The sequence below is a fragment of the Mercenaria mercenaria genome, chromosome 11 (assembly GCF_021730395.1).
Source record: "Mercenaria mercenaria strain notata chromosome 11, MADL_Memer_1, whole genome shotgun sequence".
Taxonomy (NCBI): Eukaryota; Metazoa; Mollusca; class Bivalvia; order Venerida; family Veneridae; genus Mercenaria; species Mercenaria mercenaria.
The window spans coordinates 2,633,003-2,701,090 of record NC_069371.1 but is presented as its reverse complement, the minus strand read 5'-3'; the positions used below and the strand labels follow the sequence as shown (position 1 = coordinate 2,701,090).

Below are 68,088 nucleotides of genomic sequence, written 5' to 3'. Positions count from 1 at the left end.
ACAGAAAACAGAAGTAAAAGAATCGTTTGGGGGAAAAACTCAGGTAGTTATTTTTATTTTTAAGAACAGATAATCTACTAAAGTAAGTGAATCAAAGTGAACACAAGGGTTACTGTAGAGATGTCTTTCAAAAACGAGGCTCGCCACGTGCTGGTAGAGATTTCAGTGACATGGGAAGTTTGAAAAAAGATACCCTGAAAAATGGCCCTAATCAGGTCCATGATCCTTTTCTACTTGTACCACTGTGTTCTATTTTAACCAGTCTGGTGTACCACTTTTAACATGTATAAACATGTATATAAGTGGTAGAATTTTACCATGTCTCAAGACCTTGAGTCACTTCCATGGTAGATGTAGAACGGGCCCCGGTGATTATAAAGCGTTTTTCATGATCAACTCTATTCCATGCTCAAACATTCAACTTTTTTAAAAACAGTAAAATGTCTCGTGTTTTATTGAAACTTTTATATTAGATCGATGCCTCAAGGAAAGCAAATTTAAAATTTTCCTGATGTAGTAAAGATTTTTAAAATTGTTTCAGTTTAGAGAAGCAAACGAATGCCCCTGGGGCTTCGCCCTATTATTTTATTGTTTAATTTTTTTACTCTGATTAATTTATTTCAGCAGCAAGAACGCAATGCTTTCAAAGTAACAAATAGCAGGAGAATGAGGACAGTTGGGGTGTAGTAGCAGAAAATTTTTCTACAGCTAAAATCTAAATGAAAAGTATTAAATAACAAGAGGGCCAAAAAGGGCCCCTATATCGCTACCTATTATTATTGCACTAGTCTTAAGGACAAGAAGATCAAACTAGATATCTTAAGATGAACATTCAGACCAACTTTCATACAGATCCCATTAAAAGTATGGCCTCTAGAGAGGTCACAAGGTCTAGTTTTCTGATGGCACGTGACCCAGTTTCAAACTTGACCTAGATATCATCAAGGTGAACATTCTGACCAATTTTCATAAAGATCCATTCAAGGGTATGGCCTCTAGAGAGGTCACAAGGTTTTTCTATTTTAAGACCTACTGACCTAATTTTTGATCGCAGTTGTCCAAGTTTCAAACTTGACCTATATATCATCAAGATAAACATTCAGACCAACTTTCATACAGATCCTATGAAAAATATTACCTCTAGAGAGGTCACAAGGTTTTTTCATTATTTGACCTACTGACCTACTTTTGACGACATGTAACCCACTTTCGAACTTGACCTAGATATCATCAACATTCTGGCCAATTTTTATGAAGATTCATTCACAAGTATGGCCTCTAAAGAGGTCACAGGTTTTTCTTTTTTAAGACCTACTGACCTACTTTTGACCGCCGGGACCCAGTTTCGAACTAGATATCTCAAGAGAACATTCTGACCAACTTTCATACAGATCCCATGAAAAATATGACCTCTGGGAGACCCACAAGGTTTTTTCTATTTTTTGACCTACTGACCTAGTTTTGGGGCCCGCATTTGACCCAGTTATAAATTGACCTAGATATATCAAGATAATCATTCTGACCAACTTCATAACGATCCCATGAAAAATATGGCCTCTACAAGATCACAATGTTTTTCTATTATTTTACCCTACGACCTACTTTTTGACCGCACATGACCAGTTTCGACCTAGATATCATCAAGATGAACATTTCGCCCAAATTTTTCCATGCAGATCCCAAAAAAAAATATGACCTCTAGAGTGGTCGCAAGTTTTTCTATTATTTAACCTTATGACCTAGTTTTGGACCGCAGTTGACCCAGTTTCAAACCTGACCTATACATCATCCAGATGAACATTCTGACCAAATTTTATGAAGATCCATTAAAAAATACGGCCTCTAGGGAAGTCCACAAGGATTTTCTTTTTTTTAGACCTACTGACTAGTTTTGAAATGCACACGACCAAGTTTGGGAACCTGACCTACAATCATCAAGAGGGGAACATTCTGCCCCAATTTTCATGCAGATCCCATGAAAAATATGGCCTCTACAGAGGTAAACAAGGTTTTTTTCTATTATTTGACCTAGGGTTTCTAGTTTTTGACCGCACGTGACCCGTTTCGAACTTGACCTAGATATCATCAAGGTAAACTTTTCTGACTAATTTTCATGAGAAGGTTTTTCTATTTCTAGACATACTGACATAGTTTTCGACCGCACGTGACCCAGTTTCAAACTTGACCTAGATATCATCAAGGTGAACATTTTGACCAATTTTCATGAAGATCTTGTGTAAAATATGGCCTCTAGAGAGGTCACAAGGTTTTTCTATTTTTAGACCTACTGACCTAGTTTTTGACCACATGTGACCCAGTTTCGAACATGACCTAGATATCATCAAGGGGAACATTCTGACCATTTTTTTTTAAATTTGCTATAGATCAAATATGGTCAAGTCTCTCATTACGTTCTCATAAGAGGCTTGATTACTTTTCTTCTAAGAAGCAAGTCACAAAGAAAGATTGTTTATCTGCCCATACTGTTTGCATGGTTTTGTACGTAATGAGTGTGACGTAAAGACTTTGAACAAGATCTTAAAGTTTCATTCACGATCTATGCAGATTTTGAAACTTTAAATAGAAGGCGTTCAACATGTCTTCCTGAACCTACACAGTCAAGCACCACATGTACAACAAAACTTGAAGTGTGTGATTTGCGTACAGACAAGATACACTAAACCAACGGTGGGGGTATAGGGGGAGTGATGCATCACAGAAATTTATCAAAAGTTTGCTACAACAGCAAATGAAATTAAAAAATTCTCTCTAATATAGAACCCAATGATCAATTTCGACTGACGATTTAGAGGAAATAAGTTGCGCTTCCGGTGTTTGCTTATGTCAAAAAGACTTCACTCCCCTTTGAAAAATTTCTCTCCGTTATAGAAAAACATCACGATCATTTACGGGAGACTCTATTTGGGAAAGGCTCACAACCAATGCAATTTGAAATGTAAACAAGCGAAACATACGTGCGTCAGGTTTTCACAACCTGAAGAAGTTTGATGCTCATATCATTTCTACCAAGTATGGTGAGTTAAAGGTGAAAATCTTAAATGTATAGCCAAAGTACTGAAAAAATATGTGAGGTTTCCCTTGGTAACTTGAGATTCATTGAAGCTTATAGGTTCTTACCCTCATCATTGCAAGTTTGGTGGAAAATTTAAAGTGTGATGGACAGGATGAGGGGTTTTGTCTAGAGCTGGACTAGTGCTACAATGGAAAATCGTATTTGACAAGAAAATTATGAACAAGCCTGTACCGAGTCGCAGCTGAACGTCGTATGCTTACCCCAACAGACACAAAGATTTTACTTTTCAAGCAACAGATTTCTATGCTATGGCCATAAAATAGATCAAGGATTAATTAAACATACTATCGAAATCGAATGTGTTCTTTCTATTAAAAAAAAACCTTCGTTTGTAAATAATGCCGCGGTTTTATCTAACTCACGTTCAGTTTATTTTGATGTTGTTTTCAGTGTGTTCTTGTATTATTGTCTTTTGAAATACTATTTCATGTCAATTGTGATATAGTTTTCTGTTTATTGTGTTTTATGTCTACAAATATTGGTTTCAAATGTATTCATGAAAATATGGCATATGAGTGTATATTAGTATAATAGTCAATTATAATACGCATAAAGGATAAATATTAAGAATACGTATTTTAAAAGGGATGTTTCAATATTGTTTGTTTTTTTTTTTGTTTATTTAGACCCCCTTTTGGGGGAAAACAATTACAATGCATTAGAAAATGTTTTTGCATAAAAACGAATAAGATAATCTTCAAAAAAGTTTAAACGTTTTCTGATATAATTATAACGATCAACTGCAATTTTAGCCTGTGTTTTCAAAAGCATTATAATGATTTTCAAACAGTTTCTGTTTTCTTTCTTATTTTCATATTTTGAAAAAATGAAGATTACAGTGTTTATATAGTTTTTTTTTTATAATGCATTAGAAAATTGGGTTTTTTATATAAAGTAATTATCATGACAACTGTTGTTAAAGGGAAATATATCAATACTTTTATTAGTAATTAGGGCACTTGATTATGCTTTACCAGATCTAGGGTCATTACTTCAATAATTAAATTACAATTACAAAGGAGAAATGTCCAATTTTATGTTTTGCCTCATCTTCTGCTAATGAACAACAGACAAGCAGACGATTAAAGAATTGATTACTAATGGACTGGCCAGCATTCACTGATGAAGTAACCCGTTAAGATGTGGACGACAGCAACATTGACTGACTTAACACTGTGCATATTAAATAAAAAACACTAGTTTGTGACGACAGAAGCCGCTGAGACTGCCACAAACATGTACAAAAAAGCTTTTATAGTATAGTTTATTCATTGCTTTCGGGAGTGGAAATCACTTTCGGATCGTAAGTGTACGACCATGTACAATACAGGTTAATGGACCACGTACAATACAGGACTAGACTGATGCTTATTAAAATCGTGTATCAGTCTCTTGTAGGCTTCCGCTTACTGAATGAAATCATAAAATAATCAAGCTTGACATCTCATTTGAAAACAAGAACTGTCACTAATGGTGACAAATGGCCCCGCAGCACCTTGACCTTTGACCTGGTGACCCCAAAGTCAGTAGGGGTGGTGTACTCAATAAGTACTGTAAGCATGTGAGGTTTGAAGGTCCTGGTTGAAGTGGTTCGCGAGTAAAGTGCCTTCATGCAAAAAGTTAATGTAAACCCCTGTAATCTTGACCTTTGACCTGGTGACCCCGAAGTCAGTAGGGTTGGTGTACTCAATAAGTACTATCAGCATGTAAAGTTTAAAGGTCCTGAGTGCAGTGGTTTGCAAGTAAAGTGCCTTCATGCAAAAAGTTAACGCTGACCCCTGTGACCTTTGACCTGGTGACCTCAAGGAGTACTATCAGCATGTGAAGTTTGAAGGTTTTTTTTTATTTAACGTCGCACCGGCACATGATAGGTCATATGGTGACTTTCCAGCTTTAATGGTGGAGGAAGACCCCATGTGCCCCTCCGTGCATTATTTCATCACGAGCGGGGGACCTGGGTAAAACCCATCGACCTTCCGTAAGCCAGCTGGGTGGCTTCCTCACATGAAAGAATTCAACGCCCCGAGTGAGGCTCGAACCCACATCGATGAGGGGCAAGTGATTTGAAGTCAGCGACCTTAACCACTCGGCCACGGAGGTCCCGAAGTTTGAAGTTCCTGGGTGCAGTGATTCGCAAGTAAAGTGCCTACATGCAAAAAGTTAACGTTGGCCCCTGTGACCTTGACCTTTGACCTGGTGATCCCAAGGTCAGTAGGGGTGGTGTACTCAATAAGTACTATCAGCATGTGCAGTTTGAAGGTCCTGGGTGCAGTGGTTCACGAGTAAAGTGCCTTCATGCAAAAAAGTTAACGTTGGCCCCTGTGGCCTTGACCTTTGACCTGGTGACCCCAAGGTCAGTAGGGGTGGTGTACCCAATAAGTACTATCAGCATATGAAGTTCGAAGGTTATGGGTGCAGTGGTTCGCGAGTAAAGTGCCTTCATGCAAAAAAAAAAATATTTCCTCAAAGCCGGATGCCATTTTCAAAATTTAAAACTTAATATAACTTTTATGTTAAAAAGCTACTATGTGAAGTGTGAGGGTGGGAAAATAAATATTTTCATTTTTATATTGTTTTATGCACATGCAAAAAGTGCAAGAACCAATCATTGTAGGTTTCTATATGTATCTAATTAAATTAGTAAACTTACCAATGGAACCCCAGCACTTGTCTAATACTAACATTAAAGGCCAATCACTGCAGGTTTCTGCATGTGTGTAATTATCAAACCCTGGTTGACTTTCTACTCACTATCATCAAAAACTATACACTTAAAAAAAATATATTATTTGTCTCTGTGAAAATGCCACAAGATGAAACATAGTAAATAATATGGATCCATTAAAGTGTTGTTAGATTTCAATTAAAATACTTTTAGACTTTAATTACGATAAACACCTCAACTGAAGTATTTGAGTTTTGATTCATCTGATGTAAATGTAATTTTCTATCACAAAGCGACACTTGTGCCATGTTTTTCAATGTAGATATAATCTAATAGTTCATTTCAATCCCGAATTTCCTTTTCAGTGTAAATATAATCTCATATTTTATCTTTCGGTGGAAGCTTGTCCCACCACCGACAAATCACGTTTTAATGAGGTACTTATCTATAGTTGAATCTTAATACTACACTCGCACACATCCATTGTTGCTACAACTTTATGTTTTGGGTATGAGAAATTTTAAAAGCTGATCAAAATAGTTTCACTATGAGAAAAATAATGTATACGGTTCTATATATCTTAAAATATGTAAAGTTAACCCCCCATACTCTCATTTTGATTTAACTGGTAGTGATAAATAAACTTAAGAATGTAAGAGTGACCCACTTGACCGGTAATTCTCTGTTTTTATGAAACTGTTAGACACTATAAGTACATAGTATCCAAGCTGTTGGCATGGTGCTACTAGAACATGTGTGGGCGCTAAATAGTAGCACCTAAACTTGTGGGTGTTTTTCAAGCTTTGTGTTTATATATAATTAGAAAAGAAGGAAGAAAAGTTAGCAATTCAACGACCTTCGCCTTAATGTTATGAAACTTTCTACGTCTTCCTGTAATAAGTCAAGAAATCAAACAAATCCATAATGATTCTGTTACTATTGATTGTGTTAGCTGCTAAGGCAAGTTGTAACTTGATACAGATGGACAGAGAATGTCATAATGTTCGTGTGCTGATGGATTGTAGCACATTGCAGGGAGAAAATTCCAATTATGAATTTTCAGTATATGACAGCACCTTTTTGAGAATTCAGTTTAGAAGACTGAATGTAATGCTGATCTGAAGAACTTACCGGCGGTGGAGAGGGTGGAGGTAATGGCAGGAGAGGCCAGCTGCGAGCAGATCTATGCAAATATTCAAACAGTGCAACTGCAGCTAACCGCAGAAACACTGACCTGTCTGGTAAGTATGCTAAAACCATAAAAATAACGCATCCATTCATAAACGTAATAAGTGATCTCCATGCCTTTAGCAAACACTACATGTGCTAGACTGACTGAGCTTTAAGTGGATTGTTCCTAATCCCCATACCGTGTGGTGCATCCACATTCGGGTACACTCGGTTTTGTAGGGAGAACGGCGGAAATGTACGGGGATTAGGAACAACCCTTTAAGTGTAATACGTGATAGTAACATAATATACGGCATAGATTATTTCCACCATTATGGATAAAATAATCCTTCTAGAAAGTAGACAAGAAACGCGGCAATGTCATGAAACCAGGTTTTCAACACTTTTCATAAGAATAAACAAGAGTGCCAGAATATCACAATATACGCCCGTCACAGCAAATTTCTTTACTCTAGCACCTGTATTTGCAGATGTAATTTTAATTTTGTGGTTGTTTAGTAATCACTGTAATTCTTTTGTTTTTCTAAGTCCACATAAAAACTCCTTACCAGGTAGAGATACCTTAAAATACACCTAAAATTAGAAAGTAACAACTATGTTGTACCACAGAAAAGACTGGTCTTGGTTTTTCCCTACGGTCAATTATAAAAAAGTTACAATATAAGTTATTTATAGCAACAACTAAGGGAAGTTTATCTTAAAAAAAAAAAAAAAAAAAAAAAAAAAAATGTAAGTCCACACAGAAATTCTAACCAGGTAGAGATTGGTCAAAATACACCTCAAAATTGGCTGTAACATGCATGTTGTACTACAGAAAAGTGGTCTCGATTTTTTCCTACATCTAGTAATGAAAAAGTTACAATATAAGTTATTTATAGTAACAACAAAGGGAAGTAATTCTAAAGAAGGGAACTGCGCAAGACACTTCATCTCATGATGGTGTATAATTGTGCTAAGTTACATCAAAATCCCTCTATGCATGAAGAAGATATGCATAGGACAAAGTTTTCATTCTTGTATCCTTTGACCTCTAAGTGTGACCTTGACCTTAGACATAGGGACCTGGTTCTTGTGCATGACACTCCATCTCATGATGGTGAACAATTGTGCCAACTTTCATCAAAATCCCTCCATGCATGTAGAAGATATGCTAACCCTAACCTAACCCTAACCCTATTTTTAGTAACAATGACCTTTACCTTGATCCCAGAAAAACCCCCAAAAACAATCCCAAGCTACAACTTTATATAAGTTTTCTATACACCAAGTTTCATCATGATAGCTCATTCCTAAGTTAAGTTATTGACCGGAAACCCTTTTTCTATTTTAAGTAACAGTGACCTTGACCTTGACCCCAGAAACCCCAAAATCAATCCCGATCAAAAACGATCAATTCAATGATGGAATTAATTAATTGTGATTAAAGTTGTTATAAGAGAATGTATTAAATTTCATCATAATTAAATATATAGGACTTTAATGCGAAAATAATATACAACAAATTATGAATTATATATAAGATCTCATTTTAATTATACTTGAAAAAATAATTAAATTAAATATTATCCTCTACTTTTAAAACAGCCCGCCCGCTTAGCTCAGTAGGTAAGAGCATTGCTCTACGGATCGGGGGGTTCCTTGGGCGGGGCGTATGTTCTTCGTGACTATTTGATAAACGACATTGTGTCCTCCACCTCTGTAATCCATGTGGGGAAGTTGGCAGACAAAATTTAAATACGTTGAAAACAACAATGGCTGATCGGCCGTGATAGGATTTTGTGTAAAGACGGCGGATAAATGCAGAAATTTACAACTATTTTGCTTTTCGATGCCATTTCTACAAACAATGCATTAATGTTATAAAATTAAGCCTGTTGTTAAGGTAGACCACCCCTAATGGGCACTTTTCCAAACATAGATAAACTTATTATTTTCTTAAAGTACATCTTCTATCTTATCTATTTACAAATTTTGAAGGAATTTCACCGTCCAGAAAAAAAGTTATTTCGAGTAACTTTGCCACACCCCCGTTTAAGAAAATGCAGATTTTGTTCACCCCACCTACCAAAGGTGAACTGAAAATAATTTATATTGAATATGCATATATATTTTCATAGTTGGTATCAAAATGTTCTGTAGAATTATAATAAGAGTCATAAATATACAATCTGTTCACTGAGAATTCTCAATTAATGGTTTTCATTATTAGATCATACATGAAATTGCCACAATTTTCCTCAAGCCGCTCTTCAACAGACATGAAACACGAACATTTTGCACAGAAATAATGATGGGGCATCAGTTTTGGATGTTTAAAAATTATCAGTAATCTATTCTCAACATTTATCCAAAAATGAGGATGTTTCACCGTCTAGATATTTAGTTTAGACAGAACAATTTCAATATAAGTAGTTGATAAAAACCCATAAAACAGCCATGTTTTTTCAACAAAATTCACTAAAACTTTGGTAATAATTTCTAAAACATTTCAAAAAGTCCTCTATGGTCTATAAGGTATCATCAATAAGTAATAAAAAACAAAAAGAGAGAAAAAAAACTTCTGCCCAGAGTGGGGTTTGAACCAGCGACCTCTAGTTTATGACGCGGATGCTTAACCACGGGGCTAAGGCCCAATAAAGTCCAAGGATTCCAAATGGCTTCAAAACAGGAAGTTGGCATTAGAGATGGTCTACCTTAAATAAAAGGAAGGGCAGTTTACCATAAATTGCGATACGAATGTGCTAGACATGTTATTGCTTTGTTTCTTAAAATAGATTAGCGTGGCTCTTTGTACGGTCCCGTACGTTTCACAATCAATTTGTCTACATCTGCACAATAGTTCCTAGCTATAAGTTCAGCTCAAAGATGTTTATATAATATGCTATATGCTGTTACGGATCTCTGAGCTAAAATGAATCCCATACTGACACCTAACCAGAAATCGTTCCAGTAGTATGTCATGCTATAATTTTATCAAATGCAATGGACTCATCTTTTACTATACAATATTTCTGATCAATTTTCCTTTTGATCTGGCATAAATAATCCATGCAACATAATTTGAACACAAGTTTCAAATTGGTACCCCTGTCTGCAATATTTTGTCCGTCATTGCAGCTGTAACCTGATCAGGGTAGTCTTCATTTTGAAACACCAATAGGCTGTATAGAGAATCGTTATTTATTGACTGTATGTTGTTTCATAGATTTTATGTGATTATAAGTAGTATAGTGTGAGTAAATAGCTCCATTAAATCAGGTCAAGGTCCCATGTCTATGAACTGGTGCAAACCATTCACCTTGACCTACCTAGTTTATATAAGGTTCACGTGACTGACCTTGATACTAAATATAGAACATACATGACATCATGAGGTCCTGGTTTTGGGTTTCCAGTGACCCTGGTATGCAAATGAGGGCTGATGCAGCATGTTTTTTGTTAAGTCATGACCTACATAAACAAAAGTACATCAGAAATACCCTTGGAAAAGTTATATTGTATATTTTTAGTCAAGTATTACGCATGAGCAATCGATTAATTCATTATAGTTTTCAATCATGACGCAGAGGCAGGTGGATCTAGCCAAATATTCGTTTTATTCCGGCGATGAAAAGGACATAGAACGTTTTAAGGACCAATTTATTTATCATCTGGATGAAAACTTTTCAATAATCGTAAAATGTCACAACAGTTCTGTATACGTTCTGCTTAAAAGTGAAAGTGAAAGAAACAGGACATATACAAAAAAAAAAAACCTAGTAAAAATGGAAGTGTCTTTGTTAGAATCCTACTTTAACTTTTTCTATGCGAAAGCAATTATGGACAAAATGTTTGAGACATTTAGAAAGAAATGCGACAGATGTATGAACCACAGTTTATCGCAGAACCATCAGGCGTGTTTATCTGTTACAACGGAGGAACTGTTACATCTATAGTTTGAGGATATGTTGCAGGAAGTGAATGAAAACGATGTCCTTACGAAATGGGAGGACTCCGTTGCTTTGTTGGAAGATAAGGAACTCGTCAACATGTACAGACTGAAAATTTATTGTCGGTATTGGCGTGAGACGGACATGAAATGTGCTAACTGGAAAAACAAAATGAAAGGAATGATTATACATCTTCTTCATTTAGACAAACGATTATAAAGAAAAAACACTACGCTTTTGTGTGTGTGTGTGTTTTCTTGAATACAAGCTAGTGCATATTCAGTATATATATTACTTATGACTTGTCATACGCTTCTTATTTACGCTTTTATCTCGATCACGTGACAACCTCGACCTTTCAAATAGGCAGTTGTCTCTTGCGTTTTTCTGTATTTGTCTTCCCTTTCTTTCCACCATGTCTTGTCCTTGACCCCTCGGGTCACGTGGCACACGTGAGCGTGCCAATAGCAGCCGTGGAATTGATAAACGGTCGACTGTTGTCCCGGTTGACTCGGCGGGGTGTATCCATCCACGGGGTATTTTCCGATCCTCACTTCGCTACCGAAGTTTAATTTATGGCGGACTTCAATGTAGAGGGTGTGTATCAGCCAATCCATCCAATAATATGCCAACATGTACTTGTCTCGAACCTCGGGACGAAATTCGTTTACAGCTCTTACACGAGAAAAGGCCATCGGGGAGTAATATTGCAACATCCTGGTCAATAACACCGAAACATGCCTCTTCCCGATCTCAACAATTTCGCTGCCGACGATGCAACGAAATATTTAACACTCGGCGAGCTTTGTACAAGCATTGTCTGCGCCTGCACAAAACAAATGTTCAACAACCAGCATCGGAAAAGACAAAATCCTGTCCACAACAAGTTCGCTGTCGTCGATGCAATCAACAGTTTCGCAGTCGACGAGAGTTATACTTACACAATATGCGACACCATTTCCAGCAGGTAGGGGGAGCTTTACAACGCCCACCTTGGGATGACAATAATGCTCCCTGGATTAGAGATGCCGACCACGACGGGCTGCGTCAGGTCTACGAGGCAAACGCACCCTTGATTTTGGAACCGCATCAACGGGGACCTATTTGTCCGTTTACAACTTCCCTTTAGACAATGACGTCAGTGTAGACCAACTGATGCGCTACGCCGACGATATATACCGTCAGGAACAACACTCTTTTCGTTTAAATCTGGTATTTGGGAGTATTCTCCAGAACAGAGAGACTGGGGAGTATCGTTATTTCGTGCCCTACAACAACAACGGCATTTTCGAGCGTCCATTATACGTCTCTAGACGAGGTGACCTAGATCGCCTACGCCAGCGTCTATGCCAGAGAGACATTTTAATGGACCTCTTACGCCATCGTCCAGATACGAAATGGATTCCAGTTCTGGTGACCAACGTACATTTTACCGCAAGTTGCAATACCCAATACCAGTTTTAAGTCTGGTTTGTCAAATTGTTATTAATCTTTGGCTGGACCTTTCAGAGAAAATGAGAGCTTATACTGTCACTGTTGGCGTCGGCGTTTGCGTTGGTTAAATTTTTTTTTTAAGTCAGATAACTTTATACTATCGAAGCTTTTTAATGAAACTTGAAATAGTTATTCACTATCAAAGTCTACATCAGGAGAAACAATCCCCATAACTCTGATTAGACTAATAATTATCACAACTATTATTATGTGTTTCATTGAGTAATGCCTCATTTACTGGCAAAGCTTTAAATCTGAGTCAAGCTCTGGAAAAGTCGAGTGTGCTGTCTTATGGACAGCTCTTGTTAGCATCTTGTAGGCAGTTTGTCATTCTTGTTAATTATCCTGTCTACGTCTACATGTGCACTTAATAAAATAATGAAGGTTTGGTACTTATTCAATCCCAAAAATGGTTTTTGTACACTTTTCTACCATTCAGATTTAAATGCAGTTTTTCATTAAAAAATGTTAATGTAAAGAAGAAAAACAGAACAAGCAGCAGTATTCAGTATTTTAAAGATATATTAGAATTGTAATGAACAAAAACTTGCATCAGTCAAACTCTTGAAAATATTAAAATGCCGTCCAAAAGACTAAAGATGGGATGCAAAACCTGATGAAGTTATTCACACTTTGACTAAAAAGTCATATTTTGACTTAAAAGTAAATTTACCTGATGTTTTGTTGTCTTTTCATGATGTACAGCAAACTACATCATAAGATTTTTATTGGGTATCAGCCATGGATAATTGATGTTAAGATTGTTATTTTTAGCATGGACTTAGTTGAGGTATTGGGAAAGAATGGAAAACGGGTACCTGTGCTGCTAACAAGAACAATGGTTGCTGCATTTGATGCTATTGTAACTTACAGAATGGATGCAGGAGTGGCCAGCTGCAATCCATATGTATTTGCAGAGGTAAAACAAATGAATTACTGTATAAGTGGATATTTTTGCGCGACAAACATTTTGCAAATGCCCAAAAGAGGACATTTTGCTTGTGGAAATGTTGGTGAATGTATGATTTTTCGAAATGCAAGTGATGAAAAAAAAAAGAAAATAATAATTGATCACTGACGGATTAAAAAATGAACAAAATCAGCCAGTATTCAAGTTTGAGGTCATTATCATATTTCTTGCTTTAAATTGCAACTGAATGAAGCTAAAGATGGTGTATTCTGTGTAGATTTGGTACTTGTGTTTACTTATTTGTATTTACAAATAGTTGTCTTTCTTCTGTATTCCTGTATATATATGTAAATGATGGTAACCGTCATATTTTTAAGGGAGATTTCAACCACATGAGAGGTAGTGCCTGTATAAGGAAGACAGTTTATGCTGCACAGCTTCAGCATCCAGAAAGAGTAACATCCACTAAACTTAGAAAGTATTTAGCTACTGTTTCCCAGGTATTTTTATATACATTGAAAACCCTCTAAACCCAATCTCCACTAAACTGAAATCCTCAGTAAACTGGACATTTTTCAGAGTCCCCGTTTATTCCCTTCTATTTTCATTATATGGAAATCCTCAGTAAACCGGAAACTTTGTATTCCGGATACTGGACACTAAAATGGAAAAAAATTGTCACCTATCTGATAATCAACATAATTTCACCTCACTTAACCAGACATATATTTTTCAGAATATGTCAAACCCTGCTGTGTATACTGGAAATGCACCCCTGTGTATTAGAAATGCACAATGCAGGTGTCATATCTGGTGCTATTTGTTGGCAATAGTTATGAATAGTGCTTTGTGATAAGTTTTAATCTGTTTAATTTAAAGAGTTTAATATTGGTTGTTGGTAATATGAAAATCAATTTACTTTTGTGAAATAACTCAGATAGTATATTTGTTAGTTTCTCAAGCAAATGAATTGAAATGATATTCTTAAGAATTGCAAAACTGTTTTTATTTAAGACTGAAAAATCAGCTTGTTAATAAATTGCATAGAATGTTTAAAGGAATCACTTATGAATATCCTTCTCTCAGTGTTAAAATGTCCTAGAATGGAACTGTCCTTTATGGACAAGATGAATCTCATTAAGGATTCTGAAATGAAGCCTAAGCTCTATTACAAATATCTGAAAAAATCTAAATTTTGCAATTTCAAAGGTAAAACTTATTGAATTATTACGTTATTTAATTATATTCATAATTTATGTGTAATTTACCTTCAGACCTGGGGTCAATTACTTTAAAATGTAATTAATTAAATTACTATTACATTGAGAAATGTCCAATTAAATTACAATTACCATTACATGAAATTTAGCGATGTAAATAATTAAATTACAATTACATTGGAAATTGTAATTAATTACATTCAATTACAATACCAAATGTGGCGCTTCTTACACGAACACTGTAGCAAAGTTCTTTACTTTGTACTACACAAACATGATAATCCACATGTAAACTGATTTCAGTTATTTCAAAATTGAATTTAAGCTCAAAGTAAAAATCTGTGTTTGCGGGACTCTGTCTTCAATATTATTGCAAAAGGAGCTACAAGTCAGCCCTAATTAATAGTTACCCGTGCAGAAATAAATCCTGGAGGCCAGGATATCCCAGGTAAATCCTGAGATATCCTGGGATATCCTACTTGATATTTTAAGAGCTCAGCTTAAGACAGGAAAAGCCAGGACCTAAATAAATGAAGACAGGATAAAGCAGGACAAGCCAGGACTTTTTAAAATAAGATTCAATAAGCTGTTACAAATGTAATCATTATGTACTTCCAGCAGGAAATCCCAGGATATCCTGAGAAATCCTGCATCAAGATAGGAACCAATGAAAATGCAGGCTTGCTTCTGAAGCTGTTTTACCTGTGCCAAAAAAATAATCCCCTATTTTTCTACTTGTTTTTCTGTGATGTTTGCAAATTCTGTGAGCTAAAAAATGGTCAAGTTCACTTTTGTACTGTATATATTTAAATCAATAACATTCTAGATATTCCCTTCAATAACTAACTGTACTGGAGAAATTGCTCATGAATACCAAAAATTTGAATGTAAACAGGAAGTGCTTTGTTCATGTTGTTGGTGGCACATAGAATGGAGCTAAATATTTTTAACTGGAAACTAAAAATGCTTTAAGAAGGACATCAGGTAAGAACTTTAAACTTTCTCATTTAAAATGTAATTTAAACCTATAATATGTCACAGGACTAGAAAAAATTATAGACTAAAACATGAACTTTATTCATCTCAGTGGCTTAAACTTTTACCTGGTCACAGGTAATTTTTGTTCAGGTATCTGTGAATGATAGATAATTATGCTTCTGTAGCAAGAGTTTATCTAATACTTGTATAAACTTAAGGTAATTAGTGCATAAATAAATTTGAACCACTGACTTAATTACATGGGTGCCTAAATATAATGAGGGACAGGCTGAAGGCAAAGGCTAATTACATTCAACAGTTGATGAAATGAATTGGAGTATAAAAAAAGATATTGAATTATGCCAAATTGTGAAAGAAAAACAATACAACCTGTCAACGATGATCATATTTTAGTGTCAAAATAACATTCAACATTTAACATTTTTTTTTTTTAATTTTGTTTACTGTTGTCAGTCTTTGTGAGATACCTATTATATAAATTGCCCCCCCCCTCCCCCCCCCAAAAGTACTGAAAGCTTGAAACTTGTATTTGTCTTTAGAATCACATTTCAGTGTAATAATAATGTTAAACCTACAAAAATTAAATTCTTTCCAAATGAGATACAAGTATCGATCATTTCTAATAAGGTAAAGTCCTGCACCCAGGATAACCTTGGATGGCCCTGGGACTCCTACTTGCCAAGAAATCCCAGGATATCCTGGCCCAGGACACTTTCTACCATCCTGGGATATCCTGGTCCTGGGAATTTACACTCCAGGAAATCCCAGGATATCCTAGCCCTAGGAACTTTCTACCATCCTGGGATATCCTGGTCCTGGGACTCTACCTTCCAGGAAATCCCAGGATATCCTGACCTTAGGACACTTCTTTCCATCTTGGCTTCCCAGGATATCCTTTTACATCCTGGCATTTCCTGCTTATACAGGAATGGCCAGGAATGTGCAGGAATAAATCCTGTTCCAATTACCGGTGTGAAAAATCTTGAGATATCCCAGGATATCCCAGGAAAATGGCAGGAAATTCTCCTGAGATAACCTGAGATATCCCAGGATAATTCCAGGATTTCCTGGCCTGTTTTCGCACGAGTAATACATCGTCCAGCAGAATTCGGTTAGAGAAGATGCATGTAAAGTCAGGTATTTCTCTGAGGTCGGAATTTCTCTGAAGTTTATAGGATCATGGTTCTGCAATATATTTCAAATTTAACTAGTCTAGTTCAGTATTTAATCATTTACATTTTAAACATATATTTTAAGTTTTTATCCTTGACACTACAAGTTATCCAAAGGACCACATTGAAAATAAGTTGTAAAACATTCATGAGTCATCCTAGAATAACTATGTCACTGACACTGTAGAATACTCATAATGTCTACAATAATAATTAAATTTTTTATCTTGTTAGAACTGTGAAATGCTATGTTGTTTATATCATTTAATACAACAAATTTTATCACAGATAAAAATGATTAAACTAAATGCTAAGCATTTCAATTTTTGCTCCGATAAAAATCTAAATAATAATTATGCAAATAACAATTTCAAATCCTAATTTGATCATTTTCTCCAAAAACATAGTGACAAACATCATCAAAGATTACCAGTTGGTTCTAATGAAACAAATATCAGAACAAAGGAGCTATGTCCAAGGGGTTAACACCTACCATAATATTCTATTGTTGTTTTTCACAGCTATGAAATGCATATTAGCAATTGTTGAAGTGAAGTGTCACTGGTAATAAACATAAAATAATAATCCAGTTTGTTGAACAAATTATATATACTATTTGTTCAACAAACTGGATTAGCATGTGCCATGTAATTGGAAAGTAATTGAAATGTAATTGTCAATTACACCATAGAACTGTTCTGTAATTAATTAAATTACAATTACATGTAATTGATAAATGACCCAATTACAAATTACATTCAATTACTTGGGAAATGTAATTTAATTGCAATTAATTACAATTACATTTTTAATTACCCCAGGTCTGTTTACCTTACAAGTCAGTTAATATACTCCAGACCTAAAATCCTCAGTAAACCGGAATCCTCACTAAACCGGACATTTTGCCTAGTACCGACCTTGTCCGGTTTAGTGAGTTTTTACTGTACTTATGAGGGTTGTTGTATTAACCTGGACAATGAAAGGATTCGTAATTTTTTTCAGTAGTTATAATATATGTGAAAAAGGTTATTTAAACTCCAGTTTAAGGTAGTTCTGCACGTTTGGATCAATTTTTTTCTACAATGTAGAATTTGATTACACCCTAATACTGGATTCACTTTGTCCGTCCTTCCTTCCATCCGTCCGTCCGTCCGTCTGTCTTGCACATATTTTGTGACCTGAACTCCTCATATCTTCCATAACATTTTCGCGAACAGAATTTTTTCTACAATGTAGATTTTGATAAAACTTCTCACAATTGTAAATAAACACAAGGCCTGTAATTTGGTGAAATAAAATGTATAGGTCCATGTGCTTGTTTTCGAGATATTTGACTATGATTAAAGGGAATCGGGCATTTCACGTTAATTTTAAGACATTATTTTCATTTATTAAACGTGGCTTATGTTTGATATAATATTTTGACTTTAGAAATATAGCAACACTGTCACTTTAATAAATTTACTCACAGGTTAAGATTAATTCATAAACTGATTTTCATTTCAGTACGCCTAATCCAGGTTTTATTCTACATTTTCCAGATAAATGACATTACGCCATCTCTTCCGGTTTTTCAAACATGCAGAGCTACTCATGCAGAGCTACCTTAAGAGTCATTGCATAGATACCGGTAATATTAAAGTCTGTCCCACCGAACAAAACTAGTTGATTCTTCAGCAATTTATCTAAGAAAGGGGAGAGCAATATTGTCTCCATTCTTTGACAGTTGGGTTTAATGTCACACCGACACAATTTTAAGTCATATGGCGACTTTCCAGCTTTAATGATGGAGGAAGACCCCAGGTGCCCCTCCGTGCATAATTTCATCACGAGCGTGCACCTGGGTAGAACCATTGACCTTCCGTAAGCCAGCTGGATGGCTTCCTCACGTGAAGAATTCTACGCCCCAAATGAGGTTTCGAACCCACATTGATGAGAGGCAAATGGTTTGAAGTCAATGACTCTAACCACTCGGCCACGGAGGTCCCTTACTTTTCATATATTTTCCATACTTAACTTTAAGTAATTAATTTTAGTAATAATGGGAGTAATAAGTGACGTATTTTAATCACGTGACGTCTGAACTTAGTAGCACATATATTTTGTATAAGTAACACGTATTATTTATGGGAGTCTACGAAGGTATGGTGTACGCAAAGGAGCAGTTTTATGCCCTGACTTTTGTTTTGCTATGGTGCTTACCATATGTTATATATTTTAGCTTCTTCCACCAGACGACTTGTACCTGGTGATGATGTCACAACCCGGAAGTACAATACCCAAGGTTCACTTGTCTTCACTCGCCTGGATGTGATTTTCCAAGCGCAGAGCTTTCGTCCCATGGTTGTGCCGTAAACCGCAAAGACGATAATTTTTATAATTCACTGAAGTCACCTCAGAGATCCAATCACCTACCATCATTATATATAAGGGAGCCAAAATGGAGTCAACGTATTCACGGTTCAAAGGGACTTTACTTGAAGATATGTTGTATTTTTGTGCTACTTAAAGTTAAAACTTAACGGAAACATCTGTGTCATAAAACAGTCAGTGTTACAACTTTATAGGTGATAAAAGAGTTACTGAGCTCAGGTTTTTTCTTTCTTTCTGATAACAAGATTATTCTTTGTAAATAATCATTTGCTATAAAATAATTTTGTAAATATTGTAATGGGTGTTGATTTGTTCTGGTAGTTATTGTCCCCGGTACATCCATCCTGTCACAGTAAAGGCAGGGAGAGTGTGTCTAGAGCTGGACCAGTGCTACACTGGAAAATCGTGCTTGACAAGAAATTATGAACAAGCCCTGTACCGAGTCATAGATGAACATCGTATGCTTATCCCAATAGACACAAAGATTTTACTTTGCAACAGTTCTCTATGCTATGACCATAAAATAGATCAAGGATAAATTAAACATACGATCGAAATCGAATGTGTTCTTTCTATTAAAAAAGAAACCTTCGTTTGTAAATAATGACGCGGTTTTTGTCTAACTCACGTTCAGTTTATTTTGATGTTGTTTTCAGTGTGTTCTTGTATTATTGTCATTTGTAATACTATTTCATGTCAATTGTGATATAGTTTTCAGTTTATTGCGTTTTATGTATACAAATATTGTTTTCAAATGTATTCATGAACGAAAATATGACATATGCGTGTATAATAGTCAATTATAATACGCATAAAGTATAAATATTTCACTCCATTCAAGAATACGTATTTTAATTGGATGTTTCAATTATTGCTTGTTTTTGTTTTATTTAGACATCTTTAGGGGGAAAACAATTACAGTGCATTAGAACTGTTTTAGCATAAAAACGAATAAAGATTATCTTCAAAACGTTTAAACGTTTACTGATATAATTATAACGATCAAATGAAATTTTAAGACAAATATTTAATCCCATTTAAATATTAACAGTTTGTTTAGCCTGTGTTTTCAAAAGTATTATAATGGGTATCAAATGGTTTCTGTTTTCTTTCTTATTTTCATATTCTGAAAAATGAAGACTAGTATATAGTTTCATTTTATAATGCATTAGAAATTGTTTTGTATATAATGTAATTATCAATGACAAACTGTTGTTAAAGGCAATATTTATTAGACTTTTATTTGTAATCAGGGCACTTGACGATTAAAGAGTTGATTACTAATGGACTGGCCAGCATTCACTGATGAAGTAACAGTGTGAACGACAGCAACACTGACTGACTTAACTCTGTGCATATTAAATAAAATAACACTAGCTTGTGAAGTCAGAAGCACGCTGAGACTGCCACAAACATGTACTCGCTTTTATAGTACAGTTAATTCATGTGCTTTTCGGGAGAGGAAATCACTTTCGGATAGTAAGTGTACGACCACATACAATACAGGTTAATGGACCACGTACAATACAGGACTAGACTGATGCTTATGAAAAGCGTGTATCAGTCTCTTGTAGACTTCCGCTTACTAAATGAAAGGAATTATAAAATAATCAAGCTTGACATCTCATTTGAAAACAAGAGCTGTCACTAATGGTGACAAATGCCCCCGCAGCACCTTGACCTTTGACCTGGTGACCCCAAAGTCAGTAGGGTGGTGTACTCAATAAGTACTATCAGCATGTGAAGTTTGAAGGTCCTTGGTGAAGTGGTTCGCTAGTAAAGTGTCTTCATGCAAAAAGTTAACGTTAGCCCCTGTGACCTTGACCTTTGACCTGGTGACCCCAAAGTCAATAGGGTTGGTGTACTCAATAAGTACTATCAGCAAGTAAAGTTTGAAGGTCCTAGGTGCAGTGGTTCGCGAGTAAAGTGCCTTCATGCAAAAAGTTCACGTTGGCCCCTGTGACCTTGACCTTTGACCTGGTGACCCCAAAGTCAGTAGGGGTGGTGTACTCAATAAGTACTATCAGCATGTGAAGTTTGAAGGTCCTGGGTGCAGTGATTTGCAAGTAAAGTGCCTTCATGCAAAAAGTTAACGTTGGCCCCTGTGACCTTGACCTTTGACATGGTGACCCCAAAGTCAGCATGTGAAGTTTGAAGGTCCTGGGTGCAGTGGTTCGTGAGTAAAATGCCTTCATGCAAAAAGTTTACGTTGGCCCCTGTGACCTTGACCTTTGACCTGGTGACCCCAAAGTCAGTAGGGGTGGTGTACCCAATAAGTACTATCAGTATGTGAAGTTTGAAGGTTATGGGTGCAGTGGTTCGCGAGTAAAGTGCCTTCATGCAAAAAGTTAACGTAACGAACTAACGAACGAATGAACGAACTAACGGACGGACAGTTGAAAACTAATATGCCTCCCTTTGGGGGCATAAAAAACAGCCTCTATCGCATTCTATCCCATACACATGTTTTTTTTCTTTGATTTGACTGAGTGACCTGGTTTTTGACCCTAGATGACCCATTTTGAAACCTAGCAGCAATTTCATCAAGGATAATCACTCTGATAACATTTCATGAAGATCAGTTGAAAAACACGGACTCTATCACATACACAAGCTAAATGTTGACAGATAACAGACGAGACAGACAACGGACATCAAAAGATCACAATAACTAACCTAAAATCGATCAGAATTTTTGTTCAACATTGATTCCCTGTGTCACTGTTCACTTAGTAAAAGGGCGGGGAATAATATCGCTGAATTCATTCATAATATAAGTTAAAATGTTAATCTTTTACATCAATAAAATAGTTTTCAAATCTCTGGGAAGCACATTTATCTGATTAACAGAAATATCAAAACAAATTGACTACGAAGATTCTTGGAAAAAAGAACAAGTGCCGTTCGAGAATATATGCTGTTTTAATTAGTTAAATTCTCTTAAATACTAAGTTACATCTGCAGACAATATGGCCACTATGCCAAATTCTGCTAAATATTCCAAGGTGGCAATGATAACAGCCAGAATACAGAAAGACCTTATAAACAACATCTACGTGATGCAAGACTTATCATTCAAAGAAAATTATGAATGAAAACTATCAGTGATATCAAATGACAAAAACTAAAGAGAAAATTTATCTATGTCAATTAATGCCATTCAGCAGCCTAAGCAATAAGGACCTTAGCAAAAGGAGTCCACACAACACTGCTATAGACGCTTATGACTCCAACCCAGACTAAATTAATGCTCTCAAACAAAGCTTAGCTATACATGTCCTTGTTGCAACAGGAAGTTCTGGCGGAAAGATAACGCTAGCCGACATATCACTAAGAAGCATAACATGAAAACTTTGGATCAATTTGAGATCAAAGAAGAACCAAATAGCATGTACATTAATCAGAAGGCAGTGCTGCCTTAAAGACCTTTAGAACCACCGGGCGAGATTGGAAAAAAGCGCCGCCAAGCACCAACAACCGGAGAGGCACTCACCACCTCAGCAGCTGATTGCCGAGATGAAGTGGAACATTCGACAATCATGAGAATACTCTGGGCAAAAAGTACAAAACAAAATAAGCATTGTGCAATATACACAGAATAATATGATACAACAAAGTTTTTCGTTGCTGAAGATATTATAATAAAGTTTAATTATTTATTAATATTAAAGATGGCACGTTGTATTAAATTATTTTTAAAAATTATATGATTTTCAAGTTTACAAAATAGGGTTAAAATTTTGTTGTAAATTTTAAAGTTTTATGGTTTCAAAGAGTAACTATATCCATGGCAGCCACCAATACACAGACAGTTTGTGTGGTACCATACCAGTTAGAACTACAAACCATTGTGAAGTCAGAATTTAGACAATGAGGTAAAGAATATCAATGGCTTATGTAATTAAACACCTAGCCAGCAGCCACAAAACATACTTATAATATCTGACTTCTGGTTTATTTTTAGCAAATTTATGAAGATTTCCCTATGTACAATCAAGTAACCCCTGGGGCTGGGTCAGTATGACCCATGGGAGGGTCAAGATTTGAAAAAAAAATTGTACAATCATTATTAGAAAAAAATTTGTAGAGGTCAACTAGGCAATGATACATGTCAAATATCTAAGCCTTAGGCCTTCTGGTATATTTTAAGAAGACTTTTCTCTGTAAAATCAAGTGACCCCTGGGGCGGGGTCAATTTTGACCCCCAGAGTCATGATTTGGACAATTTTAGTAGAGGTCCACTAGGCAATGCTACATGTCAAATATCTAAGCCCTAGGACTTCTGGTTTATTTTTAGAAATTTTTTGAAGATTTTCCTATGTAAAATCAATTGACCCCTTGGGCGGCGTCATTTTTGACCCCGGGGTCATGATTTGAACAATTTTAGTAGAGGTCCACTAGGCAATGCTACATGTCAAATATCTAAGCTTTAGGGCTTCTGGTTTTTGCGAAGATTTTTAAAGATTTTCCTATGTAAAATCAAGTGACCCCGGGGTCATGATTTGAACAAATTTGCTAGAGGTCCAATAGGCAATGCTTAACACCAAATATCCAAGCTCTAGGGCTTCTGGTTTTTGAGAAGATTTTTAAAGTTTTTCCTTTCAGTTGCCATGGCAACCATAATTCTGCATGGAATTCAATTCTTTGAATAATTTTGAAGGACGGCCACCCAAGGATCATTCCTGTGAAGATTGGTGTAATTCTGTCCAGTGATTTTCAAGAAGATTTTTTAGAACATGTTGACAGACGCCAACGCATGACGGACATTGAGCGGTCACAATAGTTCACCATGAGCCTTTGGCTCAGGTGAGCTAAAAACGACTGAACAGTGCAGATCATGATCAGACTACACATACATGCAGACTGATTGTGGGCTACACTGGTTGCAAAGGCAGAATCAGTCATAATGGCTGAATCATGAAGCAAACAGTAGATGAAATGTACAAGTTGATAAGGAATCTTAGTTAGGGATAAGCCATCTCACTTGTTATTTCTGAATGTTAAACTTTACTGTTGAAAAAGATCCATTATATGAATGGTCTAAGTGTGGACAGATCAGAAACATATTTAAGTGGGCAGAAACAACTAGACATTTTTCAGCTTAATTTTGCATGAGCAAAGATATTACAATTTATAATATGCCTACCAATTTCTGACAAGAAATTTAATTAGTACAGAGATTGAGACACCATACTAATGCATGCATAGCATGTGAGAGATTGTGTAATAGCATGCCGGGAATTGTGTAAGTCCTCAAGGTCTCAACATGTAGGCATAGGAAAAAGAGATCAATGTAATTGCACCTTTACTAATCCTACCAGGTGTTCTGTATTACAAAAGTGCTTCTGTTGTGACATTTTGATACAAGCAAAACTGTATTATCTGCACTATAAAATACTTACTGGTATTTCATTTTATTATCGGCTTGTTAAAAGTTAATTTTTACCATAAGTAAGTTGACAAAATCATAGGAACCAGTGGTTCAGGGGTAAATCAAACACATATTAATAAATCCTAAACGATTTTGTTGTGCAAAAATGTATAATATTGTGTCTTAAACAGTTTTCGTTTTCTACTCTATTGTGTAATTGCAAGGGAAGTAAACTAATAAATATCTCTGCTTTAAAGTACTAGCCCAAGGCAAGACATTCTTTGCGGATCACAACTTTGAATTAAATATTAAAATTTCTGTTACTGATATTAGCAAAACTATCATACATTGCACATTTATGAAATCATTTTTGTTAATTTCAAGGACTTGGAAATCAATTTCTAGACTTTATTTAATGTATTTCTATCAACGAAAATGTTAGGGTCTATCTCTACAACATGGTCTTTTTTTTCAAACTTACACAGTTCAGCAGTACACTTTCAGAATGCCCTTCTAAAAATTTAAATCTTGGATTTAAACACGAAGATATACATGCAGCAATCAACTCAATTACATTTTTCTTCTGCAGACACTTTTAACTGCAGACAATTTTAACTATGTTTATAAATCATCTTTGAATAAAAACATTTACAAATCTTGACATATGATCCTTTCTCCATATTATTACTCCATAAATGCAGCATGAACTAATTCCAACACACATCACAACTAAATGCTATATTCTGTATGTCTTTTAAAATGAAAATCTTAGAAGGGCACATCTCCAGAATCATGTCAATACATTAAAACATGACAAATACTTTTATTTGTTACAAACTGTAAACTAGAGGTTGTTTTTCAAAACAAATTAATGTCTTCCACCACTCACCAGGTAGAAATTGTAAAATGCAAAAAGGGACATAATTCCAGGGAAAATCGATGAACCATAACATTCAAATAACAGGTGCAACTCCTGTGGTGTTTGGTAGAATGCCAACTAGTGTTATCAGAGAAGTAGCACAGGTCAAAAACAGATCAAGATTCATGACTCTGGTAAACAATTGACAAGATTATTGCAGTGGTAATACAGAAGTCCCCTAGCAGCAACCAGCTGAATACTTTGTTAGTGTTCATCCCTTGTTTTTATTGTTGTTTTGTTTTTTTTTTGGTTGGATTTAACGTCACACCGACACATGCTAGGTCATATGGCAACTTTCCAGCTTTAATGGTGAGTAAGACACAAGGCTACCCCTCCGTGCATTATTTCATCACGAGCGGGCACCTGGGTAGAACCACCGACCTTCCGTAAGCCAGCTGGATGGCTTCCTCACATGAAGAATTCAACTCCCGAGTGAGACTCGAACCTACATCGATGAGGGGCAAGTGATCAAAAGTCAGTGACCTTAACCACTCCGCCATGAAGGCCCGTTTATCCTTTGTACTTGTTCGCAACAGTGTTAGGAATCAAAATGCTTCAAGGCATTAAGGAACTAAGAAACAAAATTCATTGTTACTTAAATTTCAACAGTGACCTTGACCTACAAGCACAGTTCATGTATGTGACACATTGTCTCATCATGGGGAGCATCTGTGTGCTGTACTAAGACAACTCATCAATGCATATAAAGTTATGGAGAGGTAATAATTTGTACTTGATCTTCAATAGTGACCTTGACCTATGACCTACAAGCATAAGTCATGTACATGCAAAATTCACATGTTGCCCTCTATTCACATACCAAGTTTTAAGAGCCTAGCTTGAATACTTCTTTAGCAATTGCAGGATCCAGATTTATGAACATACAGACAGAGGGCATTCCTGTAGTCCTTTCAGTGTACAAAGTTTTAAAACAAGTGATGACAGCAACTTGCAAGTTTTCATTTTCAAAAAAAAGACAGACCAGCTAACAAAACTTTAGAAACTTTTACAAATCTTTCAGTTTTATAAAAACTCTTTTTATCACTCCAATTATGTATTCTTATAAATCACTGGTCATTCAATAAAAAATCATGTTAAATTGAAGAAATGTAATTAGACAGATTTCTGGGTTTCAATATTTTACAGATTTACGCTAAGAACATTAAATCTGACATTATCTAGAGTTGTGCCCCTTTAACATACTTTTCTACATCGGAGATTAAGTGTTAAACAGAACTTGACGAATCCTCTTGTTGCTTGTAAATACAAGTTTTACGGCACACCAACATATGGTGAGTAACATAGTAAAGTATGCCTGCTTCTTTAGTGAACAACCAGACAAGTGTAAACTGCAGCTGAACAAGTGAAAAATTCTAAGCAATTCATGATACAGGATTTCCTTTCAAAGCATTAGTCAAGCCCTGCTTAACTGACAAACTAACTTACTAAGTCCTAAACTGTGTATATGTAAGGCATATCTATCAAGACTTACCTAATGAAACTGTCTACTGAATTGAGCACACATGTCAATAACACCAGTAGAATTATATATTTCCTTACAAATTTTCTGTTCCATTTGTTTTTCTTTAGCCTGTACCATGAACTTCCATATGAATCCACATATTGCAGGTTTGTACAAAAGTTTGTTAAAAACATAACAGATAAAAGCTATTGTTATGCAATGGCACTTCTCTCATGTAGTTTCTTCATTTCCTGATGGTCTTTGATGCACATCAAAGAACACACACCAACATAAAAAGCTGGGAATATAGAACTCATACTGTCACCATAGATCTCATACTGTCACTGCAGATCTCATACTGTCACCACAGATCTCATACTGTCATTGCAGATCTAATACTGTTACCACAGATCTCATCCCATCACCACAGATCTCATAAAGTCATTACATATCTCATACTGTTAACTTACTGCTGATCTCATTATGTCAACAAAGATCTAATACTGTCACCACAAATTTCATACTGTCACCACAGATCTCATACTGTCACCACAGATCTCATACTGTCACTGCAGATCTCATACCCTCTCCGCAGATCTCATAATGTCACAGCAGATCTCATATTGTCATCGCAGCTTACATATCACCACATATCTCATACAGTCCTGGCAGATCTAAAACTGTCACCCCAGATCTCATATTGCTACTGCAGATCTCAAGTCACCGCAAATCTCATGTCACAGTAAATGTCATACTGTCACAGCAGATCTCATACTGTCACAGCAGATCTGATACTGTCACTGCAGATCTCATTCTGTCACTGCAGATCTCATACTGTCACTGCAGATCTCATACTGTCACTGCAGATCTCATACTGTCACTGCAGATGTCATACTGTCACTGCAGATCTCATACTGTCACTGCAGATCTCATACTGTCACTGCAGATGTTATACAGTCACGGGCAGATCTCATTCTGTCACTGCAGATCTCATTCTGTCACTGCAGATCTCATACTGTCACTGCATATCTCGTACCGTCACTGCAGCTGTCATACTGTCACGGCAGATCACAAACTGTCACTGCAGATCTCATACTGTCACAATGGATAACATACAGTCACTACAAATCACATAATATTGCTACAGATCTCATACTGTCATTGCAGATCTCATACATCACCATGTCTTTGTAGATTTCATAATGTCATCACAGATCTAATATTGTTATCGCATATCTGATACTGACACCATGGACCTCATACTGTCTTTGCATATCTCATAATGTCACTACGGAACTGATTCTGTTACCGGATATCTCATTCTGTCATACTGTCTTATAAAGTCCTCAGTGATCTCATACCATCACTGCAGATCTCATACCATCACTGTAGGTATCATACTGTCACCGCACATCTTATATCATCTACTCAGATCTCAAACCATCAATGCAGATCTTTCAGGAACATGGTATAGTTCTGAAATGTATTCAAAATTAGTATTTAAGTAATTTGGTATAATGCAGTAATTTTAGTTTTATTACTCAAAATATCAGAGTTTGAAAAGCAAACAAGAAATACCTGCTAAACCATTGAATGCTCCAAGAAACATGATTACTGCATATTAATGGAACTAAAGTGGAATTCACTAACCAATTCTGACTGGGCACAAATAGTTTACTAATGTTGAAAAATTAAAGGGCAATATCTATTGAAAATTATTCAGTCACAACATGAAAGACATTAATATGCACACCTCCACTTGAGAGTGAAGATTTCATAAGGTTTCAATTAATTCCAACTTTGATTGCTGAGGAATACTCCAGACAAGATTTGGACAGGGACAATTACTGTGTTAATTGGATCTGATTCGATTACTAAGTGAAACTAGTTTCAATTTTGAAAAACCGCTAATGGCATCACGAATCGTACTTTATCTTTATATACTAATTTCTTTGACCAGCACTTTGACCAGCACATTGACCCCCAGTATATTTCCGCCAAAACACATCAATTAACATTATCAGTTGTCTTGGATTTGTCCGTCCTGATATATTTAAATTGAAATACACCAAAATATAACTTATTAATTATCAAACTGCTTGCAAACGATGCAGTCCATACATGTAAGTTCCTAGTGAAGTCAGTTGCTGGAAGAATCCTGATACGGTCATCAGGAAAGAAAAGAATATTTTCAATGTGGCGGCCCATTAACCATGTTAACTGTTTGGACTTGATTTCATACAAATGATTAACCGGTTTCAAAATTTTGATGTAGATGTTTGCATATTTAGCACTTAATTCAATAACTATGATAAAACGTCGGACTATATGAAATGTCAAAATCGTAAAATATTGAAGTCCGACGTTTATTTATGGAACTACTCATTTCGATGGGATTCAACCAAATATAAATAATTATAATGTAATTCATAGAAGGTTAAGATGTCACCATATTCATTATATTGATATTTAAAATCATAATCAGAAAACGTGATATATATGCAGAGAGATGCAGGTTACGCATTTCAATAAATGGGAATAAGAATTACTTCTTTTGGGGTAATTGCTACTACAAATAAAATATCACTTTTGATTGGATTATCACCCCTTGATTAATTGTTTGTTGATATACAGCACGTGTATATTTATTGGCAGTGCGCATTGCAATTAACAATCAATTAAGCGATTGTGGTGACATCGGATATTTATAAACATGTGTCAACATTATCTTTAATTTGGGCCAAAATGTTAAGAAAACAATAGGAAATTAAACAACATAATTGCTTATTTTCGCATTTAATGTTATTTTCGTAAGTGATTTTGACGCACACATCTAAAGTATTTGCTTTACAGAATACAGAATAAAATTTCTGTTATTTACAAAGTGCTCTTTTCTTGTCTATGAACGACATTCCTCCCAGTTGTAAAATATCAAACACGAAATCCCTGTTACTGCGACATATAAGAATATGTGAGTACTGTTCTGTTAAGTACGGGGAAAAAAGTTATTATCATATTTCATATCTTTAAGGAAAATGTGGCAGCCATATTACTTTTTTCTATATTAAACATTTTAGCAAATACATGTGATTTAAAGTATGATTTTAACAGCTTCAAGCGATTTTGGTACTTGAATCCACCTAAAAACCAGAATACACCGGAATACATTTTCCATAACCGGAATACAATAACCAGAATACACCTGTATTTTGTAAGTTAAAGGTATTTTTGAAGGCTTTTTTTAAATAATTCAATCATATATATTATCATAAATGAATAAAATACAAAAGAAAAAATAAAATACACTCACGCAAAATGACTTTATACGAGATCGAAATTCAGCGACCGCACTGGAAATTTCCATTACCGAAATACACCCATAGTTTATTAATAAATGGTATTTTTTAAGGGTTTATTGCAGAAATCATTCGTGTATTATATAAATAATAAGTTTCAGAAGGAAAAATAAAATACTTTAACGCAAAATGATTTTATAAGAGATTGAAATTCGGCGACCTTGCGGGAAATTACCATAACCGAAATACACCCGTATTTCTTCAACAAATGGTATTTTTGAAGTGGTTTATGACTGAATTCAAACAAATATATCATAAATTATTATTTTCAAAAGGAAATCAAAATACTTTTGCGCATTACGTCTTGTTCATGATTGAAAATCGGCGTGCGCACTGGAAATTTGCACATTCGTGAATGAATTTCCATGTCCTAAAATTCTTTAATGTACACATGTATTTCTTAAATAAATCGTATTTTTAGAGTTTATGACAGAATTCAATCATATCTCAAATAAATAATTAATTTACAAAAGGAAAATAAAATGCACAATGTGTTATTACCTCATGTTGTCATGTTTATTTGCATGATCTGAGTGAAATAAAGAAACTGAAACTGAAAAAATTTTTAATACGAGGTTGAAAATTTGTTGAGTGCACGGGAAATCTGCGCACTCATGGATGAACCACAATCGCCGTAATTTTGTTAGCTTTTAAATTAAATAAAAGCTTATCATATTTAACTGCACTTACCTTGTTAGACATTATTTGTCACATGTCACTTGTGTAAGCTAACAAATATACCGATTAATTGATATAATCAATAGGTGTGATAATCCAATCAAACTCTATCAGGACTAATCAGAGGCACGTGTTTGTTACGCCGCATTATTTTATATTCAAAGGATATTAATTGTGCTTTGGCAATAAATCAATTAAACGTTTTTATATTTATATATTAAACATGATATAATTCTTTTAAAAACTGACTTCATCAGGTCTAGGAAAGTGGAGTATTTACAGATTATCTGTAAATTTACAGATAATCTATAAATTTACAGATTTTTCAGTCTGTAAATTTACAGATTGTGTGTATGAAAACTGATGAAATTACATTTATCCTCAAAACCGCAGCTTGGAATTAATTGGTTTATTTACAGCATGCATAAATTAAGGTCATTTGTGGGTTTCAGCCATTTTTGTTGACTTTGAGTTTTTGGCATTTTAAGAAAAATCAAAGTCAACAGAAATGACTGAAAGTTACAACTGACCTTTATTTATACATACCATAAGTAAATCAATTAATTTCAAGCTGCGATTTTGTGTCTAAATATAATTTTAGCAGTTTTCAAACACTTGATCTGTAAATTTACAGATTGAAAAATCTGTAAATTTATAGATTATCTGTAAATTTACAGATAATCTGTAAATACTCCACTTTCCTAGACCTGTTCATAATATATTTTCTTCTTAAATTATCTTAAACATGAAGAAATAATTCAATTAGTTCCAATAATAAAGATACGTCCTTTCTGGTTTGCGCGGTTTATTCACTGACATGTATTTTGTGTACGATTCATTTAAAAATAGAATATTTATACAGGCTGGGCACATCTCCCAATCGGGGTAAATTACCTCGTTCGGGGTAATATACCCCAATCGGGGTAAAACAAGAACAACAGAAAAGTACAAAATGTTTGATAACTTTTTTATTACGGAAGTGCTAATGCTTATATTTTCGGGTCAACTTTGTATGATATAAACAGTTGACAATATGATAATTTTTTAACAGATTTTTGTTGTAAAAATTTCAGATTTTCACCATTCTGAGATGTGACCAGCCTGTTATATAGATCTATATATTCATATTTTGTAAAATATGCAAATGGAAGAAATATAAAATGAAAACATACAACTATTTCTGAGGGGTCGAAATGTCTTGGGGTCGAATTGTCCAAGAAAATTAAATTTTGGGGTTGAAATGTCTTGGGGTCGAAATGTCTTGGGTCGAAACGTCCAAGATTCTAACATAATACAGCGGCTAGACAGTAAATGAAAAAACATAAACGCCACAGACCTCATTATAACATTCCGTCAATTTAGAAGCAAATTCACTTACATTAAAAACTTTTCAACATTATTTCTAAACAAGAATTAGCCTAAAAATAAACCTGCCATATCAACCACGTCACATCGCCCACTAATTACATACAAATGGCGCAAAGAAACTAAGGGAAGCAACTTTTCATTACTCGGTCCTAAGAAAGTTTCGTTAGGCCTACATGCTTATCACAACCTTGATCAGTTAATATTAGTTTAAAGAGTAATTATTTGGATATCATCTGATCATCGTTAAGTAAACATTTTATGATGAATTCAGATCTTAGACCGAAATGATTTGACAAATTTTATTAATTAAAGATATACAAAGTTGCTCCCCTTAGAAAGAAAGTTGTCATTTGTTTACAAAAAAGGCACAACAAAAAAATTCTATTTTTTCTATTATTTCAACTCAAACATATCCTCTTTTTGCTTATAGTTGAAAGGAAATCGGTTTTTTATTTTAGAGTTCTTTGTTTTATAACAGTTTCGCTACTTTTTTTTTTCCAGCATTTAATTAGAAAAGTCACAAATTAGTTAACTTCTATAGCTAAATCTGGCTATAGATTTCTCCTGTAGGAGTAGGAAGAACCAAGTATACCATGGTTGTTCATTTAGAACAGTCTTCAAAATAACAAACAAAAAACATTAAAAAATAAAATTCTTCTGTATCAGTTGATATACGTAGAAGAACCATTTCTGTAATAAATATTCTATGGGGGGGGGGGGGGGGGGGGTTCTGGGGGGGTTCTCTTAAAGCACTTGTCTGTAGATGCACAAATTACACTTCCAGGTGGTTCCAGTGCACCAATGTTACCACAAAAATGAGGTTTTGTATTGTTTAGTGGCATAACATATAAACAGAGTTATTTGATACATGTCTGTCTTAGATGTTTGATTAAGAAAAGTTGGTAAGGGATTTCACCTTCATAGGTAAAGTGTTGAATTTACTTGTCAGGTAAAGACTGTAAAAGAAGAGATCGTGTTTGTTGTGTTGTGTAATACAACTCAACTATGAGGATAGGCTAGGATTACGGAAGTATGTGAAAGGCAGAGTTCTGCCGAGGCTGCGTTTTTGCTCCATTGGCGCGAAAAAATATGAATTGCGCACCAAAAATCGCGTTGGTGGGCCTTTGGCGCAGCAGAAAATTTTTTACTGCATAGCTGGAAAGATAAAAGGTCAAGGGTTCAGAAAATAATTGCATTTATCTCATTCAAAATGAGGAATTGGCACAGGAGGGCTTTGTAATATTTTATGATAACTGAAACAAGTTTTGAAAGTATAAGCAATAACTCGAATGGGTTATAAACTGCGATAACTTTAAACAGTTACACCCCTGACTGGGTAAGGAATTAAGTTTTTATATAGTGTTGAGCATCTGTATTGCACATTATTCTTCTTGAGATTTATAATATTTTAGTATAAAAAGGTAACCCACAGTTATTGATTTTTTTTTTGGCCAAATTATCAGTATCTTTCTTTAAATATGGGTCCTATATGATCAAGCCATCTTACTGAGGCAATGAAAGCTGTTATCCTACATTCTAACTTTTGTATATTATTACAGTATAATTTTTCCTAACTTGAACAAAACCCTAGGCCATACCAAATTGATTTGACGTTCATCGGAACTACCTCATCAATAATTTCATTCCCAAGAAAAAGAAAAAAATCTGCCACCTGCACGTACGTAAAATTCTCAAAAAAAAAATAAATTCTGATTACATGGTCCAGAATGGTAACGGCAAAACAGGTTTTTTCGCTGTTTTAATGCGTCAAAGTGATATTGATCGGAATTCATGCGTCCGTAATACATGTAGCTGATGACCCAAACTCTAAAAGTCAGAAATTATGGTGTTGTTCATCATTTGTTTTAAATCTGGAGTGTCTGTGCTAGTGCCAAACATGGCCTTTGATGTGCTGGTAGGTGATGAAGTAGGCACGTTCTACGGTTGTTCAATACTGGTTGGGAACCATTTTCCGGACACATTTTCATATTTCAGCTCCATCATTCCCTAAAAAAATATTTGACATAAATGAAACCAACACAGCACAAACTTCAGCTCCTTCCGCATCCAATGTTATAATCAGCATTGCTTTGTGACGTAAAATATTGGTTCCATGGGGCCTCAAATGGGGTCACTAAAAGAAGTTATTTACCCCGCAAGGTAAACCAGTGCTGGACAAATATTTTGATGGTGTTATGCTGTTAATTTGATGTCGAAATAAGTAATTCAACTATTTTCACACATTTCTTTATCATTCATCTCTTCAAAAATGCACATAAAACATAACATGACGTTCAATAGCAGCTATGAAAGCAAACCGAGGTTGACTATAAAAGCTTGAGTTTTGTCTTACACAAATTCTTGATAATTCCAATAGATATAGAATAAAATTAGTGCAAAAATCGACAGCCCTGCATTTTATGTAACTTATGTAAAATCAGACTTTCCCAACTCAAAATCTGTGGGTCAATCAAAGCACAACAAATAACACTTTTAAGAGTGGCCATATTGGGATCATTCTTTGTCTGTCTGTTATCATTTTTGACTGAAATGAACCTCTACCACAAAAACTTAAGCTGGCCTGATCTGTTAAGAAATCATTTCAATGGGATTCGAGCAATGTTGAAGCATTTGTGTGCCCAACGCCGTTTGGTCTCATTGGTCAAGTCATTTTTACTTTCCCCCCACCTCTACTGTTTGGAGTTTCACTAGGGGCACAAAGTTGCTCATGTGTCGAAGCCATCTGACTGGGTTTCAGAAGATATGTTATTCCACTCGGGTTTTGTCTTAGATATTCCTCATTCTCTGCAGTTAAATGGGCATGCCTTCAGATTAATGTAGAACAGTCAAAATTGAAAATAAGACACTCATCCCTTAGTAATTATGAATACAAAATAAAAAACAAAGTGATTCAGTGAGTTTTGGCAAGAATTTATTTGCAAAATCATTCATGTAGTCTTTAAAACATATACTTGAAAAGCTATCTACTGTGTTAGTCACACTGTAAATGTTTGATTTCTGTGTTATTCTTAAAGAAATGTTACATTCATGTATAATCATAATGGCCTCCTCTAGGGTCCAAGCTGGGGAGGGGAGGGTAATGGCTCACTCCATGTAAAATCTGCCCGCCTCTGAAAAAATCAAAATTGAGAAAAAAAAATCGCTCACTCGCTCCCATTTTTAGCTCACCTGAGCACGAAGTGCTCAAAGGTGAGCTTTAGTGATCACCCTGTGTCCGGCGTCCGTCGTCGTCCGTCGTCCGTCCGTCCGTCCGTCGTCAACAATTTGACTGTTAACACTCTAGAGGTCACATTTTTGACCCAATCTTAATGAAACTTGGTCAGAATGTTACCCTCAATAAAATCTTGGACGAGTTCGATATTGGGTCATCTGGGATCAAAAACTAGGTCATCAGGTCAAATCAAAGGAAAAGCTTGTTAACACTCTAGAGGTCACATTTTTGGCCCAATCTTAATGAAACTTGGTCAGAATGTTACCCTCAATAAAATCTTGGACGAGTTCGATATTGGATCATCTGGGATCAAAAACTAGGTCATCAGGTCAGATCAAAGGAAAAGCTTGTTAACACTCTAGAGGTCACATTTTTGGCCCAATCTTAATGAAACTTGGTCAGAATGTTACCCTCAATAAAATCTTGGACGAGTTCGATATTGGGTCATCTGGGGTCAAAAACTAGGTCATAAGGTCAAATCAACGGAAAAGCTTGTTAACACTCTAGAGGTCACAATTTTGGCCCAGTCTTAATGAAACTTGGTCAGGATGTTACCCTCAATAAAATTTTGGACGAGTTGGATATTGGGTCATCTGGGGTCAAAAACTAGGTCACCAGGTCAAATCAAAGGAAAAGCTTGTTAACACTCTAGAGGTCACATTTTTGGCCCAGTCTTAATGAAACTTGGTCAGAATGTTACCCTTAATAAAATCTTGGACGAGTTCGATATTTGGTTATCTGGGTTCATAAACTAGGTCACCAGGTCAAATCAAAGGAAAAGCTTGTTAACACTGTAGAAGCCGCATTTATGACTGTATCTTCATGAAACTTGGTCAGATTGTTAATATTGATGATCTTAAAGTCCAGTTTGAATCTGGGTCATGTAGGATAAAAAACTAGGTCACCAAGCCAAATCAAATGAAAAGCTAGTTTACACTGTAGAGGCCACATTTATGACCATATCATAATGAAACTTGGTCAAAATGTTAATCTTGATGATCTATAGCTAAATTTCAAATCTGGGTTAGGTGGGGTCAAAAACTAGGTCACTAGGTCATATCAAAGGAAAAGCTTGTTCACACTCTAGAGGCCACATTTATGACTCTATCTTCATGAAACTTAGTCAGAATGTTAAACTTGATGATCTTTAGGACAAATTTGAATCTGGGTCATGTCGGGTCAAAAACTAGGTCACCAGGTCAAATCAAAGGAAAAGCTAATTAACACTGTAGAGGCCACATTTATGACCATATCTTAATGAAACTTGGTCAGAATGTTAATCTTGATGATCTTTAGGTCAAGTTTAAATCTGGGTCAGATGGAGTCAAAAACTAGGTCACTAGGTCATATCAAAGGAAAAGCTTGTTAACACTCTAGAGGCCACATTTATGACTGTATCTTCATGAAACTTAGTCAGAATGTTAAACTTGATGGTCTTTAGGTCAAGTTCGAATCTGGGTCATGTCGGGTCAAAAACTAGGTCACGGGGGTCAAATAAAAGGAATAGCTAGTTAACACTTTAGAGGCCACATTTATGACCATATCTTAATGAAACTTGGTCAGAATGTTAATCTTGATGATCTATAGGTCAAGTTTAAATCTGGGTCAGGTGTGTTAAAAAACTAGGTCACTAGGTCAAATCAAAGGAACAGCTTGTTAACACTCTAGAGGCCACATCTATGACTGTATCTTCTTGAAACTTAATCAGAATGTTAATCTTGGTGATCTTTAGGTCAAGTTTAAATCTGGGTCATGTGGGGGCAAAAACTAGGTCACCTGGTCAAATCAAAGGAAAAGCTAGTTAACACTTTAGAGGCTACATTTATGACCATATCTTAATGAAACTTGGTCAGAATGTTGATCTTGATGATCTTTAGGTTAATAGGTCAGGTGAGCGATGCAGGGCCTTCATGGCCCTCTTGTTTTTTGAAAATTTACCGAAGAACTATTAATCAATTTGGTATTGCCCTACAATTATTTTGATATAAGAACTATTGTTTTATATTTGTCAAAGAATGTAACATTAAATATTACACATTCATGAGAAATACAAGTTTGTAAAGTTATTATTACCTCCCTTTGCCTTACTGAGCTGCACAACCAAGATAGATATGGATAATTTAGAAGCAGCACACAGTTTCTCTAATTACAATAGGCTTTGAAAGCGAACAGCATGGATCCTGACCAGACTGTGGATGCGCAGGCTGGTCTGGATCCATGCTGGTTGCAAACCCACTATGTTGGTTTTCTCATGGCATGGCTCATTTAATACCACCCTGCAATAATATTGTGATACAACAGGAACTGAATTTTTATGTAAACACATTTTTATTTTCTTTAGCAGGTGCCATGGTATAGAAAGATTGCAAGCATCTAAAGGAGGCAGGCATTTCAGACATGTTGAAAAGTGACAGGATTTTCAAGTAGTGGCACAGGCACTGGAGATTTTACTCAGACTTTTGCTTTGGAGATTTTACCATTATTGTCTTGTAAGTGAAAAGTCAAAGTAACTTAATAGTTCAAAATAGGACTAAATAAAAAAGAGATTATATAAGGAGTACAGTGTCCAGCCATTTGGCAAGAAGTCTAGAGTTCAATATACAGTTAACCAGAACATCTATAATAGTAAATTCACACGGCTGGAATTTTGTTGAGCCACCACTGGATGCAGAATGAAGATGCTTGCAATCTATGTATAGTTGACCGTGCCAGTGCAAAATAAAATTTTAGCATGTTAAAGTCTTAAGTTACAGATGAATATGGGCTAGATGACTACATATTTGGTGAGGCAAAGATACATCTGAAAATAGCATCACATGGGGATATTTTCAAGTTGTTATGTGTAAGATGTCATCAGGAAACAGATTATATAAATTGATCTGCTTTTTTTAAGAACAAGGCACCTTGAAAAATTAGTAAGCAAATTTAGGAATGAAATTTTGAAGCAAATTTGACAGGATTAAAATGGAAGTATTTCAGAAAGAAACTCTCATAGATTCTGTAAACTATGACAAAATTGTGTCAGCATTAGTTGGAGAGAGTGAACAGCTTGAAAAGCAGTTAACTGGTATACATGATCACTCTGAGCCAGATGTAGCAGCTGTTGTGAGAGCTGATGTGACAGCACATGACTCCTCAAACTACGAGGGTGTAGAATTAGGACACCTTATGACTTACCCTGCCAAAATAAATAAATGTATAAATAAGAAGAGCAATCATGAAGAACTGAGTGAGAATGACCAGTCTCTACAAGAAGATATGACATCTGAAGATAAGGATGCTAATTTTAGTGCTTCAGATAATGTATTAGCATTATTTCCCTTTGTTTGTGGAATATGTGATGAAAAATTTAACATTTTGGTAACTTACTTTATGCATATTTCAATGCATGAAAATGCTAACACATTGTTACATTGCTGTGATCAGACAGATGTTGATGAGGGTTGTTTCTTGTTTTCATGTGGAATTTGTGATATAAAGTACCCAACTTTGTGTACTCTTTACCAACATCTGCTTGAAACAGAAGGTGTGACTGACTTTGTTTATAGGGGAAGAGTAAGAACAGCACATGCTTATACTGGAACTAGTGAACATTTTGAAATTCCACAAAACAGTGCAGAGTGTTATAGGGTAAAAGGAAGGGTAACAAATACTCTTAATAAAGGTATCAATTCAAACATTCCAACGAATGATATAAAGTTTGATATAAAAGGTTCATTGGATGATGATAAAGATAATTTATGTGGTAACTCAGGAGATGACGATGATAATTTACGTGGTAACTCAGGAGATGACTCGGATACCACAATAATCAATGAGAGTGTTGTTGTAGAAGAGATTGAAGTTGGAAGAAAATATGTAAAAGACCTGAAGGTCATTGAAAGAAAACGACTGAAGAGAAAGAAAAGAGGTAAAAGAAAAGTAAATGCTAAAAATGCAAATAAAACATTGTTAAATGAACGTAAGAAGACTAAAGGGAGTATCCTTGCAGGCACAGATAGGAACACATCATTGATAATAGAAGGAGCAGACATACCTGCTGTTGCTTCTAATGATTATGACGATGATGATGATTATGATGATGAAAAGTTAGTTGATGGTATAAATGATGATGGAATTAACCGTCATGAAGACACTGTGGTAGTAAAACGCACAAAGGTAATTGAAGTGCTAAACCAGGGAGGTTAAGATTTAATGTTTAGTTAAAGTTTAATCTCAGTTTCTTTTACAGGTGTTTAGTTTGAATGACACCATAGTAACCTACTCAAATACTAATACACATTTACCTACAAAATTGTCTGCATGTTCAAGTATGAAATCTTTTTTTCTTTCCGGTGTGGGTGGGGGTGGGGGACAAATCATTCGTATAATAATTTTATTATTTTAAAAAAAATTAGGAACAGTAGTTTGCATGAAATATATTTGACATGACTTAACATTGTTTTTTCACTTCGCTATTTGATGAATTGTGAGAACTGTACTACTCAAACATGCATTGGCATTGTAATCAGCTTTGGTTAAAGCATTGTATGTATTGTATTGAAACTTCACGCAAGCTTCTTAGTCATAACGAATACTACATTATAAACCAACTTAGATAAATGTAATGTAAATTTGGACATTTTTCAACTTAAAACATTGTTTAAAGATTTTTGTACATTTAACTATCAATCTGTATTTCAAAAACAGCTATTATATGTATCTCAGTAACAGCTGTTGTATCTCAGTAACAGCTATTGTATCTCAGTAACAGCTATTATATGTATCTCAGTAACAGCTATTATATGTATCTCAGTAACAGCTATTGTATCTCAGTAACAGCTGTTATATGTATCTCAGTAACAGCTATTATATGTATCTCAGTAACAGCTATTGTATCTCAGTAACAGCTATTGTATCTCAGTAACAGCTATTATATGTATCTCAGAACAGCTATGACATGTATCTCAGTAACAGCTATGATATGTATCTCAGTAACAGCTATTATATGTATCTCAGTAACAGCTATTATATGTATTTCAGTAACAGCTATTACATGTATCTCAGTAACAGCTATGATATGTATCTCAGTAACAGCTATTATATGTATCTCAGTAACAGCTATTATATGTATCAGAATTTAGCTTCATATAATATATTTACTGTTAGATAATTATGTCTACCACATATTGTGGGAGAGACATATTGGTATAGTGCAGCCCGTCTGTCAATCAGTCTACCTGTCTGTATGTCACAAAGTGCCACACCACTGATCAGATTTACACCAAACTTCACAAGAGTGATCATTGCCAGCCTAGTTGTTAAGGGTGTAACGATATATTGAAATTCATTGTATCATGATACATTAGTCTGGCAATACTTGTATCGTATCATAGTCCTGTTTCACAATACAGAAATGATAAAGTAGAATCATTGAATTAAAACTTTTGTAAAAGATAGTAACTAAACAAATGTACCATTTATAACAGTTTCTTTAACTTTAAAGCAAAATTTCAAGTACTTTCCATATGTAGGAACATTGATTTTTTTTTCATTTTGTCACATGAATGCTTACGGTACTCAATGTGTATCGCAATACATACCATATCGTTGCGACTGTATACCGATACATATTGTATATTAAGATTAGCGTATCGTTACACCCCTATTAGTTGTGCATATCTGGCATTTTCCAGGTAGATGAACTTGTTCTGAACAAAACAGACACCTTTCCCACATACCCTACACATATTGGTTTGTTTTTAACAAGTGACAGGTGCCTTTCCCACATATCCTGCACATATTGGTTTGTTTTTAACAAGTGACAGGTGCCTTTCCCACATACCCTGCACATAGGAACTTCCTCTCAATAAGGCCTAAAAAAAGTTCATTGTTTCCAGTAACATGCTCAAAGAAATTAGGGTAGGTAGGTCGGAAAAAATATATATATATATTTCTAATCAAGTGAGACTTTTCGGAAATTATTTTTGTGTCAAAAGATGAATACAAATAAGGAGGTTATGCCTGTAGAGCATCAGTAAGTTGATTTCTAACATCATTGACCATGTTAAAAGCATAGAAAGTGCAGTTTGAAACTTTTTGTTAAAAAGTTGAAAAGAAAAAGAATTCTCCAAGAGCATAAAAACATTTAGGGAAGGTTGGGATAGAGGAAACAAACAATTTTTTATGCCTAAGTAACTGGTACTTTTCCTACATGCCCTGCTGAGTTTGACTTGTTTTCAGCAAATGAGATACCTTTCTTACATGAAGTACAGGTAGACTTGAGACAGTGACTATTACGAAATTGTCATTTAGAACCCTTTCCTTGTGTTACATTGTGATTGGGAAATTTGTATATTAATATTATACAACTAACTTTCAAACAGATTAACTTTCAAAAATACATGAAACGCCTTCATTAACGTTTTTTTGTAAATTCTAGAACTGATTTATATTTTCACAGAAGAAGCGAGTGACAGTAAATCGTAAAGATCAGCTGTTTCCATGTGAGGTATGTGGAGCAGTTGTTAAACACCAGTACCTGCAGAGACACAGAAGTACTCATGAAGAACGTACACTAGCATGTGACCAGTGTGACAATGTGGTAGGTAATTTCATTTAATGCTAAGATTGTTGTACATTGACCAGTCTGTTTGAGGAAGCTCCGAAACATTTCTTAGTTATATACCCATACTTACTTGATACTTTACTATCTTCTCAAGAGTAAATAATTGGTCCCAGGTTATAAAACTGAAATTGGAATACATCAGTGGAGTACAGTCATGTCAGATGCTGGAGTTCTGAAATGGATCTCCAAAGACAGTTATGTAATTGTGGACAATGGACTTAATTTGTGACCCACCTGCTTAGCTCAATAGGGAGAGCGCTGATCTATGGATCTCGGGGTTGTGAGTTCGATCCTCAGGCGGGCCGTATGTTCTCCATGATGGTTTGATAAAAGACATTGTGTCTGAAATAATTCGTCATCCACCTCTGATGCATGTGGGGAAGTTGGCAGTTACTTGTTGAGAATAGGTTTGTACTGATACAGAATACAGGAACACTGGTTAGGTTAACTGCCCGCCATTACATAACTGAAAATACTGTTGAAAAATGGTATTAAACCCAAAACAAACAAACAAAAAGAATTTATAATTGTTATGCTGTCTAGTGTTGAGCTAGCAGTCTGGTGTTTGTACATTCTAGACATGTAATAAAGTCAGTTACATATAGCTGAACTTATTTTGTTTGTACTTTATTTTAATTGAGAGATTCAGAAAGTTTATAGTTACAATTTTCAAGACAAAATAGGAGGGGTTTTGAAATTATCACGTGATTATAGCAGTTGTTATTGTTTCTGGTACAAATTAAATGGCAGACAATTTAGTTCACCCGTGCACTGCTCGGGGTAAAGCTTTTGTAATCACCCACTGTCCATTGTACATCTGTTGTACATCCTCATTTTTAGCTCGACTATAAGAAGTATAAGGAGAGCTATCCTACTCGCCCCGGCGTCGGCGTCTTTCCGCGTCCCCACCTTGGTTAAAGTTTTTTTACACTTTCTTTTTTTTCAACTTATCTCTGTAATTACTTGATGGATTTGATTCAAACTTGAAATATTTATTCCTCTTCATCATCCACATCATCTGGCATAAGGGCCATAACTCTGGCACCAATATTTCATGAATTATCCCCCCTTTTCACTTAGGTTTTCAGGTTAATGTTTTGATGCACTTTCACTCTATCTCTGTTATTACTGAATGGATTTGATTCAAACTTAAAATAGTTGTTCAACATCATCACCCACATCATATGACACAAGGTGCATAACTCTGGCACCATTTTTCATGAATTATTCCCTATTTTTACTTAGAATTTCAGGTTAAAGTTTTGGTGCACTTTCACTCTACCTCTGTTATTACTGAATGGATTTGATTCAAACTTAAAATAGTTGTTCAACATCATCACCCACATCATATGACACAAGATGCATAACTCTGGCACAATTTTTCATGAATTATTCCCCTTTGTACTTAGAATTTCAGGTTAAAGTTTTATGCACTTTCACTCTATCTCTGTTATTACTGAATGGATCTGATTCAAACTTAAACAATTGTTCAGCATCATTACCCTTATCATATGACACAAGGTGCATAACTCTGGGACCAATTTTTCATGAATTATTTCCCCTTTTTACTTAGAATTTTAGGTTAAAGTTTTGATGCACTTCCACTCCGTCTCTGTTATTATTGAATGGATTTGATTCAAACTTAAAATAGTTGTTCAACATCATCACCCACACCATATGACGCAAGGTGCATAACTCTAGCACCAATTTTTCATTAATTATTCCCCCTTTTTACTTAGAATTTTAGGTTAAAGTTTTGATGCACTTTCACTCTGTCTCTGTTATTACTGAATGGATTTGATTCAAACTTAAAATAGTTGTTCAACATCATCACCCACACCAGATGACACAAGGTGCATAACTCTGGCACCAATATTTAATGAATTATGCCCCTTTTGCTTAGGATATACTTACATAGTGTTTTGATACATTTTATCTTTACCTCTATTATTACTTTAAGTTGATATTTTTGACATAGACTCAGGATATTGTGCAATATCTTCATCTTAAATTGGATTCATTAAACACTCTAGTTTCATGAGATGTGCCCAGTTTCACTATCCAGCATCAAAATAGTCTAGCGCGCTGTCTCCTTTGACAGCTCTTGTTCTTCTTCTTCTCTGAAACCATTTATATTGGCGGAGGCGGATGAAATTTAGCCTTGATGTTCCTTCGAAGGTCCTCTACTAAATCTTTTCAAAGAATTTTGTTCCATGCAGAACTCTGATTGCAATGGAAGGGAAGAGGAAAAATTAAAAGTCTTCTCAGAAACCACTTGTGGGATTTCAAAATAATTTGACTGAATAGTTCCCTGTTTGACTCTCTACCAAGATTTTTCAAATTATTTCAATTGTAAAAAAAAATTTCAAGGCCTAGAGCTTAGGTATTTGGTATGTAGCAATGGCTAATAGTTTTCAACTAAGTTTGTTCAAATGTTGCCACTGGCATTATATTTGCCCAGCACTGGAGGTCACTTAACTCTGTTCATTACTTCCCTTTATATAATTCTGTGCAGATGCTTTCTGTTGGCTATGGTGAGAGATATAGGGCCATCATGGCTCTTTTGTTTAGAATATCACTTAACTTAATTTTTTTCAAAGGTCCATTAATGACTTTGTATTTTATGCAAAATCACATATTTGTCTATTTACACATGCTTATATTTGGTATCAGGTTGCAATTCTTTCAGAGGCCTCCATGGCTGAGTGGTTAAGGTTGCTGACTTTAAAACACTTGCCCCTCACCACTATGGGTTTAAACCCCATTTGGGGTGTAAAATTCTTTCATGTTAGAAAGCTGTTGAGCTAGTTTACGGAAGTCCATTGGTTCTACCTATGCGAGAAATAATGCTTGTAGGGGCTCCTAGGGTTTTCCTCCACCGTGAAAAGTGGGAATGTCCCCATATGAGTAATAATTTTGTCAGTATGACATTAAACCTAACAAAAACACTTCTCTCAATATTTGTTTATGAATAAAAAGTTTGTGAATATTCATAACAAAATTTAAACATTTAATGAGACTGAAAGTTATGATTAGCTTGGACTTGTAACTAGTCATTTATTATTTATTTCAGTATAACTGTAAGTTCAAGCTAAGAACTCACAAGAAACAAGTCCACACTGAGGAAAAGAAGTTTACTTGTGATGAATGTGGTAAAAGTTTCAAAGCGTGGCCCTACCTCAAGCAACACCGGTAACTATACAATATCCAGTTATTGTCAGTTATCCTACACCAAGATACAAACTTAATGGGGCTATATTGGAGTCACACATGCCTCTTGGTCTGTCTGTTCATTTGTTAGTCTGTCTATCCAACCAGCCATACATCATATCGGCTCCATATATTCTTAACCACTTGGAAGATTTTCATAAATTTTAAAGTAGCACCAATTCTTAACCTCCTCTAGAAACATGCAGAGCGCACAACCCTGGTTATTTGGTCCAAGGTCAAGGTCACTCTTGGAGGTCAAATGGCTTAACTTTGTGTCCGCTCCTGATCTCCTTAATTGCTGGGAAGATTTTCATAAAACTAATATCAATGGTTAACCTTTTGAAGGTGATTTGTAGAGTGCATAAACCAAGTCTAAGGACAAGGTTACATGTGGAGGTTAAGGGTCAAATAGCTTAAAGCCTTGCTCCGCAGCTATTCAAATTTTATTGTGTGTATGCAACTCATGATTACAATAGGTAACAGTTAACGGCCACGCTTCACATTATTAACACGCAAAACCACAGGTATTTTATTTACAATTTTATATAAAATAGACTCTATTTTGACATGCATCACTGTTCATAGTTAGGATTTTCATGTTTTTTCAGTGACAGGTAGGACTGGAGCAGGTCTTTAACATTGTATCAGCTTCATATCTAAACCGCTTGAAACATATCTTCTTAATCTCTTAGAAAATTTTTACAAAACTTGCATGAATTATTAACCTTATCAAGACAATGTGCAGAGTGCAAACCCTGGTCAGTAATTCCAAGGTCAAGGTCGCACTTAGAGGTCAAAAGTCAAATTGTTTAACTTTGTGTCTGTCAAGGTCACACTTTGAGGTCAAAGGTCAAATTGTTTAACTTTGTGTCTGCTCAGTATTGTCTAAACCTCTTTGCAGTTTTTCATTACACTGAAATCAATTGCAGGGCTAGCACTGGGTTGAAAAAAGTTTGAGCCAAATTTTTACGCCGCGGATCGAAGAGGCTTGCATGCCATTCGCGTGTCCATGACAGGGCTTTGGTGGGGTTCACAGGGGGCTTTGCCCCCTGAAGCTTTTGGGCTTTAAGGTATTTCAAATGCTTAGATTGCAGCAGAAAACACCATTATCCACAAATGTTAAATCATACTAAATGCTTCATAGCTGAATGGTCAGTCCTTGTGTAATAATAAGCAAAACATTGCATCAAGGATAAATTTATTTTCAACCATAATTTATATCATTTCTCAATGAATTAACAATATATTATATACATGTAACTACTCGGACAACTCTTAAGCAATGAATTTATTTATTAGTTTTGAAATAAATCACACAAACTTACAAGTAATCCACAAGCAACCAATGAAAGTCTATTTTCCATTTTTTAGCTGGATTTAGAGTCCTATTTTCTCTTTTCACAGATTTTGCTTTCTTTGCAGGAGGTAAACTACCTGATTCAGAACTATCTTTCTCAGCCATAATGACAAGCAAGAAATTAATTTAAAAACATTTTATTATATACTTATTGGCATCAGTAATGAATTACTCATTTGAAATAATTTTATAACAAAAGATGGCTCAATATTTTATTCTTGAAATCAAGGAACTTCATGGCATGTGCCACAAACAAACACCTTTGATCCATGTATATATGCATTAATCGAATGTAGGACGTTTTGGCCCGGACGTTTCGGCCTAGGATCTTTCGGCCTAGGATGTTTTGGCCAGGCATTTTTTGGGGGTAGGACGTTTTGGCCAAAAATAAGTTGTGGTTCCATATTATGCAAAATATGGTCTGGAGATTATTCTAAAGAATGTTATAGGATAAGTGAACAAATTAAACTGATAATAAAACATACTCATGGTATTTTATTTTTATTTTTTATAATCTTTCTATATGTATACATATAAACATATACACATTGTATGTGTTTGTGTATGTGAAAATATTTGCCATTTACAACAAACCAAAAGAGTTATGAAAATAAATTTTATTCACAATTACATTTTTAAAAAGAATGATTAATTATACTGTAACATATGATAACATATTAATGTCCAGATCATAATTTGCATATTATGGAAACAATTTCTTTTTGGCCAAAACATCCTACCTCAAAAATTTTCTTGGCCAAAACGTCCTAGGCCAAAAGATCCTAGGCCGAAACGTCCGGGCCAAAACGTCCGTGGCCAAAACGTCCGTCCTCCGCATTAATCAGTACCAATTTAGCTAAACAAAAAACAAACTGTGAGAGATGCTTTTAATTACCCCAAGGGCACAGGTTTATTGTCACTTGATGGTGTTAATGGACCATGGACTGTGCCTCTTGTTTATTGCATGTTTTGTCACAGTCTGTCTTGGCACTCTTTGGACCAAAATAACATTATATAAAAATTGACTGGTTTTTTAGAGTTTGAGCCATTTCTGAATTTTCTTGAGCCAAAATTAGCATTTTAAGCATTTTGCTCAAAATGCCCATTCCAGCTCTAGCCCTGTCAATTGTTTATCTCACCAAGACAACATACAGAGCACACAACCAGGGTCATAAAGTCAAGGTCACAAGTGAAGGTTAAAGATCAGATAGCTTAACTTAATGTCTGCTCCATATCATCTAAACCACTTAATAGATTTTCATAAAACAAGCATCAAAAGTTTATCTCATCAAGAAAACATGCAAGTCACATGATCTGGATCACTAAGTTCAAGGTCAGGGTCACAATTAAAGGTCAAAGATCTAATAGCATACATTTTTGTCCACTCTGTATCTTCTAAACCTGAGGAATGAATTGACCAAAATTGGTATCATGTGTTAACCTCATCCAGATGACATGCAGAGAATATAGGTCACAAAGTCTAAGGTCAAGGTCATACTTGGAGGTCAAACGTCAGATAGCTTAATTTTGGTTGTGCTCCATTTCTTTTTAACTGCTTGGAAGACATGCATAAAACTAGCATCAGTTTTTGACCTATTATGTATAGTGCACACCCAGGTTACTAGTTCCTAGGTTAAGTCAAAGGTCATGATCACATCTTACTTTTCCTGTATCAAAGCAGCATTTGGGGGTAATAATGGCCATTAGTGATAGCTCTAGTTAAATTGCAGCAAAAAAAGTACATTTTTGGTAATAAAATCTTCATTGTGATTGATTGGTACCAGAGCCTAGCATAAAATTTGTGAAAGACTTAACATTTACATTGATGAGCATTCATTTTCTCACATGCTTCTTTAACTATGCATTATAGGGCTGGCTGAAATATGTTTACATTTTACCATGGAGCAGGCATATATGAAAAATTTATAAGCCCATTTTGAAAATTTGGGACAAGATTTATTGGTGCCTGATGATATATATGCTTCAGTTCGGTGATTTTCAGCAAAGTTATGGCCCTTGATTTGTCATATTGACAGTGTTTACACTACTTGTATACAATTAGGCTGAATTTCACTAAGCGTCACAAGTGATTAATGTGAAGCGTAGTTGTTCATATTATTGTCATGAACTGATTAAATTAATTCAGTAGAGCTATGACCATTGATTTGTCAAATTCTTTGATCTGTGCTACTTCTCTGATACAGCCGGTTGGAATTCCACAACACTTTACAGGAGTTACCACTGCCAAGCCTGGTTGGAAATATAGTTAATATGGTATGGTTCAGTGATTTTCCCTGGGGTAATGGCTCTTAATTTGTGACATTTTACAATTTCTGTTTGGTGGGAGCCATATGTTTTTCAACAAATCACTTGTTAAAATGTAATAACAACAGATGCAATAACTATGACAGTACTTCAGATTTTGTTTTATAAAACTTGGTACATAGATAGAAGAAAACATGGCTCATTTTAGTTTCCTTTCTTTGTCCAGCTTTTCATCTGCCTGTCAGTCACAAAGAGTGGATCCAAGAAAGTATTATAGAGTTTTTTCTATGCAACCAGGTAGCTTATTTATGCTAAATGGCTATATGAAAAATACTCATGTTTATAGTTTGCTAGACTATATTTTTGTTAGTCCTTTCCTTTTGTCTTCACAAGAGATGGATCCAATGATGATTTTAAAGGAGGTTTTAACATAAAACCTGTGTTATAGATAGTATCCAAATTGGAGAATATGGTTCTTATATCATCTTCCCATTCAAAGAAGAGGGAGTATATTGTTTTGCTCATTGTCTGTTGATCCGTCAGTTGGTCTGTAGACCATTCGGTTCCTGATTAATAACTATTGACTGCTTAGGTTTATAATGGTCAAAGTTCTTGGAATGATTGCCTGTGAAATGTAGCTGACCCCTATTGCTTTGGTTTTCAGAATGTCAAAAGTCAAGTTCATATTTACCTAAAAGCTGAAAATGGTTCCTGCTCAATAACTAAAGAATGCTTTGGCCTCCAGTTGTAAAACTTCATAGGATGATTGCCTGTTGTAAGTAGGTGAAAGATTTTGCTTTTGGGGTCAGTAGATCATAGGTCAAGGTCACAGTGACATTGAGACCAAACATGGTTTAATAAATAAGTAAAGAACACTTTGGCCTACATTTTTCAAACTTTGTAGAATGATTACCTGTAGATGGAACTTACTTAGTGGATTAGTTGGTCAAAGATCAAAGTCACAATGATCATGAGGCTTAAACAGTTTCTGCTCAATTACTAAAGAATTCCTTGATGTTTAGTCATAAAACTTCATGATGATTGCCTGTGATCATTAGATCACCTATTTTTTTATGGGTCAGTAGGTCAAAGTTGAAGGTCCTAGTGCCCTATTCTGAAGATGGTTTCCACACAATAACTTAAGGATGCTTTGACCCACAGTAATCAAATTTCATATGATGATTGTGGTCAGTAGATTGCCCCTACTATTTTTGGAGTCAGTAGACCAGATGTCAAGGTCACAGTGACCTCTAGACTGGAAACGGTTGCATCTGACCTGTTGGAGAATGTTTTGGCCATCAACAGTCTTAACATGTTTGCCTGTAGTCAGTAGATGACCTCTGATGTTTTACTTAGGTCAAAAATCACGGCAGACAAAATTAGGTATCCACTCGCCTCGGACAGGCAATCATGACATATTTGTTTTTACACACAGCTTTTGTGTAATTGTAATATCAAAACTATGGTTCCTATGGTAACAGTTTATAATTTTGCCATTTCTGATGTGTGACTTTTATTGCTTGTCTCATTTAATATGACTTATAATGGTATGTTTCCATTACTATTCAGAATTTCATGAATTTTTCATGCACACCTTTAAATTCTAGCAATCTTAGTATCAGCCTTACATGGAAATGTTTGCTAGCATGACACTGTTAAAGTATGTGAATGACATTTTATAGTGGGTTTAAATTTATTCATTTGTTACAGCTAGTATTGTATCTGGCAGGAATACATTTTATTTACAGTCATACAAATTTGGAACTTGTGGGAATTAAAGAGTGAGTAAAATCTATAAGAACTTCTTTGAAGTACAGAATGCGACCAAGCAAAACAATAGCAGACCTAGCAGAATATCAAGTGGAACTATATTATAGTTAAATTGAATGGATTCTGTGCTCACAAGTGACAAGAAAGGATTGTAATATCACTGAGCTTCACGTGGGCATTTGTGGACATTTACCGGCATTCCTCAGATGAAATGCACCTCAGTGTGCATGTAATATACTGCATGTGATTTTGGGTACACTATCTTAATTTTACTTCATGTACATATCTGTTATATGCACATCCATTCATAAACTACTGTAAGATTAGCTTAGTTTTCTTTGAATATGGCAATACCTGTTGGATTTCTTTCCTTTTTAACACAATGTTGACATAAAAAGTCACTACTAGTATCAAATTGCACATATTGTATACATGTACTAAAATACAACTATTAAATCTATTTCAGACAAATCCATATCAAAGAGAGAAATATTCTGTGTCCTGTTTGCCCTATGAAATTCAAATATGCGGCAGTGTTAAAGGTGCATTTGAAAACACATTCAGGTATATATAGCTCAATTCAAATAAGGTTTGTTTTTATATTACCCTACTGAGTACTGACATATTGTGAATGTAAACAGCAAGGAAACACTAAATTTACTCTCGGAAAAGATACCTATAGCTGGAGCTAATTAATAATTCATATCTGAAATACACATGTATGCTTGCTATGCTTGGAATATATGTCCTGTCTTCACATGACGTCTGTTGACCAATAGAAATGCAAGACATTTGTAGGAAGCGAGATAAAACACAATATTCTGTATACATCTTTAACTGATATCAGATCATGAGGTTATACTGTGGTTGAGATAATTAGTGACCTTCCATAAGGTGGCATTGTAGTGCAAGGCAATACTTCATTCACTTGTTCAGTTTAATATAACATTGACTTGTACATACAGACCCTTCACTTGAATATTGTTTGATTCCACTAAAAAGAAATCTAAGATAAATTTTAAAGATACCGACATTTCACCTTTTAGAATGTGATGAAGTCATAAAATGAATCGAATTATATGTTCCATTTTGTTGAAATTTAGCTATTAGTATTTATGGATGCCCATCATCCACCTGTCTGTCATTCAGTTTCTTTACAGAACATCTCCAAAACCAGCCAATTTCCATCAAACTTCACAGAAGTGTTTCTTGGTTGATTCCCTTTCCAATTCCTACATATCTAGGTCATCTATGCCTAGTCTAGGTCATTCTAGTGGCCATGGCAACCAAAAGGAAAAACTTTAAAAATGTTCATCTCGGAAACTTTCAAAATAGTTTCACTGAAACATTCCTTGGGTAGTTTCAAAGAAATGTTCCTTAGATGACCCTCTTTTCAATTCTTTCAGATAATTATATTTCATTTAAAACATGACAGCCGAGGGTTGGGGCTATTGTCCCTGTATGGCTAAATATCAAACTTCGAAAATCTTCCCTGAAATTAATTTCATAGCAGTGTTCCTTCAGTGACCCTCTACCAAATTCTTGCAAATCATTCTGTTACATCAGCACCTCAATAGCTCAGTAGTAGAATGTCCACTTTTTAGCTCACCTGTCACAAAGTGACAAGGTGAGCTTTTGTGATCGCGCAGCATCCGTCGTCTGTGCGTCCGTCCGTCCGTCTGTAAACTTTTGCTTGTGACCACTCTAGAGGTCACATTTTTCATTGGGTCTTTATGAAAATTGGTCAGAATGTTCATCTTGATGATATCTAGGTCAAGTTCGAAACTGGGTCACGTGTGGTCAAAAACTAGGTCAGTAGGTCTAAAAATAGAAAAACCTTGTGACCTCTCTAGAGGCCATATTTTTTACAAGATCTTCATGAAAATTGGTTAGAATGTTTATTTTGATAATATCTAGGTCAAGTTTGAAACTGGGTCACGTGCCTTCAAAAGCTAGGTCAGTAGGTCAAATAATAAAAAAAACCTTGTGACCTCTCTAGAGGCCATATTTTTCATGGGATATGTCTGAAAGTTAGTCTGAATGTTCATCTTGATGATATCTAGGTCAGGTTCGAAACTGGGTCACGTGCGGTCAAAAACTAGGTCAGTAGGTCTAAAAATAGAAAAACCTTGTGACCTCTCTAGAGGCCATACTTTCGAATGGATCTTCATGAAAATTGGTCAGAATGTTCACCTTGATGATATCTAGGTCAGGTTTGAAAGTGGGTCACGTGCCATCAATAACTAGGTCAGTAGGTCAAATAATAAAAAAAAACCTTGTGACCTCTCTAGAGGCCATATTTTTCATGGAATCTGTATGAAAGTTGGTCTGAATGTTCATCTTGGTGATATCTAGGTCAAGTTCGAAACTGGGTCAACTTCGGTCAAAAACTAGGTCAGTAGGTCTAAAAATAGAAAAAACCTTGTGACCTCTCTAGAGGCCATACTTTTGAATGGATCTTCATGAAAATTGGTCAGAATGTTCACCTTAATGATATCTAGGTCATCTTCGAAACGGGCTCACGTGCCATTAATAACTAGGTCGGTAGGTCAAATAATAAAAAAACCTTGTGACCTCTCTAGAGGCCATATTTTTCATGGGATATGTATGAAAATTGGTCAGAATGATCATCTTGATGATATCTAGGTCAAGTTCGAAACTGGATTAACTGTGATCAAAAACTAGGTCAGTAGGTCTAAAAATAGAAAAATCTTGTGACCTCTCTAGAGGCCATACTTTCGAATGGATCTTCATGAAAATTGGTCAGAATGTTCACCTTGATGATATCTAGGTCAAGTTTGAAACTGGGTCACGTACCGTTAATAACTAGGTCAGTAGGTCAAATAATAAAAAAACCTTGTGACCTCTCTAGAGGCCATATTTTTCATGGGATCTGTATGAAAGTTGGTCTGAATGTTCATCTTGATGATATCTAGGTCAAGTTTGAAACTGGGTCAACTGCGGTCAAAAACTAGGTCAGTAGGTCTAAAAATAGAAAAACCTTGTGACCTCTCTAGAGGCCATACTTTTGAATGGATCTTCATGAAAATTGGTCATAATGTTCACCTTGATGATATCTAGGTAAAATTCGAAATGGGTCACATGCCATCAATAACTAGGTCAGTAGGTAAAATAATAAAAAACCTTGTGACCTCTCTAGAGGTCATATTTTTCAATGGATCTTCATGAAAATTAATCAGAATTTTTATCTTGATGATATCTAGGTCAGGTTCAAAACTGGGTCACATGAGCTCAAAAACTAGGTCACTATGTCAAATAATAGAAAAAACGATGTCATACTCCGTTCAAAACTGGGTCATGTGAGGACTGGTGAGCAATTCAGGACCATCATGGTCCTCTTGTTTGATGCCTTGTCACTTCCTATCAACAACATGAAATATGTTACTTTACACTAAACTGTCTTCCTTGCTTGGCACTCAGTTTAAAGAGTTGTACCAGGAGGGAAAATAAGCACAGATAAGTATTTCTACTGGATACCTACGGGTGAAACACAATATAGGGAACAGTAGTGTTGCACTTTGAGGTGAAAAAATAAGTTCTTAATTTTGGCAAAAAAAGTATTTTTCTACATAGTAGAGTGTTTGAAGTATAAGCAACTTAAGTGGTTTGCTGGTACTTGTATCGGAAATGTAATTTTTAAAGGCTGATAAAATGCATATTTTTGCTGGTTACGGACACTACAAGTGGTACATTTTGTAAAATAAAACTTCAAATTTATGATAAACTTGAACTATTTTTACTGTTTTGTAGGACAAACACATGGAAATACATATTGCAAGGAAAAATAGGACTGGGAAAGGTATAGATACTGAAAAAATGAAACATATTGTTGGATATTACTTTGTTGCTAAAAAACATGTATATTTCAAATCATCTGACATCTTCCATTTCAGTTTTAATGATGTAAACTTAATGAAAAATCAACACAAATTCTGTCTTTGTTGAAATAAAATGACTTAGATTAAAGGGAAAGTGATTAATTTCCAAAAAAATCCTAAATATTGATAGATACAAGTAATTGGTTACGGACACTACAAAAAAGCCTCAAGAATGGTTTTGCATTAGATTATGTTAAAAACATTAAATCCACTCATGAATTATTTGGTATAATGTTAAAAAGATATCTGAATGGAAAGTGTATTTAAATTTGATATTCTTCAAACAGAAATATACAACTTGCCAAATTAAAACCAATGAAAAAGAAAACAGAACAACAAAATCTGAAAACTTCCTGTTTTCATGAAATCTTGTAACTTAACAAGCAATATTAAGTTCTCTAAGTGATACATTATTATCAATACTTTGTATTCATATCACACAACACTTACACTTATTTACTGAAGAATGTCACTAACCAGAAAAAAGAAATTAAGTTCATGGTTATGGACACTACAATATGAATTATCTAACGAAAGTACTCATATCTATAATCTTTTTGTAACTTTTTTTTTCAAATTTTCAGATGTCTTGGTGTTGAAAATGTAGCCCTATTATCAGTCATAGTAGATACATCTATTAATGCAACAACATTGTCTCTTATCTCCTATGACAGATCCTGTTTGTGCGGACACATAAATTTCTTTCTACTCTTTTTTTTTCCTTCGTCGTGTGATTTTGATATTAGTTCTGCTTTCTTAACTAATCTAGTTTTGAGTTACTCCTCTCTACTTCTTGTCGCTGTCTCTTTCTACAATCTTTCTTTCTCTCTCTCTCATTTTTCTTTTAATTTTCACATTGGCCTGGACTGAGTTTCTGCCTTTCTTGCCATTTAACCTCTTCTAACCTATTTAGCATTTTTGTGCCTTTAAAGTTTCAGCACTGCAGCTGCCTCATCAGATCAAAACTCTATATCTGAATCACAAATGCACAATGAAATCAGACATACTTCTACTTTATTATAAAGCAATTAAATTGCAATATTGCAATATAAATTTAGATATTATAACCATACGACACAGATGTGCACACATACACATGCCATTGCCCATTCTCTATAAAGCAAAAATGATCATAACTGCCGCCAGTAAAAATATACTCAGAGAAGATTCATTCGCTTCATCTGCACATAAAGCTTGTTCATCTGTTAAAGTTTGAAGCAAATCAGGCTAAAACTTTGGGAATCAATGACAGGATTTTCCCCTATCGTACTATATTCCATATAGCAAAAATTATCAAAGGGCCATAACTAAAGTAAACAGTCACAGAAAGAATTTCTCCCTTTACGGTCATCTGAACATCAAGGTTGTTCATCCGTGAAAGTCTGAAACAAATCAGGCTACTAGTGTTGGAGGAGTTGGACACATAAAAATGTTTCTCTATATTCCTTATGATTAAACAGAAACTATCAAAGGGCCATAACTGTAGTAAAATAGTCACAGAAAAAAATTCACCGCTTTAATGTAATATACACATCTTGAGCTTGCTCATCTGTGAAAAGTTTGAATCAGGCTAATAGTGTGGGAGGAGTTGGACACAAAAGATTTTTCTAGATATATTTCTATATAAAAATATCATAGTATTATAACTTTGGTTAAAATAGTCACTGAGAAATTCCTTCTTTTATGGTCATCTACACATCTAGGTTGTTCATCTATGAAAGTTTGAAGCAGAGCAATCTAATGGTGGGAGGAGTTGGACACACAAGATTTTGAACGAACTGACGGATGTACATACATAGAGCAGCAACACTATATGCCTATCACATAAATATAAAATCTCATCTAAATGAATATACATGTACCTGTCATCACATGGTTTGTCCTTAGTACTTCTTGAAGAGATTTTTCTTTCATTTGCAAGTTTTCAGATATTACTTTTAATCATAAATACTTGTAAAGATTTATTCACTTGAACTGTAAGATGTATAATAATCCAAACAGAAATTTCAGTAATACTGGTTGTTTTTTTACATTGTTTTAATTTCTGTAGTGTCCGTAACCAGATAACACCGCCCCTCTGAAACATTTTGAAAAGAAACATTATTGTAAGCTACATGAATTTGAATTTTATAATCTTAACAATTATGCTCCTGAAGAAATTTGTCTAAGTGAATAACTGTTAATTATCATTATCACATCTTTACATTTTTAATATAAATCTGTGCAATTTAGATGATAAACATGATTTTTTGCACTTTTGAACTGTATCTATATTTTTATATCTGAAAATATTTGTCAACAAATACATATATTTGTTTTTTCTCAATATTAATAAACTTTGAAATGATAATTTTTCATTTTTCTGTAAAAAGATGCAAGTTTTAATTTTTTCAACTCTGGTTACGGACACTACAGTTTCAAGTAGCATTATTAAGTAGACAAAATTTACCTTTTGTAGTGAAATTATTAATAGACTTTATTAAATTTGTCATCAGTGAACCTTCCAAATTGAAAAAAGTAGTGATCCTTTATTTCTCATCGCTTCAATGTTTGCTATGACATCTTTCAATTTCATGTTGCAGCAACAGAAAATGATGTGTATATAAAGATGCGCAATAAGGGTTTTCCAATGTGGTTGCAACATCAAAAAGTTGATGAAAAATAAAGTTGATCAATTAACTTGTGAAATCAGTTATTACTTTCATAAGAATAGCTATAAATAAAATTTAAAAAAATGTTTATTTACACCATTGAAAGACAGGTTACGGACACTACAGGGTTTTTGTAGTGTCCGTAACCATATTAGTGGTGCTACGGCAAAAATGTAGTTAACAATAAAGGAAATAGCATAAAAATTTAATGTCAACAATTAAATTTGATAAGAAAAAATCAATAAAGACTCTCATAATATGTTACAAATCTATAAAATACAATTGGTTACGGACTCTACATCTTTTCATAAAAACCGGATTTTCAATTTTAAAAATTCATAAAAATAAATTTCATAAATACATGATTTTTATTTTTTTTCTTTAAGTACTATTACAACAGAGAAATGATTCTGGACCAAAATATTAAAGAAAAAATAATGTTAACATTGCAATTAATCATTATAACAAAAGGAAGGAATTTCAAATATAAACTGCATAACATCTTACCCATTTCACATTTTTCTCGACAGCTTCAACAATTTTCATCTGATCATGATAAATCAAACACCAAAATAATTCTTAAAAAATTGTCTTTATGCTGATAACACACATTTACATGGAAATATATAATATCATACTATTATTTTATTTGGAAAATATGGAAAATTCTAAGTGCAACAACATAACGCTTCAAAAATGACTTTTTCTAGATGCGTTTTTTGCCACTGCTTGAAAACTATTTGAGCTAGATCAATAACATTTGGCACAGAACTTCTTCATATTTCGTGTTATGAAGTGTAAATGTTAAATTGCAATAAAAGGTTAGGAAATTTTTGAAAACCATGTATAACAATGCGATATTCTAAATGCTCCCTATATTGTGTTTCACCCGCTAGTTTGTCGGACAAGACCTTAGTAGCTTGTATTGATATTGTTTATATGCGACATGAAATAAAGCTTACCTGTACCTTTTACATTTACTAGAAAATGTGGCCACCAGGGGAAGGGGTTAGCTTTCCCCGCATGGCTATATGGAAAACTTTAAGATCTTCTTCTCCGAAACCTCAGATGTGATTTCAAAAATATTTGACAGCAATTGTTCTTAGGTGACCCGCTACCAATTTCCTTCAAATCATCACCTAACCCCTACCCCATCCCCATATTTTTTTCTTTTTATTTTAGTTTCTTTTGTTTCTTGATACTGTTTCATAGTATCACATCATCATCCCCTTTGCCGACTTACCCCACCCCACACCCATTCACAGCCCCCACTTCCCCACCCTCCCCCACAATTTTCTTTTACTATTTCTTGGTACTGAGTTATAGATTCCTGTGTCAACATTCACCCCCATCCCACCAACACACAAACATATACAAACACACAAGGTTACCCGTCCATATTTATTTAGTGGAAACTTTGAAAATCTTCCTGTCAGAAAACCTTGGCCTTATTTCAAAGCCACTTCATAGATACTTTCCTACATGACCCTTTACCAAAACAGTTTAAAGGCATACGCTAGAATTCCCTGTATATGAGATGGGCAAAATTATTTGGGGAAAATGTTGTTTTCAAGGGCAGATAACTATTTTTCAATACCGGTGACCTATGATTTTTATGCCCCCGAAGGGAGGCATATTAGTTTTCAACTGTCCGTCCGTTCGTTAGTTAGTTAGTTAGTTCGTCACAACGTTAACTTTTTGCATGAAGGCACTTTACTCGCGAACCACTGCACCCAGGACCTTCAAACTTCACTGCTGATAGTACTTATTGAGTACACCACCCCTACTGACTTTGGGGTCACCAGGTCAAAGGTCAAGGTCACAGGGGCCAACGTTAACTTTTTGCATGAAGGCACTTTACTGGCGAACCACTTCACCCAGGACCTTCAAACTTTACATGCTGGTAGTATTTTATGAGTACACCAACTATACTGACTTTTGGGTCACCAGGTCAAAGGTCAAGTTCACAGGGGCCAACATGAACTTTTTGCATGAAGGCACTTTACATGCGAACCACTGCACCCAGGACCTTCAAACTTCACATGCTGATAGTACTTATTGAGTACACCACCCCTACTGACTTTGGGGTCACCACGTCAAAGGTCAAGGTGCTGCGGGGGCATTTGTCACCATTAGTGACAGCTCTTGTTATTGCATATTTTTGTTTCTTAGATGATTGTCCTTATCCAAAGTTTGAAGAAATTCTATTATTGGGAAAAATTTCACCTGAATTCTAGCATACGCCTTTCAGCAAGGCTGTGAATCTCAGGTGAGTAATCTAGGGCTATCATGGCCCTCTTGTTTAATTGTTTAATTTCAGAATTTTACTTCCAGTAGTTTGCAAGATATTGGCATTATAGTAAGTGTTAAAACATCTGTGTTTAAAAAATTCTGTGTTTATTTTTCAGATCAGAAGCCACACAACTGTGAGCAGTGTGGAAAGAAATTCAAACGAGCTGATTTGTTAACAACACACAAAAAATATCACATGGAGGAGAAACCATTTCCTTGTCCTGAATGCTCAAAAACTTTCAAAGTGAAACAAGACATGAAAAAACATTTTAAGATTCATCTACCGCCAAAGTTTTTCTGTGGAATTTGTGGAAAATCTTTTGTTCAGAAGCACAATTTGCGAATTCACATGAAAGTTCATGGAGAACTTCATGAAAAATAGAAATATTGTGCCATTAATGTGAAATACATTGAAAATATAACTGGAGTTTCAAAGAAAGATATAATAAAAGATAGACAGAGAATATTGCCAAGAAGTATAGGGTTGCTTGATGATTTGCTAAGGGCACCCCAGCCAAAGTAGCATGTTTTGAAAATTAGAGTCTGTTGAAAAATAAAAATTTAGATGACATTTTTACATATTGAAAGATTTTTATGATATAGAATTTAAGCATACTTTTTACTCTTGTAAATTGGCGTATTTAGTATCAAATTATCACAGAGGTTAATTTAACGTATATTCCCTTATTAATGCCCCAAGGGACATTACATTTTACAAAAAGGTGGCATTTATTAAGGCCCTATAATGTTTTGGGTTTTTTTTTTGTTGTTGTTTTTTTAGCTCACCTGTCATGTAGTGACAGGGTGAGCTTTTGTGATCGCCCTTCGTCCGCCGTCCATCCACAATTTCTTGTCTGCACGATAGTGGTTTCATTTATGATTTTATTTTAACCAAACTTGCACACAACTTTTATCACCATAAGATCTTGGTTCCTGTCTTGACCTGGCCATATCCTATTATGGGTTCTAGAGTTATGGCCTCTGAAAGGGCCAAAATTAGCTATTTTGACCTTGTCTGCACAATAGCAGCTTTATTTATGATCTGATTTTTATCAAACTTGCAAACAACTTGTATCACCATAAGATCTTGATTCTTTTCTTGAACTTGCCAGATTTATTTATGGGTTACAGAGTTATGGCCCCTGAAAGGGCCAAAATTAGCTATTTTGACCTTGTCTGCACAATAGCAGCTTTATTTATGATTTGATTTTAACCAAACTTGCACACAACTTGTATCACCATAACATCTTGGTTCCTTTATTGAATTGGCCAGATTCCATTATGGGTTCCAGAGTTATGGCCCCTGATAGGGCCAGAATTAGCTATTTTGACCTTGTCTGCACAATAGCAGCTTCATTTATGATTTGAATTTAATCAAACTTGCACAAAACTTGTGTCACCATAAGATCTTGGTTCCTTTCTTGAACTGGCCAGATCTTACAATGGGTTCCAGAGTTATGGCCCCTGAAAGGGCCAAAATTAGCTATTTTGACCTTGTCTGCACAATAGCAGCTTCATTTATGATTGATTTTAACCAAACTTGCACACAGCTTGTATCACCATAAGATCTCGATTCCTTTTTGTATGCCCTAAGGGACGTATTATGTTATTGGTGTCCGTCTGTCTGTTGGTTAGCAATTTCCCTTCCGCTCTGTAACTCTTGAACCACATGAAGGATTTCAAAGAAACCTGACACAAATGTTCACCTCCTCGAAACAACTTGCAGAGCACCTGTTTCGGATGGCTCACTTCAAGATCAAGGTCACACTTAGGGGTCAAAGGTCATATGACTTTGTTTTGTGTGTATATTGCTCTGCATTTGCGTTGCATTGCAGTGCTCTTGTTTTTATTTGGCAGATCCTTCTTTTGTTCACATACAATATTTTTTTTTTATTACTTACCTTTATATTACTATAAATAGCTTATTTAGTAACTTTTTTATTATTGGCCGCAGGGAAAAACCGAGACCACTTTTCTGCGGTACAACATGGATGGTATCTCCAATTTTTAGGTGTATTTTGACAATATCTGTACCTTTAAGAAAATTTCAACTATATTTTCTCATGATTCTTTTGATTGATCTTGATTATGATTTTTTGACCTTCTTGTCCTTAAGTGCAATGATAACAGGTGAGCGATATAGGGCCATTATGGCCCTCTTGTTTACATTTTTAAGTAAATATAAATGCACCATACATCTGGTATTCACTTAGGACCTTAATTAAAATATAACTTTATTTTTTTGCAGAAAATGGGGAAATGGTGTTTATTAGGAGAGGTCTGATCTTTATTTAAAAAATAGTGTATGTCTTTGTAACTAAAGAAACATTTAAGGAATACTTCTTTCTTGAAAGTGATGTGTTTGCCTGAATTACCTATGTAAGTCAGGAAAATAGAAAACTGCAATGCAACCTTATTATTAGGCAAGTCCACCTTTCAGCCAACAAATAAATGTCCATAGCAGTCATGATAGCAGATGTATTCATTTTCCTTTCCAGGGATTATATAGCTATGTTCAGAGGGTTGGGGCCTTTGGTATTTTTTGCCATGGGCCTTTTTGATGAAATGTCAGTATCGCATTCTAGAATCTGTTTATGAACTGCAAAGTAATAAATTGTATAAACGTTAAAAATTTATTTTTGTCTGTTAATTAGTGATGGTGGGAAATACCTATTAGTTTCACTCCATATTGTAGGGTAGTCCAGTAAATTTCACAAGATCACAAGGTCCAGTACTTCTAACCATACAAACAATGACAGGAGAACAGGCCCAGAGGTAACATTGTCAGACTAAAAAAACAGAGCCCAAACTGAGAGCTAAAAAGTACTAACATAGAATTTTTATGTTAGGCAAATGTTTCATTTCATAAAAGAAATCAATATGCTTATGGTATCCAGATTGCTTTGCCACAAATTTTTAGAATATCTGTATATAAAATATTAAAATAGTACTTAAACATTATCTTATGAAATGCCTACTTTTGAAAACAATAAATGTCAATACTGATTTTATTGAATAGATCTTTAACTAAATAAAAGTTGGGAAAATTTTGAAATATGTGGATTTTCATACGTTTGAAAATTGTTTTCACCGTATAAGAAAATTGAATTTCTGTAATGTATGCAATTAATTTTATATGACATGAACTACAATATGAAGTACTTGGTTATGCTTTAAATATCACAGAAGAAACTAACATATTGGATCAGACTTGATGAATAATGATAAGTGATTGCTAAAATGACCGCCTTTGAAAGTGGTCGGGTGATCCTTTTCTTCCCAGTTGGACCTTCCATCATTGATAGGACTCTTGTCTTCATGTCTTGGTTGGTCTCCTCAACCATTTCTCCTGTCACTTCACTTCAAATGGTTGCTTGTATTTGGTTGCAATTGTGTGCTCCACCTCCATTGCCATTTGCATTTAAATTTTAAGCTCATCGATTCACCTTTCTTTAATGAACTCTTTGCTGGTACCGTTGCGTGAATTTGGATGACACTATAGAAGTAATTCTGTTGAAAAAAAATGATGTTTGAATTTTACAGTTTTGTAATAAACATGGTTGCCATGGCGAAATGTTTGCGTAATTGAAAAAAAATGCTGCAACTGCTACGTAGAAAAGACTATAATTTTGCAGGACTATTCCCTTAATAAAATAATACATTATATTTAAATTTATATCACCAAAAGATCAAGGCTTTCACTCTAGATGTTTCATTTGCACCAAATTTAGAGTTAAGCATAGTTTTATGACACACTATAGTTTAAACTCAAGAACTTTTTGAAAAAAAAAACTCATTATATTTGCATTTGGAAATCTTGATCAAAGATTTTTGTAATACATATACATGTATTTTTGAAATGTGCATACTGTGATACATGTGGATATTGAGGTAGTATAACTGAGTGCTTAACGAAGCAGGAAGTTCATATTAGAGATTTTCAGCTTACTTCGACGCGTACTGCGGACCACGGACTACGGACTTACTATAGGGGTTTTCTCAAACTGTATATGAGGAAGTTATGCATAACTGAACAGTTGCATATTTAGCATCCGGTTCTAATGCCGTAATACTGTTTTCATTTAAAGGTGTTCATCACAATATTTTGTGCGCAGCTCAATCGCGCAGCAAGCGATATCCACTGTAAAGTTCAGAATTCGTCGCCGAAAGTGCATAATTGTCGGATATGCAGCGCACTCGCACAAAATATATCGTATGTACTGACAATGTAGGTCGTGCATCCATATTTTACCTTTAAGAGTGATGGTGTTTTATTGGAGGAGTAGTTATAAGAAGTGCTCGAATTGAATACATTGTGGACAGCCAATTTGAAAGTAAACTATTTCGTCCAGTAATGATGCAGCCGACTCCAAGTCAAATAAAATTCCAGAAAATCTTAACGTAGATATATCTCCTTCAAGTTCAAATGTGACTTCCTAAAAATGTTGTTATACTTTTTGTGCCCCATCCCGCATTTCACGTAGTAAGACCAGAGTTATGGCCCTTGATAGTCAAATTGTACATAAAGGGTCTAACATTTGTGTCGCATGTACCTCAAAATTATATGCGCCAATGAAACCACACAAGAATTAAATTCAGCATGCGAAGTTGTGCACCAGTGCTTTTATTTGAGGTTTCACTCAATAAAAACAGATTTATTTCCCTTGACGTGGTCAAATATATACGTAAATGGGATGTGAAAGCTTGTGTAGCACGTATCTCAAAAAGTATTTGACCTAGAGGCATGCAACCTTATAAAGGAGCATTATTCCGCATGTGAGTAAGAATATTGGTTAAGGAACTGATAATAACATTGCGCAATTTGTTTTGTAAGAAAAAAATGTTCATAATTTTTAGGTGGGTGGGGTAATGAAAAAATACTTTTGTGGATGGAGTGAATAATTTTGAATTTTTCTTGAAAACAAGCACGGGTTGATATTATTTTTTTGGTTAAGATTTTTTTGTCTTAGTTCTAGCTTACATAATATAAAATTTGGAAAAATTCTCTCCGCTAGATTTTTTATATCATTATGAAATACTTCGTGTTTCTCTCAGTTTCAGATACTTTCGACATCTGTCAAGAGTAATTTTTCTGAGTTAATATAACTATATGTTGACATTTAATGCATAGTTATAAAGGTGTTATTAATTCAGTGCATACACAGTAACATCAGAGTGAAACTTCGAATAAATAATTGTTTGCAGTAGTTTTATTATGACATTGTCTGTACTGTTTCTTCAGACAAAAATATCGATTTGGTGTTCTTAATAAACTTTGAATATTGAAAAAAGAAGCACGGGTACCTATTATTTTTATTTTTTATTTTAACTTGTCATACATCAATCTATAAATATGCAAAGTTACAAAAAATTCTGTCCGCTATAAATAATTGTGAAAAACATCTTTAAAATATCTGAGAAAAGACAGTTATAAGATTTATCAATATCCGTTTTTTTATATGAATTACCAATATATTTTCTTAACAGTGTGGGGGCATTTTTAAAATTTTTCACCCTTTTACCTTTGATATCGCTTTTTGATTAATGTATATTCAAATCTTTCGACTACCGTATTTATGAACAAGAAGCTAGAGGATCTGTATCGCAAACTTCTTTTTATTTGAAGTGCTGCAACTTATTTATATTCTTGCTGTCAATTTCGTGAGGTTCTAGCTAGTATTCGCTAGCAGTGAAAACGGCTGTTGATTCAACGATCAACATACCCTGTAAACCACAATTTGAACCAATGACCTTCTGGTGAGGAGAAAGACACTCTTCCCCTGCGCCGCAAGAGGTTCACCGACCCTTACGGTAGGGGATCACAACAAAAATTTTGGTATCAAAAATGTATATAGTGTATATGGAGCATGGGTTTTCGTATTATAGCACGCGCGACGCTGAAATGCTATTGTACGACGCACAATTTTGAATATGCACGGTACGAAGCGTGACATTGTAATGCATCGCGGTAAAAATATGCCGCGCTAGTATTATCATATTCTTAACCATTTCAAACCCTACAAATTCAGTTTTATGCGATACTGAATTCATTCAGTATTCCCGGTCACCCTGCCATGATATATGTGATGGCTACATAATGAATTTTTAAACCAATATAGACCTTTAGTTTTCATGAGTTTAAATCTTTGTTCAAGTTCCCTGAAGACAAGTATCTACACATACTGCATTTGTTCGACTAAAAAGCCTTTGTAAATAATGATAAAAGGCTACTAGAGTCTCAACTTCAAAGCTTGTTGTATCAAATGACCACACAGAATTGCTCAAATAGCGTCATAGGAGTTGACTAATTCAAAAATGTAATCTCGTTGACAATTCTATGCATTTACTGGCCATAAAACATTTTTGGAATATGATCGAATTTTGACCTTGGACGCTTCTCAGGCCCTTTCTTCTCAAAACAATTTTCGGTCTCAGCTGGGTTTTAGATTGAAAAGATGACAGCTAGTTTTGATGGTACTTAAAGATTAAATTTCAGCTGAGACTGACAATCCATACTGAATAGCCAATTGAAAATAGTCATGAATTTAAATATTAAATTTTAATACGCAATATTGATATCAATGACAATGTTTCATTATCAAACTCAACTGAGACCCAAAATATTTTGAAAACAGAAGCCCAGGAATTCAGTCTTGGCGTGATCTCAGTAATCAAGATCGAGCATGTCTTGATCATTTTTCAAAACCTAATATCAGATTATGTTAATATGAAGTGGATATTCTTTCTTTTTAATTTTCAAACATGCTGATACATAACTAACTCAGGATGTTGCCGCTAAATTATGGTAATATATATATCGGATCTCGTTTCGACAGGGATGAAAGATGCATGTATGAGAACTTCCCGTATGTTTTGACAAAGTGTTGAACTAAATCATTTAAGATATTTCATTAAACTTTTCATGATTTTATGTAACATTTTACAGTTATCAAAATTAATGAAAAACAATGACTTTTTCAGTACAGAAGTCTACGAGAACACGGTATTTATACTATGCAACAAAAATTTAACGGACGTTTGTTTTATTCAAAATGTATCGATTTTTTTCACAATAATATTTTGCACTGCTTTTTTCTTATGTTGTTGCTAGGAAATACAAGTCTAGGAACCGTATGGACGGACACAAATTAAACCCAAACTGTTGTTTTTTATAGGAATCGCCGTTATCTTCAAATCCACGTTTCAAGTTGAATTTTTTTATGCATGAACATATTAAGATGAAGTATTATCGTTGCACTGGGTTGACACTTTGAAATCGTTAGCGTCGCGCAGAAGAAATATCTCAATATCAAAACAAAATGTTAAAGCATACGGATATTTTGAAGAACATGCTAAAGACAAGTAAAATGTGACAGAGTACCGGTATTAAGCTGAATCTAGAGGCACCCTACATGTAGACATTTATGTAGCCGACTCGTTTAAATGTGACATGAACTAAAAATAATAGAGTATGACATCTGAAATTTGCGATTACGAGTGTTAAATGTAGCCTGTTTACTATCCATATATTTTCAAACGTATGTATTGTATTAGCAGATAATTATATCACAATACACTAATTGAGAAGGCAAAAGTAACTGCACATATAGGTAAAAGAAACATATATACCATAGGTATCTTTTTTCTTGCGAACCTTTAAATATTTTGAGAAAACCCCTACTGTAAGTACGCAGTCCGCTGTCCGCAGTCCGCGTCGAAGTAAGTTGAAAATCTTTATTTGAAGTAGTTTTAGTCTGATATGTAGAGATTTTGTTATCATCGTCAGAAAAAATGTTGAAAATCTGTTTCAGTTGTTAACACTATTGAAATATAAATGACCAGTTTTTCCTATGATAAAAGGTAATGATTATCTTTAGATCGCATAAATCCAGTGTAGGTGATGCTGACATAATTTGAAACGGCCATATGATGGTGTCACACATGGAAACTTAGAGCTACAGCCTGTAAATTACAATATTGGCAACTCTTCCGTACTGAAATAATTAGATGGTGTTTGATATTTTCCCTTTAAAGGTTTCAGTAACTTACTTTATGGGGTGCCAACTGTTTGGGTGCTTTGAAGTGTCTTGAACTGACAGTGTGTAAAATTTGGGCAAATCATACGAGATGCAAAAAAAAAAACCCACAGCCTCCTTGAATTGACTGCAACTCAAGGACTGTTTACACCAAATAGAAAGTGACTGCTCTGTGTTACATTCAAAATGTAGTTTCATATTTATGATGAAATATGGTGGCAATTTTATATTTGGCTAAATTTTATAATGCCCCCTTCGAAGAAGGAGGGGTATACTGTTTTGCAGATGTCGGTTGGTATGTCGGAGGGTCCGTAGACCAATCGGTTTCCAGATGATAACTCAAGAACGCTTAGGCCTATTATCATGAAAGTTGATAGGAAGGTTGGTCATGACCAGCAGATGACCTCTATTGATTTTGAGGTAAAATAGGTCAAAGATCTAGGTCACAGTGACTCTGAACGGTTAAACCATTTCCGGATGATAACTCAAGAACACTTAGGCCTATGATTATGAAATTTGATAGGAAGGTTGGTCATGACTATCAGATGAACCCTATTGATTTTGAGGT

The 68,088-nt window shown here is 34.9% G+C and overlaps 2 protein-coding genes across 6 annotated transcripts; both read left to right on the top strand.

Moving 5' to 3' along the window:
* The first annotated feature begins 11,411 nt into the window (after positions 1-11,411).
* LOC123532822 (uncharacterized) lies at positions 11,412-19,345 on the top strand. The gene is made up of 3 exons (XM_045314409.2): positions 11,412-13,292; positions 13,661-13,783; positions 18,896-19,345. Exons 1-3 carry the CDS (start codon positions 13,050-13,052, stop codon positions 18,986-18,988), a joined length of 459 nt encoding a protein of 152 aa, XP_045170344.2. The 5' UTR covers positions 11,412-13,049; the 3' UTR covers positions 18,989-19,345.
* Positions 19,346-32,545: 13,200 nt separating this feature from the next.
* Positions 32,546-62,573, top strand: LOC123531608 (zinc finger and BTB domain-containing protein 24-like). 5 transcript variants are annotated; one of them, XM_045312719.2, is made up of 7 exons: positions 32,546-32,645; positions 37,778-39,591; positions 41,876-42,016; positions 45,114-45,232; positions 50,621-50,653; positions 51,109-51,206; positions 59,601-62,573. In XM_045312719.2, the coding sequence occupies exons 2-7, from the start codon at positions 38,398-38,400 to the stop codon at positions 59,864-59,866; spliced, it is 1,851 nt and encodes a 616-aa protein (XP_045168654.2). In that variant the 5' UTR covers positions 32,546-32,645; positions 37,778-38,397; the 3' UTR covers positions 59,867-62,573. The 5 variants fall into 5 exon arrangements, 3 of the variants coding, with proteins under 3 accessions (XP_045168654.2, XP_045168653.2, XP_045168657.2); XR_006682456.2 differs by lacking the exon at positions 50,621-50,653 and adding an exon at positions 49,537-49,647 and having other exon boundaries at positions 32,560-32,645; positions 37,775-39,591; positions 59,601-59,616; XM_045312718.2 differs by having other exon boundaries at positions 32,560-32,645; positions 37,775-39,591.
* The last annotated feature ends 5,515 nt before the right edge of the window (positions 62,574-68,088 follow it).

Excerpts from the sequence above, each read along its gene's own strand:
- LOC123532822 (XM_045314409.2), top strand. The coding sequence starts at position 13,050 with ATGTTTTGTTGTCTTTTCATGATGTACAGCAAACTACATCATAAGATT. Across the intron at positions 13,293-13,660 it reads ATCCATATGTATTTGCAGAG|GGAGATTTCAACCACATGAG; the intron begins GTAAAACAAATG and ends CATATTTTTAAG. Across the intron at positions 13,784-18,895 it reads ATTTAGCTACTGTTTCCCAG|CTTCTTCCACCAGACGACTT; the intron begins GTATTTTTATAT and ends TATATATTTTAG.
- LOC123531608 (XM_045312719.2), top strand. The coding sequence starts at position 38,398 with ATGGAAGTATTTCAGAAAGAAACTCTCATAGATTCTGTAAACTATGAC. Across the intron at positions 42,017-45,113 it reads GTGACCAGTGTGACAATGTG|TATAACTGTAAGTTCAAGCT; the intron begins GTAGGTAATTTC and ends TATTTATTTCAG. Across the intron at positions 50,654-51,108 it reads GAACTTGTGGGAATTAAAGA|ACAAATCCATATCAAAGAGA; the intron begins GTGAGTAAAATC and ends AATCTATTTCAG.